The 71454-nt window shown below is 46.7% G+C and overlaps 1 protein-coding gene across 2 annotated transcripts; it reads left to right on the top strand.

The window, feature by feature from the left end:
* Positions 1 to 22503: 22503 nt before the first annotated feature.
* Positions 22504 to 70196, top strand: Lpcat1 (lysophosphatidylcholine acyltransferase 1). 2 transcript variants are annotated; one of them, XM_052159282.1, is made up of 14 exons: positions 22504 to 22795; positions 39085 to 39227; positions 43635 to 43849; positions 49925 to 50037; positions 51190 to 51250; positions 54337 to 54395; positions 56411 to 56445; positions 57694 to 57748; positions 60137 to 60219; positions 63631 to 63756; positions 64469 to 64622; positions 64937 to 65035; positions 67655 to 67796; positions 68173 to 70196. In XM_052159282.1, exons 1-14 carry the CDS (start codon positions 22661 to 22663, stop codon positions 68355 to 68357), a joined length of 1605 nt encoding a protein of 534 aa, XP_052015242.1. In that variant the 5' UTR covers positions 22504 to 22660; the 3' UTR covers positions 68358 to 70196. The 2 variants fall into 2 exon arrangements, with proteins under 2 accessions (XP_052015242.1, XP_052015243.1); XM_052159283.1 differs by lacking the exons at positions 22504 to 22795; positions 39085 to 39227; positions 43635 to 43849 and adding an exon at positions 48077 to 48146.
* The last annotated feature ends 1258 nt before the right edge of the window (positions 70197 to 71454 follow it).

Genomic DNA, 71454 nt, shown 5'->3' with positions numbered 1-71454 from the left:
GAGATGAGAGCATGGGTCAACACATGAAAAGGTATGAGGGGCCTGGGCCACACACTGTGCCCTTCATCTCCTCAGTCAGACACTACAAGTCTCCATGATGCACATTGCAAACCACGGGGTTGAAAATCTGGACTATCCTCAAAGCTATGGTGTGAGACAAAGGTTCAAGGCCAACAGGATGAGGGAGTCTCCAGCTGACCTGCTAGCTTTACCCCTAGCCTTGCCTATATTCAATGGCCTTAGCCAAGATGATTATGTCCCAGAAGGGAATGAGGGACCCACCCACCACCTTCCCATACTGATTTCCAAATGTGAAGCCGAGATAAACCCTAGCAGGCAGACAAGAAGGCTCTGTATCCCCTAAAGCAATGCTGAAGCTCCCCTTGACCAGGAGCTTCCTGTTCTACGCTGGGATGTGTCTGCCTCGATGCCAGCGAGCTGCTTGAGGAGGCAGAACACAGTCCACAATAGCAGTCCCAGTCTGTGTTTCCCCAGGTGGAAACCAGCAGAATCTGAGACGGATGCAGTGGTTCCCAATCTCCTGTGTATCCAGATGCCGCTGGGGCACAGAACATTGGGAGTTGGGAATGGGGGTCTATAGGTCCACACTTCTCCTTAGGGTATCTACATGCCAAGCAGAAAGGGGAAGGCTGAGCCCAGGTTGTGGGCGAGGGGATGGAACCCAGTTTGGTTCTGAGTGAGTGCTAGAAGAGGGAAGGCCTTCTCTGGGAGATTTAGGTGTGGGTCTTTACTATGTCCTGCCCACTAACCCTGTGTTGATCCTTGATGAAGGAGAGGGTTCTTGCTTGTCCAAACTGCTTAATTTGATGGCAGATGAGAATGTATACACTTTACTCAGGGTAAACCAAAGATTAAATACTTTTTTTAGGAAGGAATGCCCAAGAAGGGAAGTTCATTGACTAAACACTTGGGGCCTATGTAGATACTTCATTAGCATGGAGAACTCCAGGTTTTTATGCTACCTGACAGATTATCATGGTTCTCTCAGTGGGGTGTCGTGGTTAGTGTTCCAGATGAGGTAGTATGGTAGGGAGCTGGCTCCACTTCTGTCTTTCTTGATTTTGAAATTCCCTGGGGTTTGAGCCTGCTCAACATTACCAGTTCTGTCTAGTGGCATGGTCCACTTGTCCCACAGTTCTAGAGGTCAGAGGCCCCAGGGGTGTTTCCCTATCAGTATGGCAGCAGATACCTCCACCCAAATACCCACAGAATTATCTAAACAAGCCTACCATGAATCCAACGCTCACCAATTCCAGTTATCTGAAGCTTCCAGCCCTACTTTACTTCAAATACAAATGACCTGTGTGGTCCTGCATGGAGAATACTCTATCCACCTCAGGTGCAAATTTGTCTCATATCCCATGTTGCACACTTGACTGTCTTGCACTATAAAAGCATCAATGTGGTTAAAAAGGTGGCCAAAAAACAGCCTATTGGCTCCAATAGGCTCAGCCTTCAGATCAGCCCAGAGCCTTGCTGGATCCATCCCCCACACTACTATTGTGGGCGTCAGGAAATCTCATTGCAGTTTTCACTGGCTTTCCTGCCAGGGAACCTTCCAAACAGCTAAGGTTCATAGCCAAATAAAACAGGGTCTGGAACTGCAAAGGATACCTCCACAGATGAAGCATTCATGTCCGACTTGGGGGGTGGTGGTGGCCCGCTCTAGCCTCAATGACAGAGGGGTGTGACTTGAGCCAATATTTGTTTGAGAAAGAGAACTGGCTGGGCACACACACTTCAGGGGTAAAAGCAAGGGGGTGTCTTGGATAGCCAGAGAAGCTTGTTAGGGTCCAGCAAACTTCAGATCCACAGATTCAGACGTGTCCCCTTGACCTGCTGATCTAAAAGTAGAACACATACTGCCCAACAGACTGACCTAATTAAGGCACTTTCTCTCCAGGCACCCGTCTGTGAGTTCACCACCCACAGGCCATGGAGGGGGCAGGAATCTCCCTGTCTGACACTGGTCAGGCCAGGGACAGAGGGCTTTTGTTATACTGAGATTTCCAGAGCAGAGCTGGCTCTGGCTCTGAGTGATTTTGCTCCATAGGCGAGAGGTTTGGCCGGTGCCCAACCGGGGATAGAAGGATCTGTGTGTACTGTTGGGGCTGCATCACTGCCCAGCCATGGTGGGAAAGCAGGGCAGCTGTTCATGAAGTTCTAACTACTTGAATGAAGTCTGATTTTCCATAATAACTCTGACATCAGGCTGTGGTTATTGAGGTTGCTTGCCTAGAGATTACATTCAGATTATAAATGAAATCTGAGATTATAAATGAGAACCTAAGGCTTGCCCTTCTCTCTCTCTCTCTCTCTCTCTCTCTCTCTCACACACACACACACACACACACACACAAACTGAATGGAGTAATTAAGATAAAATCCCACTCTTCCAAATAGCTTTTAGCTAAGAAATTCAGTGCCAAGCCTTAGTCAGAAATAAGCCTTTGCTGACATTATCAGACCCATGAAATCCTGCTTGTCATGGAGGTGCTGACACCACCAGATACCCAGGACACATCGAGATGCCAAATCCCATCAGCTTTGTTCCGAAGAGAAAGCTTGACCATGAGCTATAGTCCCGACAAACTGTGCAAATATTCTTGTTGTGGAAGGCTGTGTTAGGACAGCAGTTTGATGGTCAAGTATAAGGTGGGGGGAAATCTGATATTAAAAACTGAAACCATTGCTTCACTAAATACTTGTAAAGTATCCTTCCCCCCTTTGAGGATTTCATTTATAAACACAGATATCGCTATCGCATATCTATCCATCCCTCTCCAACAAGTAAGCAAACAGGAACATAAACTCTGACTCTCAGAGTAAAAGTTGGATGTTCTACCAGCTAGGTTATTCAAGTTCTTAAATACTTGTAAATTTTTTAAGCATCTCACAACTATCATATACTCCAATCTAGCCTCAAATTCCATTGCCCCTAACCAGGCCTTTTCTTACCAATAGGAGGTGCCCACTAATAAAAACCAGCCCAAGACATAGATGGAAAGAGGCGAGCAAGATGGAAAAGCTGGGTATGACAGAGGAGAGGAAGAGGGAAAACTCAGATCAGGACCAAGAGGATTGGAGGTTGGAAGCAGCACATGTTTCTGATTGCAGCTCAGCCATGGACTTCATAATCAAATCATGCAGAATGAGGAAACAACCAACCTTATGGGGCAGAAGTAGCCCCACGGCCACCACCATCACACAGCTGCTCTGTCCTCAGGTGGTCTACATTGTATGGTACCAGAGTTCCTGCCTGAGCTGACCTATGGGGTCCCCATATTTGAGATGGAAGAAATCCAGGACACAGCAGGCTCACAGAATGAGAGTTTGTTAGTGCTGATGGCTTAAGGAAGTGTCTGGAGCAACACTGTATCCACATTGTCTTGGGAGGTGTGCTGCTCTCGGGGTTGACACCTGACATGACAACTTTGTTTCCCGTCTCAGCCTCTGAATCCTGCAACCAGGTCCTAGTTTCTCACTGAAAGCATCACATAGCTCAGTATGGGCTGTTCTCCTAGGAGTGTGCAGGGTTCAGAAGGCAGGTGAGCACAGGCCCTAGAGCTGTGGGAAGGAGAGAGAGTCACCACCAAGCTGGAGTGGCACCAGCATGTCCTGGAGAAAGTGCTGGAAGACTTTGGTGAGGGGACCTTGCTTTGTGAACTCCACAAGCCTGGGGAGACTCCTAGAGTCTTGGATGAGGAGCACCCTTCATCATTACATCACACTTTCCTGCAGAATGAATAGAGTGCTTTCTAAATAGGAAGGCCTTTGCAGAGCCCTTAAGTCAAGTCAATGATGTAAGAGCCTCCAGAAGGTGAAGCGAGAACCTCTTTGCTGACAGCAAATGTAGTTCAAAGCCAAGAGCACTTCAAATCCCCCCTCCAACAATAAGAGTCTCTTGGGAGACCTCAGCCAAAGAAGAGCAGACCCTCCCCCATCTAACCCCAAAGTTAGCTGTGCAAGAGGCAAAATGAGGAATTAAGTGTTAGGAATCAATTTTGACTGCCGTTTATAATATTCTCCTGGCCTAAGTAGTTCAGAAATTGGCGTTGCTGGGATCTCATTCCTGGTGCTGGTGACCTCTGACCCTAGGTAACTCTGGTCTCTGCCTATTCATCACTCTGCTTTGAGGGGCTTCTAGGCATTATTCAGGCCACAGGGCCACCAGCTCTGAGTATGTCCACAGTGAATCTCTGAATAGTCACTTGAAAATGGCTCCCCAGTCGTGGCCACTGTGCCCTGCTAGTGCCCTGTATGAGTCTTTGATGCCTCTTTTCCAGCTCTTCTCCTGTCTCTCTCTGGGTTAGCTCAGCCTTGTTTACCCACATTCCAGGGCAGGGCAAGCACCTCAGCTTTTCTCCTGCGTGTTTCCTCCACATGCACTTGAAACCTAACGGCATTTGAGGATCTGAGAGGAAGCCTTTGGAAAGCAAGACAGGATATTATCTACAAGTAGCAAGATACTACTTTAGAGTAAGTGAAAAATCCAAATACATGGGAAAGTGCTGGTTTCAGGACATGTATGGCATTGATGGTCTGTGTATGCTGTCACTAAAATGACAATAGGCTACTAGGGGCTATTTTCTGCAAAACCATTACTATTAAAAATGTAAGAATAAACAAATCTTGTTTTAAAAAGATGCAGAGATGGCTCAAAGGTTAAGATCACTGACTGCTCTTTCAGAGGTCATGAGTTCAATTCCCAGCAACCACTTGGTGACTCACAATCATCTGTAATGGGATCCCATGCCCTCTTCTGGTGTGTCTGAAGAGAGCAACAATGTAATCACAAAAAAATAAAATAAATAAATCTTTAAAAAAAAAAGATTGTTAGAGAAATGACTCAGTGGTTAAGAGTACTTGCTGCTCTTCAAAGGACCTTGTCTGTGTCTCTAGCACCCACATGGTGGCTCACAACCATTTTTAGAGTTCCAGGAGATCCAATACCTTTCATGGCCTCTACAAGCACTACACATACCATGTGGTATACACACAAACATGTCATCAAACACTCATATACATAAAATGAAAATAAATAATCTTTAAAAACTTTATAACTGACTTTAAGAACAAAAGGGAAGAAAAATCAGAGAAGACAATGAAGTCAGCACCTAAGCAACAACTTGAAAGAGAGAATAAAAGAAGTTTACAAGGATGTTACAATGTAAACATGCCAATTGGCTTTTCTTGGCTTTTCTTGCAGATTTTGCTTGAGTTCAGTATTCTGAACTCTGAAGAATTCATTCCTAGATGTAGATCTCAGGAAATGTTTCTATGTTTCAGCTTCCTCTGCTCCCACAGTGTATCTTCACCTGTAGATCCATGCTGTCTAACAAACAAACTTACACCAGCATTCTCCCAGTTCAGGAAACACTGTAGCGAAGCCCATCAAGAGAAATGAGTTATTTTGTATTTTATTTTGGTCCCTGTTTAGCTGGCCCTGTTGCTTTGGGCCTGTGTTGGGGCAGCACAGGTGACAGGTCAGAGTCAGTGTTGAAGATATGGCTCTGTTCAAAGTTACTCTGTGTTGCATAAAACCATGAATTTTTCAGGCTGTGCCTTTCCTTGAGAGGCTCCTTTTCCCAAGGAGCTTTTGACTCCATCTTGATGGAAGATAACTGTTTTCCCATGTATACAAGAACATAGTGCCATTGGTCCAGCCACCCATACAGCTCGGATGAATAAAGGAGTCATGCCTGGCAGTGAAAAGGGTGCAACCTATGAATTTATCAAGGGGAATTGAGGCAATGGAATCACAAGGGCATATCAAAGCCCTATCAAGAAAATCAGATCTTATCAGATTCATGAGACACAGCAGACAAGGAAAGTGAGCTTATAAAGTGTTATACAATTGGCGCTGTAGTGGCCACCCACCAACCTAGCATCTGATATCTCATGTGTGGATGAAAGACCCACCAGTGAAGGACTCACAACTGTCCCTGTGGCTTCAACTCAGCTTCTGTCCCCCAATATTAATGTGGCCTACTCAACTGCAGCCCTCCTGCCCACCTGCTCTTCGTTCCCATCTGGACTTGCAGCCACACTTCCATGCTCAACATGGTTTTGCTCTCTTATCTCTGTAACTGATCACATCATTGATCTCAGCCCCAACTCTCCCTCAGCCTGATTTCTAATATGGAGAATCTGTTTTCTGTGACTGCTTTGGGCTTCTTTGTCTTAGTAATAGACTTTACTTGTGTTTCTCTCAGACTGCTTCTAAAACCTCTCACATTCTTCTATAGCCTCTTTAACTGATATCTAACTGATCTCTTTAACTGGTAACCATTCTATAAGCCATATATCTGAATAGAGCTATATAGATGTGTTTACTTTGTGTTGTGCAATATCAGAGTTAATATCAGCAATTAAGACTGAAACAAAAGAATCTGAGGGGCATGGCCTCTCACACCTTTAATCCTAGCACTCAGGAAGCAGAGGAAAGTAGATCTCTGAGTTCAAGACCAATCTGATCTATGCAGTGAATTCCAGGCTAGCCAGGCAGTCAAGACTATAAAGACCCTGTCTCAAAAGACAAGAAGGAAGAGGAGGAGGAGGAGGAGGAGGGGAGGAGGGGAGGAGAAGGAGGGGAAGGGGAGGGAAGGAGAAGAGAAGGGGGGAGAAGAAGAGGAGGGGAGGAAGAGGAGGAAGAGGAGGAGGAGGGGGAGGAGGAGGAGAAGCAGCTGGAGAGATGTCTCAGCAGTACAGAGCACTAGTCCTGAGTTCAGTTCCCAGCAACCATATGGTTGCTCAGAGCCATCTGTAATGAGATTTAATTCTCTCTTCTGGTGTACATTATGACAGTGTACAATAAATAAATAAATCTTAAGAAGGAGAGGGAGAAGGAAGAGGAGGAGGAAGAGGAGGAGAAGCAGCTGTGTTTTCCTCCTCAAGATTATCATGGTAGATGGGATGATGGAAAATTTCTGCCCTTAAAATTGCTGCACCTTGTGAATTTGTTGTTATTCAATAAATTATAGCATAGTGACATGCCACAGACATGTTATAAAACTCTGACATAGTGGTAAGCCACACTCATGTTATAAAGTCTGATATGGTGATAAGCCACAGACATATTATAAACTCTAACATGGTGACACACCACATATATATTTAAAACTCTGACATGGTGACATGCCACAGATATGTTATAAACTCTGACATGGTGACACTCCACAGACTTGTCGGTCTCTGCTTGTGTCAATAATGCACTCACCATGAAAATCCTAACTTTGAGATCAAGGAACAAAACAGGGAAAGAGGAAGTGACTGAGGCCCTACTGTCCTCTCAAAGGGACATCCCAACAGCTTAGAGTCCTCCCAGTGGGCCCCAGGCCTTAAAGAGTTAACTGTCTCCCACAGCACTGCTCCCAGGATTATTGGAGGACAGTTAGCCCAGGCCTAAGGCCTCACTCCAACAGGAGATACTACCTAGGATTTCAAGAACTACATTGATCCAGTCAGCCAAGAAGCCTTCCCCAGATCCAAGTACCCTCTGTCCTGAGCCTGACCTCTGTGCACTTACCTAAGACAGAAAAATTATGTTTATTGCTAAAATTCTTTTCCAGGGGCATATGGAAGTAATGTCCAGCCCTCCTCCTTAGGTCCTAATGACAAACTGAAGTATAATTTTGCCAAAGTTCATTCTGGGGAACAAATGAGTTTATTAGGCTTTTTTACAGAGCAGAGGTAAACATTAATTACAAGAATGTGGGTGTTCCTCCCTCAACATAACACACCTGAAAAACCTATGCCCACCAGGAAAGAGGGTTTCCCCAGTAACAGCATAGACAACTCCCATCTCCTAGTCTTGCCCTACTTAGGTCACATGCAATTAAGGCAGAGTTGCATTAGAAAAAGGCAAACCTAGTGTCTGATGAAGGTATACCAAATGTACAGTGTTTGCTTCTCAGAGGGATTTAGGAGACAGCTGGTGAGACCCACCTTTTCTCACAGCCCCAGCTGCAGTCCATCATGTAACACTGAGGAAAGTACAGATGGTTCCACAGCCTCCTAAGAGAATCCCTGCCCCAGTCTGGCTCACAAGCACAGGTCCCACTCTTAAAGAATTCAATGGTCACTCTTGCCACCGGTAAACTTCCCACTTGTTCTTATGAAGACTATTTACTCTGGAAGGCAGACAGATGGGAAGCATAGGATATGATGGGCCACCTCTGTTCTTGACACCAGCACTCAGTTTAAGAAAGCCCCTGGTGGAAGCTCCACCTGCCCTGTAACAGAGAAGGGTGGGGAGCAGAGAAAAGTGGCCACTGCAAGATCCAGGGGTTGAGGCCAAAAGGCAGTGGTTATGCTATGGCCTGGCCCTAGTGTAGAGAGGCATTCAGCTGATAAGGTGAGCTGTGATTGTTCCCAGAATCCCAGCTTTGGAAATAGCAGTGAGTTCCCAAAGGGTGTCTGAACTGATCCATCCATTCTGAACACAGCAAAGGAACCACAGGTTGCCTCAGGGAATGTTTGTCTAAAGCATAGCAGAGCACTACAGTGTGCTCAAAGGCGCTTGGCACAGCCCAGAGTGTGCAAGCAAACACTCATTTCAACTGGAAGAGCACCTGCCAAAACACATGGTCTATTCTGTGTCATCAATGAATTTTTAGTAAGGATGATTTAAAAAAATTCACAAATGAGGTGAAACATTTGCCTGTCAGCTCTGACTGCACAGGAGTTCTAAGAAGAGAGAGCACATCCCGTGTTATCACAGAACAGGGCTCAAGCATCCTTTCCCACACACCCAGATACATTGCTCAGTATCTGATGGCTATACCCTCCTGCTGTCTCTTTAAAGCCAAGTGACTTGAAAAACCTGTGATCTTCAGAGAGTTTGGGCTTGGTCCACTCGTGGTGAAACTATGTACAAGGTATTTAGACAAACACCACCATAATGAAGAGGCAGACAGACGCCCCTCGGTGTCTGTTATCAGATCATGTGCACCTGCTTAAGACCTCTGTTTGCTGAAGCACAAGTGTGTGGTACAAAAGAACTTATGGACCACCAGGCATGCACATCAACATGTGGGTAGGTATAAGTAGATACATGTGTACCTAGTTAGCTGAGGGGGTGACTACAGCCTCCCGATCATCTTCATATGGTACCCCAGGGGTCATAGGGAACTGTGACACACACACACACACACCCCTAGGATATCATCCATTGTCCCGTCCAACTTGGGCCAGAGGGAGGGAGGAGGAGGGAAAGGGGGTACAGCCCCATATATTGTACCTACTTCCTTGGGATATGATAGTGTGTTGCAGATCTGGTGGGCCTGCCCTGGAATATCACAGGGCCAGCTGTCCCAGCATTGATAACCCATAGCCTGGTGACCCTGAGGCCACATGCACCCTCTCAATCATTCCCAAATTGCCCTGTGTGAAGAGGCCCTCTCTGACTGCTGGGGGATAGTTCTTTCTTTCTCTGGGTTCATGTGGGTGGTAGGCCATTTTATGCCTCAAGACTGCTGCAATCAGAGCTTCAGTTGCAATTAACTATTTTAGTTAACTGGATATTAATGAAAAGGAAGACACGTAGGTAAATCCTTCTTAAGATTTTTTTCTTCTCTAAATGAATGGTTGTTTTTTTTTCAGACAGTAAATACCACATGACCTAAATGCCTTAGTGGTTTAGAGCCAGAAGCCACATCTTTGAACATCATCTGCTAACCCCTAGAGCATTTCAAGCAGGTCTAGACTGCACATGTGACTAGAGATAGGAATGTAGCCAAAAGTTTACAAAATTGACAAGTTACTTGAAACATTATGAGATTTATTTTGTAGTTTGTTGTAACCTGATTCCATAGTCCTCCAGAGTGAGCTCTGTGGGCGACCACTTAACATGGCAAGTGGTGAAAGGTTGTACGCTCCTGTTATTGAGCTCCAGGCCCTTTATGTCATGGACTGCTGAGAAGATGGATTCTCCAGAGTGGTGGAATACCAAGGTGATAGAGGCTGCCTGAAGGAGGGGCAGAAAGGCTGAGGCAAAAGTATCTCTAAAAGCCAGACAAAGCAAGGCACAAGAAAAAGGAAAAGGGACAGACCTACAGGTGTCAGGCTTGGGCGATTGGACCACCAGAATCTCCAGGAATCCCCGTGAGTGGAGGAAGTATGTGGAAAGGGACCAAGAGACCAGGCAGAAAGGTCTCTACAGTGGGATAAGCAGAGGCAATGGGGCTGGGGGGAACTCCAAATCAGAGTTTCCAGGGGGAATTAAAAGGATTTTCCATATTTATTTGGCCTGCAAAGACAAGTTCCACAGGGCTGTGGTCCTTTACCCTAGCTTCCCCGATGACCTCAAGGCTTATTAGCAACTTGAAGAAAAACCAAAGCAACAACCTTAGTTAAATCTTTACTTCTCCTTCACATTTATAAAAGTCTAGAGGCACCAGCCTAAGGCTGGCAAGCCCTCCCTCAGGCCAAACCCTTGCTCTGTTGTTGCTTTACTGGCAAAGACTGCTTGTATAAGTGAATCATTATGGTCCATTTCTGTATGAGGTACATTTAGAGTTCATCAATGAATCACAGATTAGTAGGAGGCACTAGGCACCACACCTGCTTACCTGAACACTTTTTTTAAAAATTTTATAGTTTAAAAAAATCACAGTCTGCTGTGATTGAATGCACATATCACAAATAGAAGGAATCTTGAGCCTCATGAAGATGGGGAAATTTGGGGTGGGGACTGTACTAGATAAACAATAAGTTTGTACCTCCCTAAAGACTTCAACCAATGAGGAATTCAGGAGCAGGGAAATGCAATTAAGAATATAAAAACCATTGTTTTGTGCCAAATTGGTATGCCAGCCTTTTTTGCCTTTCCTCAAGCTGATCCTTGGCATTACAAGATTAAAAATAATAAGCTGCTTAGCTTTTGCTACTCTGAGTCTTCCGTGCACTTATTATGAAATGGGGACCATTGTTTCTCACAGGTTGTCATTCCCACAGTCGTTCCATAGCCTATCAAGAATGCTGTAGCTGCAACCATATCTTCTATGTCCCAGCCTGCAGGGAGATAGCCTTCTTTCAAAAGCAATTTTAAAAAACTCAATGAGACTTGGACTTAGGACTCATTTGCTTCTAGAACCTAGACACTTGACCACACCCTCAAATCAGGTAGGCTAAGAAATACAGTCTGTCCTGGGTGTGTTGGATAGTTTTATGTCAAATTGACATAAGTTAATGCCACCTGAAAGCAGGGAACCTCAAGTAAGGAAGTGCCTCCATAAGCTTGCATTATAGGTGGGCGTGTAGGACATTTTCCTAATTAGTGATTGATGGGGGAGGACACAGACCACTGTGAGTGGTACCATCCCTGGGTTCTATAAGAAAGCAAGCTGAGCAAGCCACAGGGAGTAAGCCAGCAAGCAACACCACTCTCAAAGGCCACTGCATCAGCTCCTGCCTTAAAGTTCCTGCCCCATTTGAGTTCCTGTCCTGATTTCCTTCAATAATGAGCAGTGCTGTGCAAGTGTAAGCCAAATAAACCCTTTCCTCCCCAAGTTACTCTGCTCATGGTATTTCATCACAGCAATAGAAACCCTAACTAAGACATTGAGTGTCAGTGCTCCTCCTGAAATGTACAAGCTGAGTCACCAGAAAAGAGAGGATGGCTTTAAGACACCAGGGCCAGGAGACACCGGGGCTGGGAGACTCCAGGACAGGGAGACACCAGAACTGAGAGACATCATTATGAAGAGGAACTAGAAAGTGGGAAGGTACTTAGAGGACAGACCCAGAGATGTGACTCACTCTATCAACTACAGAGGACACTGGAGAAGGTATTATCTGTAAACTGGAAGCCAAGCCTTCATTAGACACTATAATCCACTGGTACCTTTCCCTTAACTTTCAGAACACTAAGAAGCAAATGCTTGGGCTTTAAGCTACATAATCTTTGGTATTGTGTGTCTAAGACATGTCACACACCAGTTTGTGAGATCACCACTGGGTATGTGGTTCTGATCTTGGCTCCAGAAGGAGGTCATACACTGGATAGTCATCACTGAAGAGAGGGCAACCTGTGAGACTCAAGTTTAGCCAGAACCGTGGTAGCCGAGGAGTGGGCTCAGAGAATACCCCAAGAACACTACGATCCCCAGATGAAGCAAGAGAAACAGAGGGAAGCAGGCTTTCGGGACAGCCAGCTGTGAGGCCCATGAGATCCAGACAATAGCAGGCACAGGTCAGGCCCGACAGTGGCTGAGGGGGTTAGAGTCAAATGCTGGGGGCAAGAAGGGGTTCCATCTACCGTTCCTAACTAACACAAATGTGGCACTGTTGTCACACCAGCTCCTCTTGCTGTCTGCTGTTGTAGACATAACCAGGGCTGGTAGACAAGCATGAGACCAAGTAGATGTCTGTAGCCAAAACACTATAGCCTCAATATACTTCCCTCTGTAGAACTGTAAACTCCTTAAACCAGCCCTGTGGTGTCCTACTGGCCAAGGAACATTGGCTCCTCAGATAAAAAGTATCTGGCATAGGCTGCTTACATACACTGATGCCCCCAGAGAAATGGAAACCTGGGCTCCATCCAGGGAGGAGACGAAGCACTGAGACATCAGATTACATGTACTTTAAAGAATGGTGTTTTCCGGAAGAATGAATGCAAAAAAATGTGGTATATATACACAACGGAGTACTATTCAGCCATTAGAAACAATGAATTCATGAAATTATTAGACAAATGGATGGAGCTGGAGAACATCATACTAAGTGAGGTAACCCAGTCTCAATAGATCAATCATTGTATGCGCTCACTAATAAGTGGATATTAGCCTAGAAAACTGGAATACCCAAAACATAATCCACACATCAAATGAGGTACAAGAAGAATGAAGGAGTGGCCCCTGGTTCTGAAAAGACTCAGTATAGCAGTATAGGGCAAAACCAGAACAGGAAAGTGGGAAGGGGTGGATGGAAGAACAGGGGGGGAGAAGGGGGCTTATGTGACTTTCGGGGTGGGGGGGGCCTGAAAAGGGGAAGTCATTTGAAATGTAAATAAAAAATATATCGAGTAAAAAAAAAAAAGAATGGTGTTTTCTTTGGATTCTGTGATTTGATTATGTGCCTTAAAACTAAAGGGAGTAGACAGAAATGGCTAGGGATGCACTAGCGAACATCTGTTGAATGTCATTTTTGCTTGCTGTAACTTCCAACTGGCTAACGTTTATTGACCTGAAGCTGTGAGAGGTTGAAGTCCTCCCCTGTCTTACTTTTTCTCTTGAATTTCACTCCTGTAGCCGATGGTGGCCTTGAATTTAACAATGCAACACAGACTGGCTTTGAACTCAGAGTGTAGACCAGGCTGATCTTGGATGGAAAGCAATCCTCCTGTATCAGCCACCTGTGGGTATTACAGATGTGACCAACTCTGACCAGTTTGGGTGTAAGTCTCTGGTAGAAGAGGACACAAAATCATGCATACTGTACTCAGTTGTATCACTTTCCCCTTAGAAATACAAACTTCTGCTCACCTTGAGGCAGTAGATCAGGAAGGGCAGTCTAGGTCCAATGGCTAGAACTTCCTTCATGAAGTATCTGAGGAATCTAATTGTCCTACAGACCCAGATTTGTCCCTCCAGAACTCTGCTGCTGTGGTATGAATGGTACGCAGGGACAATAGCAAGCCCAGAGCATCACCACCTAAAGTCTCCCAAGCCTTTGGTACTGAACAGAGCCAGGAACCCAAAGAATCCACAAGTTGGGGTCTTGGGGCACTGGAAGGCCAGATTTAAACTGGGTATCTTCATAAAGGAAAGTTTTGAAAGCACATGTGGTAAGGAGATTGGAGGGTCCACCTGAAAAGGGCGCCTTCAAGAGAAGGTGCTGTTTTGAGAGCCACTCAGGAACACAGTTGTACCGGCTGGTTTTGTGTGTCAGCTTGACACAAGCTGGACTTATCACAGAGACAGGAGCTTCAGTTGAGGAAATGCCTCCATGAGATCCAGCTGTAATGCATTTTCTCAATTAGTGATCAAGGTGGGAGGACCCCTTGTGGGTGGTTCCATCCCCGGGCTGGTAGTCCTGGGTTCTATAAGAAAGCAGGCTGAGCAAGCCGGGGAAGCAAGCCAGTAAGTAACATCCCTCCATGGTTTCCGCATCAGCTCCTGCCTCCTGACCTGCTTGAGTTCCAGTCCTGACTTCCTTTGGTGATGAACAGCAGTGTGGAAGTGTAAGCTGAATAAACCCTTTCCTCCCCAGCTTGCTTCTTGGTCATGATGTTTGTGTAGGAATAGAAACCCTAAGACAGCAATTATTCTCCAAACTGGCAGCCTCAGAGCTAGAGGGCAGTCAAGCTGCTTGCTCAACATTGCATTTGGCTCAGCCTCATCAGCAGAACTACACAGTCCTTTCTCCTATTGGGGCAGCACCACTAGATTTAAGGCCATTGTAAAGCCAGCTGTGTCTCATCTTGTGGTCTTGTACTGCTCAAGCGTGCTCCAGCCCCAACTTTAGTGTGTTGAAACATAGGCAGCAAAGGACCACATGGAGATGCAAGAACTATACTTTATCTTCGGGATCTGCCTGTGGCTTTATATTTGTCTGGATTAGATAACTACCTCGATTAGTGTTAGTGTGCTTCTCCCAAAGAATCGAAAAACCCAGATTCTGTGAATGAGACCATTGGGAAAGGATCTTTGCAAGTGTGATGGAGGAAGAATCTCAGGATGAGGCTGTGCTGAGTTTATGCTGGCCTTACATCTAGTGCCTGATGCCCCATAGGAGACAGGAAGTGTGATGAGGAAGCACAGACTCAGAAAAGAAGAGCACAGGGCAAGAAGGCAGAGGCTGGCATGACGCATCTGCAAGCTAAGGAGCATGGTGAACAGTTAGGAGCCCAGCTTAGACAAATTCCCTCAAAGCCTCAGCTGGAACCTCTGGAATATTAGCCACGTGATATTTAGAACTCCCACACACAAGGGTAGTGTATGAATCCTGCTCAACTTCCTGAAGGACCTTTGCCAACACAGAACATGTGCTGGTTCATCTTCACTGTCAATTTGACTGGATTTAGAATCAGCTGACAGACTCATATACCTTGGGGTGTGTCTGTGAGAATGTTTGCAGAGAGATTTAACTGAGGAGGAAATATCATCTTAAATGTGGCTATCACTATTCCCCCTGGGCCCTGAATAAAGAGGAACAAAGAAGAAAGTTAAGCATCTCTCTCTCTCTTCTCTCTCTCTCTCTCTCTCTCTCTCTCTCTCTCTCTCTCTCACACACACACACACACACACACACACTCTGACCAGCCACATCGCACATTCTCTGCTAAAATGGATTGATTCTCCTCAAACTATTAGCCAAAATAAACCCTACTTTCTTTAAGTTGTTTCTGATTAAGTATTTTGTCACAGTGAGAAGGATAATTAATACAAATGTCCATAAATTCAAAGATATATGTCACACTAAATATGTTTTCTGACTACTATGGAATTAAATTACCAGCCAGTAACAGATCTGGACTATTCCCAGATATCAAGAAACCAAAACTCACTCTTATTTTGTGTGTTTTGGAAGTTTTATATGAGCATCTGTGCACATGTCAGTGTAAGTACACTTTCCATGCTTGTGGAGATTAGTGCCTTTCTTAATTACTCTCCACCTTATCTTTTGAGCTGGGGTCTCTCAGTGACCTGATTTTTCCCATTAGGCCAGTGGTTCTCTCATCCTGTGGGCCGAGATCCCTTTGGGGATCAAATAACCCTTTCACAGGGGTCACATATCAGATATTTACATTATGATTCATAACACTAGGAAAGTTGCAATTATGAAGTAGCAATGAAATAATTTTATGGTTGGGGTTATCATAATATGAGGAACCCTATTAAAGAGGGTTTATAATCTCATATCATAATATGAGGAACCCATACAGCATTAGGAAGGTTGAAAACTACTGCTTTCAGCAATACCGGCTGGCAAGTGAGCCCTGTCCACCTTCCCAGCAATAGGGTTCCCTATGTATGATCCCACAATCAGCTTTTACATTGGTACTAGATATCTGAACTCAGGTCCTTCCGCTTACAAGGCAAGCACTTAACCCACTAAACCACCTCCCCAGACCCCTAAAATCTAGTCTTCTAAATAATCTATGGAACAAAGAACATACCCAAGCAGAATCTAGAAAGTATATTAAACTAAATAAAGCAATGATAGCACATAATGCTTCTCTGCTTGGACTTCAGCCAAGTCATTTCCCAGAAGAATGTTACATTGTTGCACATCTGTATCACAAAATGAAGGTAAATGTCAAACACCTTGGCCTTCACTTTAAGGAAGTAGAAGAGAAAGGAAAAAAAAGATTAAAGAGAGAAAGGGCTGGTGAAAAATATGTCAGAGGAAGATGACTCAGTTGGTAAAGAACCTGAATTAGGGGGTAGAGAAATGGTTCAGTGGTTAAGAACCCTGACTGCTCTTTTGGAGATCCTGAGTTCAAATCTCAGCAACCACATGGTAGCGCGTAACTATCCGTTATAAGATCTGATGCCCTCTTCTGGTGTGTCTGAAGACAGCTACAGTGTACTTAAACATAAATAAATAAATCTTTGGGTTGGAGCAAGTGGGGCCGGAGCAAAGAACCTGAATTAGAGTCCCAGCACCCATGTGACCCAGTCATCCATCTGAGCATACTAATGTTCTTTTATAAATCCTACTCTGGGAAAACAGAGACAGGCAGAACCCTGGAAATTGCTGACCAACCCGCCTATCCTAGTTGGTTGCTATGTAAGTGTCAAGACTGGAGTCTGGATTCCCAACACCTAGGAAAATGGCAGGTGAGTGTAGAGGCCTGTGTTATGTAGTCCCAGCACTTGGGAGGCAGAGAAAAGGAGACCAGGAGCAAGATGGCTAGCTAGATCTTGGTTCACGTGGGAAACTGCTTCAGTATATAAACCAGAGAGCAAATAATGAATAATTGTTGATCAACCTCTTGCTTCTATGTGCACCTGCACCTCCCCCCCCCTCAAAAAAAATCAAGAAACAAAAACAAGGCTGACAGCTCCTGAGCACTGATATCCCAAGTTGACCTGAGGCCCTCTACATATATAGGTATACACATACACAGTCACTCCCACACATATGTCCCCATACAAACATGCATGCACACATAAAAGGAAATAATACAAGATCTCAGAGAAACTAGAGACTTAGCAAACAACAACAAAGTGGGGGAACTCTCGCCTGACTAATGAGGAACCAAAGAAAAAAGGAACTATCAAGAGTGACTAACCTCATGGGAACTAAATACCTTAAAAACACAGGAGCCACCACTAAGAATGAGCATGGGGAGGGAAAACAGAGACCACAAGCAGGAAGGAGCACAGTGACATCCATAGGACCCTACAGATTTTCTTTAATGGTGAACATTACAAGAGTGTGTCAGCCTGACAGTGCATCTCTCAACTTAGATGAGATGGACAGATCCCTAAAAAGATACACATATCAAACCTTACTAGGGAAGAAGCAGAACAACCCTCTGTCTACAGAGTTATTTGAATCTTAGGTCAAAGATATCCTCACTGGGAATTTCTACCAACATTTTTAGAAGAAACAAAGCTCCTCAAGAAATCCAGAGGGGATGGAACAGGCATAAACTTGTCCATGAGGCTGACATTGTTCTAATAACAAAACAAGGCATAGAAAAAAGCCACCACCGGGCAGAGGCTTCATGGACAGGGATGCCAATATCCTTCAGATTGTTTGCAACCCACATTGAAGGGAATGGCAAGAATGAGCACTCCTCACACCCATCAAGAGAACCAGGGCTCTAACCAGTAAAACCCAACAACAAGAAGAAAGTAAGATGAGAAAAGAAGGGTCTAGATTGTCTTTATTAGCAGAAAACATGATTCTGTGCCTAGGAAATCCAGAACCAATGAAAAACCTATCAGGACTCATAAGAAACTCTGATAAGACTCAAAGATGTGAAACAAGCATATTTTTGTATGCTAGCAATAAATAGTAAATAGAACATAGAACAATCGTTTATATTAGTCCAAAACTACTGCATATGGTAAAGGTCAACCATTTTATCCGTGGCAAGCCACAAAACATTGTTGAGCAAATTAATCAAAACTAGACAAATGGTGTTTTGAACACTGGGTTGAGAACCTATTTCCTTCAAGATTCTCATATGAGAGCTAGGTGTAGTGGCTCAGGTTGTAGTGCCACTTACGCTGAAGGCTGAGGTTGAAGAACCGTGTGATCCTGTGAGTTGGAGCCAGCATGGGCAACATAGTAATAGTCTAGTGCTTAAAAAAAGTCAGCATAGGCAACATAGTAATATTCTGATGTTTAAAAAAAAAAAAGTCCTGTTCAAAGAGTGAAAGGACAGTTAGAAGATGTTGGAATGCACTTTCAAGTCATATAGAACATAAAGAAACTAATTCAGAATGCATAAAACTTCACAGGGAACCTGCCTGTAATCCTAGCACATAATAGGATTGTAGACGAATGATTGGGTTTCAGACCACTCTGAGTTATACAGCCAGTTTCTGTCTTAGAAACAATCTCAACAGACACACTACAAAATTGTAGTGAGGAAGATCTCTGGACAGAGAGCTCACAGGGTGAGTCCCAGATGGCAAATGGAGTCAAGATGCTCTCCCATTGCAAATCCTACCAGTCAGGGACCACGACATGGGCGCCTGTCTAGGTACTAAGTGTTGGCAAGGACCTGGAAGTAAACAGAGGCGTAAAACAAAGCCTAGCTGCAGCAGAATTCTACAGTCACCAGAGAAAAGCCCATGGAAACAAAGGCAAACTAAGCATATCCCAGATAATCACAGTGTAAAAAAGTACGATCAAAGAGCTCCACAATTCAGAATGTTGAGTAGAATTTCCTCAGGAGTAAGAAAAACAACACAAGAAGACAATTTAGATACGCACAGGGCAATGAATGAGCTTAAAAGGCAACCATTGGCACAAATACAAAAGTCTCTTTGATATCTTGAAAAGATAATTGACTGTTAAAAGCAAAAATAATAATAGTTGTGTGTGCAGTGGAGGTTTAGCATATATAAAATTAAAATTCACAAAAGCCATGATAGGAAGGGCAGGAAAGAACTGGAAGTGGATGCTGTGGCGGCATCATCCTGTTTGAAATGCCATCAGATAATGCATATTAAGCCCTAAAACAGATGCTAAAATGTTAAAGAGGTGAAGCTGATGAGGTAACGGCAATTGATAAAGGGGAAAACCTGTTGAAGTGGTCCAGAAAGGAAGAACACAAAGCATGGCCAGAGAAGATAATCAGAAAGCAAACAGAGGTACTGAAGAGCCAACCCTAAATCTGCTGGCACCTCAGACGCACAGAGGCAGAGGATCTAAATGCAGCTGGTTTGGTCTGGTTTGATTTGGTGTGGTGTGGTTTCGTTGTTTGTTTGTTTGTTTGGTTGGTTGGTTTTTGTTTTTGTTTTTTACAAGAGTCTTACTATGTTCACTAGGCTGGCTTTGAAAATCACAGGGCTCCTCCTGTCTCAGCTTCTGAATTTTTGGATGAACCACCAGTCCTATTTATCTAAATACTGCTGCCAAACGGACTGGATTTTGAGGTTAGTTAAAAAGAAAAGTATGTTAACAAGACAGGGAAGCATGGCCATACACAGTGGGCGAGCATAAGTATGAGTCAGAGACTCCATCTTGATAGAGAGGTTGATTAGTGGAAGAACAATCCCTCTGAGTATGTATGTACCTAATGACATTGCTGCAAAATACAGAAGATGAGAACTAAAAGTATTCAAAAGTAAAATAGAAAAGTGCCTGAATTAGTTTTGCCTCCGTAATTAACCGATCAAGTAATACAAGTGTAGGAAGATGGGGAACCTGCACAAGACTATGCACAATGTAACCCACCAGCATTCACAGAACACTCCACCCCAAATGTATAATTACAGGCCACAAATGTAGTATGTTCACAGAGCCTGTGTGTTATGACCACAAAGGAGTTATTAAAATTAATGCCAGAAATGTGCCTGGCACCTTTCCAAATATTTGAACATTAATATGCAGCTAACAAAACAACACATGGGTCAAAGAGACCACCAGGGAAAATAGAAAGTAAATTAAAAACCAAAGGAAAGTGGAAAACCCAGCAGGTCAGCATTTGTGGGATGCAGACAAAGCCATGCTTATAAGAAAATGGACAGTATTAAATAAGAAAAGTCTGAACCTGCAATCTTCACTCCCACCTCACAAAGGCAGTGAAAGACTATCACATTAAATGCGAAGGAGAGGGAAGGAAATAATGTCTGCCCCTGTAGCTAGAAAAGGGCTTGCAGTTTCCACTCTGCCACTCTCCTGCTACGTGAGGACCTGGAGTCCCTCTCAGCAGTACTATGCGAATGTGGCACCTCAGAAGCAGGGATTGGTTGCATCAGACTTCATGCCTGCTGGCTCCTATTTCAGCCTCGGGAGTGTGAGAGAATAATTTTCTGTGCCTTATAAAACATCCACTCCTGGGTGTTTCGTTACAGCAGTACAAAATGCCCAAGACAGAAGACTTCCCAGTTGGCTTTCTGATGTTCCTTGATCTCTGAGCAGGAATGTCTTCCTTTGCCAGTCACTTTCTGACCTCTGCATCTCACCAAAACCTTCTCTAAACAAATCATTTCCTTCCTCCAAACATGCCTCATTGGCCCAAGGATCCGCTGTGGGTTTCTACCAGGCCACATTTCCCACGGGGCTTCCCCAAAGGAAGAGCAGGGCAGGTAGTGCAGGCAGGTCCTCTCCTAGGAGTAGGACACTGACTCTGCCTAGCCTGTTCACTTTGCTTAGATTGCAGGGCTCACCCCATCCATTCAGGGACCCATACTGTGCTGCGAACCTCCTGGGGGTCTGAACAATTGACTACAAACTGGATGAAAAAATAGCTGCATCCTTTCACAGCTCTGAAAGATAGATGACCAAGATCAAGGTAGAGGCAGCTCTCCCTGATGTCTCTATGGAAGGGCTCTCCCTAGCTCTCTCCAGCTTCAGGTGGCTGGGCAGCCTCTATTAGGAAAACTCTGGTCTTACATGGCATCCCCCATTCTGCCTTGTCTCCTTGTTTGAATCTCCCATTCATAAAGACATCACTAAGTCGTGGATTAGTGCCAACAAATGTATTAGATTCATCACGATCATCTGCAAAAGATCTTCTTTCCACATAATATGTGGACCTGGGCTAACACAGCTATGCATGATGTTCACAGCTCTCTAAGACTCGGCTTTGAGGCTACTGAACTCCTGGTCCAGGATACCCTCAGGCTTCTTTGCTTGTAGACATCAGGTGGCATTTGGCCCACCTGTCCTTGAGCTAAAGGTCTGTATGCAAGGCTGACAGGCCTTTGTGCCCTGGGGTTTTCTTGACAGGGAGCTGAAGATCCTTGGATGCTGCACTCTTGTGTCTGAGACTAGAGTAAATGGGAATTAAAGGATCAGTGGAATGATCATGGCTAGGCCACAGGACAACATATCAGAGCATTAAGGTTGCTCATAGTCATTAAGGGTCTCCACAGCCTTCTTAGCCCAGAGGAAAGGCTGTGTGTACTGCTGCTGCTTCATGGCACATTTTACAGAGGGCACAAGGGGGTCTCAAGATAACGTGAGGTGTCCAATACAAGATGACGCTTTGAAGTGACAAGATCTGCACGAGCATTTTCCTTCTAGCCAACTTCTCAAAATACAGCATGGTCACATTTCTGTCAGGAGTTATCAGAGGCTCAGGTCATTCTATGTACAGGCTTCTGTGAGAGAATGTGGTGGAGATTCTGAGAGCTCTGGTGTCCACAGGAAGTTTGGACTTTGGGGAGGTTAGACAGGAAGCCAAGGGTATCTGGAATTAGGCAGAACTTGGCTCCTTCCTCCTGTCTAGTGACTGAGGCTAGACCCTCTGTCTCCCAGTACCTACTTGTTGAGGGTTCTATGAGCTGTATAAACTCATCTAGTGTTGCTACAAAAGGCATTTTGTTAGTTTTTCAAATGTATACATTTTGATCAGAAAGCTACTTTGTATCCTATTTTAAAACATGATACAAAGTACAAAAGGCATTCAGCAGGAATAGCACGAAGGCTATTTTGAGCCCTAGTTAATGGTGTGATACAAATTAGGGTCCCCTAACCAATCTTCTCCCACGATGGCGACTGATGGATTACAATGGTTAGAGGAAGGAAGCGGCCTGTGAGGACAGTGTTGTTCTGTGATGCCGGCCTGGCACAGTCGGGGTCGCTCCAAGAGCCTCCGTCTAGGGTCGCAGGTTCGGGCGCAGATCGGCTCGGTTGTGTCATTGGGATCCTCTGCGGTCGCCGAGCGAGCCCACAACCTTCATTCCTGCGACTCAAATTTCAAGGTTTCCCAACAGGAGCAAATTCGCAGGTTTCCCCGGGTTCTAGGTAGTAAGTACAGGAGCCTTAAGACGCGCAGGCGCATTCATAGCCTACAGCGGTCGGGGCGGGGCATCCCGTTGGCCCCACCCACGTCACGCCGCCCCTCCCGCGCCTGCGCCTCCGGGCGGCCGCGCATCCTAGGCCCTCTCCCGCGCGCTTTGCTAGCTCTGCAGCTCTCGGCTCCTCTGCGCCTGGCTCCTCTCCGTTGAGCTCGGTCGGCTGTGCTCCATTTGCTCCACTCCTTGCTCAGGCGCGGGCCGCAATGAGGCTGCGGGGTCGCGGGCCACGGGCCGCCCCCTCCTCGAGCTCTGGGGCTGGCGACGCACGGCGGCTAGCGCCCCCGGGGCGGAACCCCTTCGTACATGAGCTGCGACTGAGCGCCCTGCAGAAGGCCCAGGTGGGTTCTCCGCAGCGCTGCTGTACTCAATCCTGGATGCGCCCGGGATGCGGTGGGGAGGGGCTGGGCGCCGCCCGGTCCTCTGAGAGCCGCACCCCTCCCCTGCAGCACTCTTCCAGCCCGCGCCAGGGTCTGGCTTCCCGCCGCCTGCGTGCACGCTGACTTACACCCTCTTTGGTTTCTGTACCGGACCCTGCACTCCATCTCTTGGGCCCTACCCCCTCATCCCGGGCCTGGCGGGTATTCCCGCCAGCAGGAGGCCTGGAGGTGGGCGGGGGTGGGGGGTGGTTCTCGAATCAGACAGCTCCTTTTCAGCGTCTCCTCCCTGCTAGGAGGTCTACTGTGTGTCACGGTGGCCTAGTGTCGGAACCTGGATTGTCATCTGGAGCACCGGACGTGCGGGGCCCCTGGCATAACCCAGTGGAATGATTTCCACATCCATGTTTGCAGATTGTTTCCTGCAAACAGTGTCTAGTACACTGTTTTGGTTGTTAGCGATGCTCCCTTGGGCTGGCCGTACCCGGAATCAACTTTATACAACCTAGTTCCCACGTGAGAGGGAACCTGTGTGCCGCGGTTGGCCGGTAATGAGCAGGGACCTGGATCTGGGCACAGTTGCCATCTGTTCCTGTGGCTCTCACCGTGAGACCTGGCACATGGGACCTTTCCTACTCTGGGGCCAGGTCTGTGGTGCTATGGTCACTTCTGAGACCCTTCTTTAAGTAATGAGCAGAGTTAACAGTTTCGGATTATGTGGTTTACAAGCAGAGTAGTATTTCCAACAATGAGGGGCCAGGTCTAGGAGGAGATGGTGTTTTTAAATGTGTAACCTATTGGACATAATATTAAGGTAAAGTCTGTGAAGTCTGTTGAAGTTGTTACTTTCCCAAGCACTGGCTTCTCAAAGCATCTAATGGGGTTGGTTATCACCCATACGAAAGGGGTAGTCAGCAGAATTGAACACAGAGAGTGTAAAGGCAGGGTTGCTTCATATTGGCCCCCAAGTCTTGCCCTCTTTCCTGCTTGTGTCTGGAGCCTGTGGAGCTTTTCCTGGAGCCTCTTCTGCTGTCAGGTTGGTCCTCACTGTCTGGGGCTGTGCCCAGCAGGAGGGCTTAGGGCAAAGTCATATTTGAACTTTATTACTCTCAGTTTCATTCCATAACCTTCTACTCTACAACTCTATCCTGGGTCACTTGTGGGGTCTTCTTTCCTCTTCATGGATCTGCTGCCAGTGTGGATTTGGGGTCCCTCCCAAGCTAAGTCCCTCCTGGTTCACCCTACCCCATCCCACCCTAACCTCCTCAGACAACCCATTCCTAGCCTTATTAGCCTGCCTCTACCCCATCTTGGTAGGTTTCTACCCTCATCTTAATCTCCTAGTTTACCTCACACTGTCTCCACCCCCTACTTTATGTTCCTGTCCCGTTCTGCTCTGTATGCACTGCCTCTACTCAGTCTGAATGAAGCATCTTTCTCCCAGAAACCTAGCTCCTCTTTCCTTATGCATCCATGCTTGTCACAATCTTAACACACTTAGTCTGATTCTAGGGCCAGGTCTTTGTTGCTCAAAAGCATGTGCCCATAAGGCCAAGCCCAGAACCTTGGTGTGTGTAACTGCTTGGGTGTCTACAGCCTGTGACTAAAGAACGTATTTATAAATGCCCTCAGAATTCTCTGTTGTACATTCCCCAAGCCATGCTTTGCAGAGTTTTTGCCTTTATGGAAGGTTCTGTTGAAAAGTTTCTAGAGGATGGGTAGATAGATAATCTGTCCTTAAAGACGAAAAATCCTGCTTCTTCTTAAGGCTGAAGCTCAGAAACTTCCAACTCCAAGTTGGCTCTAAAACTGCCCTGGTAGGGGTTACAGTATAGCTTTGGATTAAGGACACACAGGCCACCTCAGCCTCTAGCAGCCCATCTGTCACTTAATGACAGATTTAGCAAGCCGCTTAGGCATTTAGTGGACAGAAAATAACAGACTAAGGGTACACTGGGGTTGAAGTGTTCAATGCTTCCTGTTACAGCAAGGATACAGATGAAGGAAAAGCCTCAGAAGGCCTTGAGCTGTCAGCTAAAGTTCTTTACAGTTTGTCATGTTCGAAGTCATAAAGTGCTTTTCTGTCACAGGGTTTTTGGGGTGCTTCCCATGGGCTCTGTGGTACAAGCATTTCCCGTCCCAGCTCTGATGGGTTTTCCCAGTATTGAAATTTACCTAGATCTGAGTTTACTTCCTGGACATCAGAGCCACCTTCTGCTGGAGTTCCATCCTTGTTCTGTGGCATGTTCAGAGGAGGCTATGAACCCCCAGCACCCAGGCTTATCCCAAGTGATGGTGAGGTCAGGTGGCCTCTTCTAACTTCAGAGCCCTGAGTGGAATTTGCATAAATACTGGAAGTCTCATATGGCCACCTTTCTTCTAGTGTCAGAGCTATGGCAGTACACAGCTGGGCTGTGGTTGTGGCTCCAGGAGGAACGGTGATGCCATCCTGACAGCACACATCCTGCCACTCCTGTAGACGGCTGGCGTTTTATGTTTAGACTCCAGGCACATGGGCACAAGGATGGAAATGTCCTGTTGACTCCTCCTGCCTACTGGGCACCTGGACACTGCAGGAGACTTAGAGAGGTGTGGTCTGTATTTAAAAGATCCTTCACTTCATCGTTGCTGCATGGAGGTGCAGATGTTCTACAGCCTTATAGACAACAGACACTGGGGGAACACTGAGCAGGGAGGATTTATAGGAGCCAGAGGAGAGACACTGGAGTAGCTGCACAGTACCTAGCCCTCCTGAGTCTCAGATGAGGGTATGCAGGACTAGGTTCTGAACTGTCTCTCTCTCACAGGGGTGTGGTGTACCTTAGTGTGGATGTCTGCCTGCCTTTACAGGGAACCCTTGTCTGTAGTGAGCCTATAGTCCCTCTGTGGGCTTCCCTTTCACATTCCTTAGTGTTAGCAGCAGCAGCTGGCTTTTGTTCTGCTGTTGACTGTCCTCTTTACTTTTTCTGCACTGGGCTCCACACAAGGCCTAGGTAGAGCAGCACTTTCCACAGCACAGATGGGAGCTGGCACTGGAGAGCCTCCTCTCCTCATGGCCCTGGTCACAGCTCCCAGAGTCCAGTAGAGCAAGGACTCTCCCTCTCCATGGTTCCCTGCTGGATGCAGCTGGCATCACAGTTTCCTCACCGATTGCTTGGGGGACAGTGTTCCAGAGGGAACCACACTGACTGGTGACTTACATTGTATTCTTTTTCAGCCTTTTGGTTTATTGGTATTTCCAGCCTTTTGGTTTAAATTGAATGTCACCCTTTCCGTCTACAAGTGGGCAGTGAGTTACCATTCATACAAGTAGCAGTGACCCGTACCCCAAACTTGTGAAATGGACTTAGAGGTGGGTATGCAGCTTGAGGGAACCACAGGTCAGCCAGCAACTCTCTTGATCTGCCATTTTCATGCAAGCAGGTAGTGTTCCATATGCTAGTACACATGGCAGCCTGAAACTCGCGGGACAGACATGGAGTCTGAGTCTGTTTGCAGGCTGCTCCTGGATGTGGCTCTTCCGTACACATCTCCCTGTGGCAACCTTAGTCTATTGCCAACACTGATGCAGTTATATCTTTGTACAACTGAATTATGTTTTTGTTTTTCTTTTTCTTTCTTCTTTCGTATGTGTGTACATGTTTGTGTGTGTCCCCTCTTCTGTGGGGGTTTGAGCATGTGGGTATACATGAATGTGGAAACCCAAGGTTGATGTTGGGAATCATTTTCAATAGTTCTTCCACCTCATTCAGTGAGGCATGGTCTCTTCATCACACCCAGAACTCAACAATATGGCCATTCTCCTAGTCAGCTTGCTCTGGGGATCCCATATCTGCCTTATGAGGCTAGAGCTACAAGTGAGCTGTTACACTCGCTAGGGATTGTCCTGGTGTACTGACTGTTTTTGTGTGTCAGCTTGACACAGGTTAGAGTCATCAGAGAGAAAGGAGCCTCAGTTGAGAAGATGCCTCCATGAGATCCAGCTGTAAGGCATTTTCTCAATTAGTGATCAGTGGGGGTGGTGCCATCCCTGGTGGTCCTGGGATATAAGAAAGCAGACTGAACAAGCCTTGTGAAGCAAGCCAGTAAATGGCACCCTTCCATGACCTCTGCATCAGTTCCTGCCTCCCAGTTCCAGCCCTGCTTGAGTTCCTGTCCTGACTTCTCCCAGTGATGGAAAGTGTAAGCCTCCGAATAAACCCTTTCTTCCCCAACTTGGTGTTTCACTGCAGCAATAGAAACCCTAACTAAGATTCAGGGGACCCTAAACTCTGTGTCTCATACTTGAGTGACAAGCACTTAGTGAGCCATCTCTCTAGCCTGTGGTTCTCATTTTTTTAAAGATCAGGAATGTTGTGCCTTAAACAGTGGCCATCTAGACCCAGCTGCAGACCCTGGGCTTAGGACCCACCTGTTGCCCTCATCAGTCACTTGTATCCTGTGCCTCCGACCCCCACCCCCCACCCCAGCAAAGTGCCCACAAGTCCAATTATCTACTCCTGTACAGTGTCGAGAAGGTTCCCCAGGCTTCCTTTTCCAGACCCATGAGGCTTGAATGTCCAAGCAAATCTTTCATTAAATCCTGTCTCTCAAAGCTGCATTCCAGCATGCTGGACCCAGGGAGCCTTCCTCTTACCTGAACATGGGCTCCTCCATATCTAGTTTCATTGGGCATCACCTAGGAAAAAGTGTGACCAACCCATATGACCAGGATCGCAGTTACTCTGCACTCAATCCTTGTGAGTCTGCTGTAGTATGTTACAGTATCCCTACCACTCCTGAGCTGGAATCTAGCCTAAATAGTCTAGATGTGAATGAATTATTGTGAAAACGAGCCCTGAGCCTGGAGGGAAGTACCCAGTTTTGGGGGTGGGAGGTTTGTGATGTTTTTACTGTGATGGCAGCCCGTGTTACATTGTATCACCATGGCAATTTTTTTTAATGAGTTAAAGCTAACCCAAGTGCTCCTGGTCTGTTTTCCATGTGGTAGCCCTTCAACATGGTGCCAGTGTCTTGGGTGGCTGTGTTAGCTGTGCCTTAACTTGGGACTTGCCACTGAGGCAGACCATTAATGCGGGCAGCTCTTTCCCTGAGTCAGTATATTACTGTTCGGTTGTATCTGCTTTCGAGTCAGAAAAGTGACTTAATTTTTCCTAAGAACTTATTTGCCATCTACAGGCATTTTGTTTGTTTTTGTTTTTTTTTGAGACAGGGTCTCTCTGTATAGTCCTGGCTGGCCTGGAACTCACTCTGTAGATCAGGCTGGCCTTGAACTCAGAAATCCGCCTGCCTCTGCCTGCCAAGTGCTGGGATTAAAGGCGTGCACCACTGCCTGTCTTATCTACAGGCATTTTAACTGTCTAAGTAGACACAGAACTGTACTGACCTGAAGTCTGGGAGGGCAAGGACTTGCTCTTGACCATGTAGTAGAGGGGAGAGCTTATGCAGAGATGCCTATGGACTAGGCTCTAGCTGGATCAGGCAGCAAGTGCTGTACTTTAGGGGTCTCTTACAGTATTTTTGCTTGCCAAATTATCCTGTAAGGGGACAACTCCCATGCCAGGAAGCCTCTCACCTACAGGAAGGAGTCCTTGGTTACTTTGTGATCTGTCCTGCTGGTTTTTCTTTTGACTTTCGAATATGTTTTGGGAACTCAAAAGTTCCACTCAAAAGCCACAGATTGGGGTGGATCTGTCTTCTGGTCTCAGCTGAGTCCTGGTTCTCAAGGAAGATGGCACCAGAGTGAATCCCTATATAACTCTCGGGTCTGTCTGTCTCACTGCATGGTAGACCTCTACTGTTGAAGCTTTCCCAGGGGTCTCCTCTCCTGTCGTTGTCATCTGATATTCCTGGGTTTCAACCATGGACACTGGCCTGGAGGACACAGTGCTGCTGAGTCCCCCTACATCTCAATTGTAGAGTTAGAAAGTGAAAATGGTGCTTGGGTTGGGGAGAGCATGGTTCATCATGAGCCCTGTGTGGATGGTAGCCATAGACAGGGCCTCCATGTCCTGGACACTGCAGGAAGGAACAGTGTGTTAAGACACAGGCACTTTTCTGACAGCTGATACTTGAAGTGCCTCTTCTCAGAGCCACCATCTTCAGTGAGCAGGGGCAGGGTTAGGGTTAGGATCTGTGGGAGCCAGGAGAAAGCAAGTCCTTTAATTCCACTTCTCTCTCTCTAGTCTCCTGGAACTGGACTGCCCAGGAAGCTGTTGGCAGGGCTCCTGTCTCAACGCCACCTGTTCCTGGTAGCTCGAGCTGTCTTTACACGTGGTATTTGAGCTGAGTGCCTGGAAAGCTCCCTTTTGGAGGACTGTAATTATGGGGAGTCCTGCCTCTAGTGCTCCCTAAAGTAGGTCAACTGCCATTTAGTCCCTGCGGCTCTGGAGAGGGATTTAGGGCCAGTTTCTGTTTTTGAGTCTCCTTCTTGGAAGGCAGTGCACAGCCCCCAAATGTATGTCTTCAGAACTTTCTGCTTGAACAGAGAGCCCTTGGGTGGCAGGCCACCCTGGCAGGACCCCAGCTGCAGTTTATTTTGTTGTAGTATTTCACCTCTTAGGCTACAAGACTGTCAGAACAGAGCTGTGGGGACCAGAGGGACAGAGCCACCACCCACCTAGACACACACACACATATAGAGTCACACACACATAGTCACAGTCACACACTGAGACACAAGGAGAGGATTTGTGTTGACAATTGCATGTGTAGGAAGAAAAAGGAAAGTCCAGAGAGACCCCTGATGCCAGACCAAGGCCAGATGCCTGCCAAGATGGTCCTGAGTCAGCAAATAAACATTGTCCCGAGTAGTCATGTATGCTGCCCTCCCACCTAAGAACTTCGCCCTCACTGCACCTTTGTGTGGGACACTGCCTTCTGCCCATTGTTTTGGAATCTATCAGTCACTGCAGAGGCCTTTCAGAGTATGTCCTCCCCACACACCCTTAGCCCCTTGTCATGTTGAGATATGTCTGTTGAGTGACAGGTTCTTCCCTTATATACCTGCTGTCCATTCAGTCACATCACCTATGTATTAGTACAGGGGTCTTCCAGCAGTGGGGTTCTGTGCCGCTGTTTGAGGAAGCCTGCTGTCCAGACAGAATGTGGGTAAAAGGCTAGGTAGGTGTTCAGTCCATAGATCCCAGCAGGGAGAAGGCAGTCCAGTCTGGCCAGAGGGAGGGGTGCCTAGAAGTCTGTATCTACCGGCCACAGAGCTGATGGAAGCTCAGCCTTTCTAAGGGCTAGGCAAGTTCTTGACTTTGAGCACAGATCTGCAGGGCTCTCAAAGCCCAGAGGCCTCCATAGAGAGACTGGAGTGGAGTCAGAAAGGCCGTGTCTGGCTGAGGCAGGTCCTGCGCCCTCTCTTAACACCTAGCCTATTTTACCCTCTGGCCTTGGGATGCTCCCTGAACCCTATTCCACCCCCACCTTAACTGCTTCCTGTATGTTAATTTCTTTATCTTACATTGAGGAGGCCACACCTGGGTGTGCTTAGGGTGTTTCCTCTGAGCTTATCTGGAACTCTGGCTGTCTCTGACCCTGCAGTGTCTCTGATAGAGCCTCCTCTTTCCAGGCCTCTAGTTATTCTCCGCCTCTGTGTCTGGTGCCTTACTTCTTTCCCGCCAGAGGCTGCACTGTGTGATTATATAGTGTTTCCTCTGACTGCACAGATGTTAGGGCCAGGCCTGGACCCTCCCTGCGGGGGATGGGTTGTGCTGAGATAGACAGCTACGTAGCTTACCCTGCTATATGGGGCTTGCATAGGGTGAAGGTTACCTAACACCCCATCTAGCATATGTGGATACATAGCCACATGGTGTTGGTACCTGTGCTGTGGGAGCCTGGATGGATGGATGAACAGTTAGTTGCTCAGTGGGCACCAAGTCCCAGCACCTGCACATAGGAGCACAGCTGTGTGCAGGGAATAGCCAGGTGGTAGTGCTGCATACAAAATGGCATGAAGAAACATGAGCCTGCAATGAGGGTGACTTTCCAGGTCCTTGTTTGTTAAATTATGGGTTTCCAGAGCCATCTCTAGGTCCTGACTCAACCCTTTACATGCTCACAGTGTGTCTCTAAGAAGAGGTATGTTCCCAGCCTGTGTTATAGTTTGCGAAGAGGTCAACCATGTATGGCTAGACACAGGGAAACAGGATTGTACCTCAGACAAGGGAGACCAGCCGTCTTGCATCCACATGTACAGCCTGCCCTTACTTAGCCCGCAGCTTTCCATGATCACACACCAGTGTCCCCAGAATCTGAGGCAAATGCCAGGGTGTTCTGGCACCACCCCAAAGGTGTTTCCCTCAACAGTGCCATCTTTGTCCCAGCAGTGAGGCACTATACACAGGCCTGAACTGAAAGGATCCAGCTGACCGAACAGTTTCTAGAATCTTCCCACCAGACCCACAAAGGTTGGTGAAAGTGAGTACCACACTTGTGGTGTACTGAAACTGGTGGTTCTGTAAACCAAAGTGACTGTGAGGACCGGACCACAATGGTGTGTAGCAGGGCCAGCCCTCTAGGAAATCACTCCTGTAATTGCCCCTGTGGTTCCTAAGGTGATTTGTAGTTTTGAGTGTTTCCCTAAAGACAGGCTCAGATCTGTCTGCATCAAAAATGCTCCTGGATTGGGTAATAGGCTGAGACTTCATTGATAGCCCTTGGGTGGACCCCGGTATAGACCTGGGGAGTTGGGACCGAGGGCTTAGAAGAAAAAATAGCTCCATCTTAGAAAAGCTATATTTAATTTTAGATTTGAGTGGGAGAACTAAGAAGTACTTATAAATAGCCACAAGCACAGCCTCCGAGGAAAGTTCTGGTGGAGACACGGATGCTCCTGGCTGTGTGTGAGCATCATAAAACTTCAGCACACCACACTGTCGGGGTCTAAGGCCGTCAAGACAGGGACATGAACATGCCAGTGAGAACTGGACAGATGAACCCAACGTAAGCAACTCTGCTGAAGTGTACTTTGGATTGCCCCTGTCCCCTTTGTCCAGCCTCATCTTGGGTTTTAGGGTGCATAGGACACTTAAGCACTAGACAGGTGGGATTGTTCTTGTAAAGAGGCTAGGGTCAGAGGAGCTTGCTTGATAGGGCTGTTTTTGAAAAGATAAACTGCCTGCTGCTGCGTAAGATGCTTTCCTCTCCTCTTCTACTTCCTGAGGTTTGGTTCTGAATGTGACTATTGAAAGCTCCTAGCCTCAGAGCCATTGTTCACCAGGAACAGAGTCTCTCTGGACTCAGTAAAGTACTGGGACTGCCTAGAGCAGGGGTCGCCTGTTGGCTAGTCTGCTTATTTGCTTCCAGATGGTGTGGATCTAGTTGAAGTCACCTGGGGCTTTGGTTGGCTGTGGGCAGTAGGCCCAGCAATGTGCCTTGGGGTTCCAGCTGAGAAAGGTGTGTGTGATATGTGGTGTTTCTTAAAGCTTGCATGTACCCTCACAGGAAAGGATAAAATAATCTGTGCGTGACTTTCCTCTTTGGTTTGGGGCAGTAGCTCTTGTATTATTTTCACTTTATTTTCACACTGCTCCAGACATTAGTCTTTAGTTACCGGTTTGGGGTGTTGGCCCACATCTGACCCCAGGACTAATTTCCCCAGGTATGTCTCAGTGCCCTGGAGACATCCCTGGAGTTTTTTTTTTTTTTTTTAAACCTCTCTTCATTAACCCATTTGGGAAACTCATTGCTGTATCCCCAGAGCCTGGAGATGTGCAGGTTGCCCACCAGCCTACCAGGATAGTTTTTTTGGAATACACAGGAAGCAGATCTGTCTTCCCTTCTGGACTCAGTAATATCATGGTCAGCCTTGCTCTCAACATGGCTCTGGCCCAGACTCCCACTTCTGGCTGCTGTCACTTGGCACTGAATGTCTCGCCCCTTACTTCTTGTGCTGGGGTCATATAGACAAGGAACACATGATGTTTGCAGCCATCTTTCCATGCCTCCTTGGACACCATAGTAGTCCCAAACTCAAGAGCCATTGGCTCCTCTTGGACTGCATTCTGAATTTGTTTTGTAGGAGAAATCAAAACAAGCTGCTAAGAGAGAGAGAGAGACAATTGTGGCTGTCTGTCCTCTGGGATAGGACCTGTGGGACAGGACAGCTGTGCCCTAAGAAGGAAGGGGACCCTAAGAGGAGTGGTGACTTAATTACCCTGCTGACCACTGGTAAAGGAAGTCCAGGGTAATGTCATTGTAATAGTAGTGTCCTTGTGTTATGAGCTAGCATGTCAGAGAGGTGTGTGTTCTGACAAGGCTAGAGGTTCCAGGCCCTGGTGCCTGCTGTGTCCCCAAGTGGTTTTTCCTGTTGCTCCTGGAGCCCTGGCCTTGGGCTCTGTCCAACTGCTGCCTTGTTTCACTCTTGGGCCACCTGTTTCTCATTCCCTCTAGGATGGGTGGAGATTTAGGGCAGTCCTTTGTGTGTTTCCTTTTAGGTGGGTGAAGGTTTGTGTGTTGTGCTAAGACCGCCCCATGTGGCTCCAGCAGTCCTTCATTTTGCATACCATCCCACCAATCTCTGAGCAAATCTAGCTCCTACCCTGAATTTCTGGATGAGGAAGTAACATGTGGACCTTCTGGTCCAACCCTTTGCCTCAAATGCTGGAGTCACCCAGGCAGCTAGGGAGCTGTCCCTGTTTGTTTCTACGTCCCTACGCTTGTTGCCCTGGCTCTTCCCTTGGTGCCTTGTGTGACTTGAAGCTCCACCCTCAGCTGTCCCACAGAGAACCTAGACTCACCTGTCCCCCAGTGGCGCCCCTAGGGTGGCATCCAGCTCTGCTGCACCAACAACATTAAAGTTGGCAGCCTCAGACTGTCTTCCCTGATGGATGGAGGAGCACAGGTCCCCAGAGTACAGACCTTGCCCACGTTCCCACTGGGCATACAAGGCCTGCATCACCTTCTGCCCTGAGCCATGTAGCAGAAAGCACTTGTCCTGGAACCTTCCAGGCTCTTCTTTGGGGATACCAGAAGTAGCCTTGTCAGGGAGGTGGGATGGTGGTCCCTTAGTAGACCCGGCACATCCTTGATAGGCAGAGAGAGGGTCTCAAGTCTAGGGGGTGGTCAGGGCTGTGTGGAACTACTGAACTGAATATGTGGAAGGGGCCTTGCCCAAAGACCAGACAGCAGGGCAGAGAGAATGACCACCTCCAAAGTGCAGGGACACCTTCTGCCAGTGGCTCTGGGTCATTGTGGTACTAGCCTAAGGCAGGGATAGAATGGGACCTTGGCCATCCACCTGGATCGGCCTACACCTGATCCCCTAGACAAAGATGGGAGTCCTTTAGCAGCCTCCCAGGAAGGACTGCTTATGAGAGTGTGTGACTGTGACTCTTGGTTGATTGTTTTTCTAAGGAGCCAGAATGAGGGCCAGACTTTTTTAGTAATACAGAGTGTGTGTGTGTGTGTGTGTGTGTGTGAGTGAGTGAGAGAGAGAGAGAGAGAGAGAGAGAGAGATGTGTGGCATGTGTGCTACACAGCATTTGTATGGAGGTCAGAGGATAACTTGAAGTAAATTCTCTCATTTCACAATGTAAGTACCTAGGGATTGAACTCAGGTTCTTAAGCTTGGCCATCTTTACCCTCTAAGCCATTCTGTTGGCTCAGGGCCAGGTTATTAAAAATTATCTAACTACTGCTGGTTTTGTCCTGCTGGCCTTCAGGAACTAATCCTCCTGGTTTCTTTTGTCCTAGCATCCTCCTTGGGGACCTAGCCTTATGCCATCCATCACGCTCTTGTCTGAGCCTTGCTAACTGTCTCCCCACCACACACCACTCCAGTGCCTCATTGCCTGTTGCTTATCTTTCTTGATCCTGTCCCGTGTCTATAGGAGACTGCCTGATGAACAGCCTTCATAGGAGTAGTGTTATAGGTCTCAGTGTTCAGCAGTGACCAGCTTCATGTGTAAGAGCTGGTTTGGAGGGGTCTACCAGGGGCAGTAGAGAGAGTCAAGTGTCTATGGATCTGTGGTTGTTTGAAAAGGAATGGCCCCCATTGACTCATGAGTATGAATGTGCGGCCCATAGGGAGTGGCACTATGAGGAGGTGTGGCCTATTGGAGTAGGTGTGGCCTCATTGGAGGAGTATGTCACTGTTATGGCAGGCTTTGAGGTCTCATATATGAAGTTAGGCCTAGTGTAGCAATCTCCTTCTACCGCCTGTGGATCAAGATGTAGAACTCTGAGTTCCTTACTAGCACCATGTATGCCTGCATGCCACCATTCTTCTTGCTATGACAGTAATGAACTAAACCTCTCAAAACTGTAAGCCAGCTCCCATTTAATGTTTTCCTTTATAAGAGTTGCCATGGTCATGGTATATCTTCACAGCAATAAAACCTTAACTAAGATAGTATTCATGTGTTCAGTGTGTGTGAGAATGCATATACATATTGTCTATTAGTATATGTGTGTACATGAGTAACTGTGTGTTCAGTGTGCCCATGTTATACAAATTGACTTAGATGTATACCATTGTATACATGTCTAACTATGCAGTGTGTGTGAATATGTGAGTGTGGTCATTGTATGTGAGTATGCCCATGCATCACTGTATGTGTTCAGTATGTGTATGAATTGTGTATATTGGTGTGTGTGTGTGTGTTCATGTGTATTGTGTATATGTGTTCAGTGTTTAAATGTTTGTCCATATTGTATGTATTTGTTTCTGTCTATCATTGTATACATGACTCTCTATGTGTATGTATATGTGTTCAGTGTATGTCTGAATGTGTCTACATTATGTGTATTGGTATATGTGTATGTATGTGTATATATGTGTTTGTGTTTAGTATAAATAGGAATGTGTCCATGTTGTATGAATTGGAATGTTTGTACGTGTGAATCTGTATGTACGTGTTTAGTGCATATATGAATGTGTCTGTGTATATACTTGTGTGTTTAAGCATGTATATTTGTACCACTCTCTACCAATGGATGTGTGAATGTGTATGTGCCTTTGTCTCACTGTGAGAGTGTCTGTGTGTGTGTGTGTGTGTGTGTGTGTGTGCAGATGTCCTTGAGTATATCATGCCACAGCCCTTGTGCCTGTTGTCTTCATTGATGCTTTGAAGCTCTGGCCTGGCCTGTGGACTCTTTGCCTTTGCTACTTTTTACTGTGTCCATGTTTGCTACACTGGGTACTGCAGTTCAGTCCACACCTCCTATCCTTGACCCAGGCCCAGCTTCACAGGGAGCCTAGGTTTCATGGGATTGGTGTGGAATAGATGCTGTTGGACAGAATCCTCATAGCCTCCCTCCCAAGGGGGCCTTCAGTCTAATTCACTGTTTCCTCTGCTGTGATGTACTGTGTGCTTATACCAGTGCCTATTCATCTAGACTGTATCTCTCTTAATGGGTTGGTTTGTTATAATCAACCTTCTGAGGACGGTTTAAATTAACACAGCCTCAGGCCAGTGTAATTCTTCACTGAATTGTGGTTTAGTTACTTACTTCCAGCTCACAGGGGAGATGACCACACGGTTTGCTTGGCTTAGCATCATTGAGAGTAATATGTAACTCCTTATAGTCAATAGGTATCCACTGTCCACAGCTGGTCTTAAGAAGGCTGGGCTGCAGGTCCCAGTGTCAGCAGCTCAACGCCTTCTGTGTCCATTGAATTTTCATGGAGTTGCAACCTTGAGCCCAGCCTTGTTGCCTGGAAGCATGGCTGAGTCCTTTCTTCCATGTCTCTTCCCTCTTTCACCTGTCCTGTAGGTTGCCCCTCCCTCCCTCCCTCCCTCCCTCCCTCCCTCCCTCCCTCCCTCCCTTCCTTCCTTCCTTCCTTCCTTCCTTCCTTTATACTCTTGGCCAGCTCTTGCCTGCCCAGTTCCTGTATAAGGTCTGCACATGCTTCCTAACCTCCTCTGGTGGGCAGCCATACTGCGTGTGTTTTTGGTAAAATGGGCCCTGGAGACCTTCTCATGCACGTACCACAAATTGGCATCCATCGTGACCCTGGGTTTCCTGGGTGTGGAAAGTAGACTCCTGTCTTCTAGTTTCCCTCTGGCACCCTATGGTCTTGATGTGGTCAGTTCTTGATCCTATAAGCTACAGCAAGAAAAGGTGCCTTGTAAGGCTTTGATAGAGGAAGACCCTGCCCTGGTAGTTGCCACACCTGGAAGGCAGGGCATCTGGAAAGTTGCCTGACATTTTTCTGCTCTTTGGTCTAGCCTCATTTTATAAGAATGACTTTTGTGGCTGCCTAGAGCTTTGCTTCTCCTCCCCACACCTCGAACAATCTCTATCACATTCAGCTACTCTGAATATTGTCATGGTCTTCAGGCTAGTTATTTTACTTTGTAGTGCCTCAGAAACATCAGTCTCTCCTATGGCCTATGGTTCCCTAGTCTGTTCAAACCTGTTTGCACCAGGGTGGCCATTGGTGATGTAGGGACTAGTGGCTATGTAGTGTCCTGAAGATGGTAGCTTGAGGAGATGTGGGGCAGAATGTACAGTAGTAGGTTCAGTAGGTTCTAGAAGGACTGTGATAGGCCTCTTCAGTCCTGCCTTGGTTACCTGGGGGTCGGTTCACTGCTCCCTGCAGTACAGACAAAAGCTAGAGGGCCAGCACTGAGTAAAGGTGGAGACAGAGTGCAGAGGAAGTGCCTATAGGTGGTCCTGACACCCGAGGCCTGTTGACCCTCCTCAGCATGCTGTGCTCTCTGACTCCATGTAGACACCCACACACTGCAGAGCTGCTGAGGTCTGTGCTCCCCGCCCCCATGCAGCACACCGATGCAAAGGGCATCCTCCCTAGCTCCCATCTCTCCCCACATGCTGAGTGGTGATGCCGAAGAGGCCTCCCTCCTCAACTCTCAAGTTTGGCATTGTCAGGAAGCCTGCTGTGGGCTTCTGGGAAAACTCCTCATGGAAAATAAACAAGGGAAAAACCACAGTCTGCAAAGCTGGGATCCTAGAAATCCGAGAAGCTAGGCAGGGATGTGTCAGTAGGAAGCGGTAGTTAAGACAGCACAGGGTCAGCAGGGTATTAGGTGTCTCACAGGCGTCCTCCCAGCACCCCAACACAAGCCCTGACAGGCGTCCTCCCAGCACCCCTAACACAAGCCCCAGCAGGTTACTTCCTAGCATTGCAAGCAAGCATCTGACATTAGAGGAACCCTAACCACAGCATTTTAGCATGTTGCATAAGAATAAGCATTATGTCTCAATAGAGGCAGGAAAGGTGTTGATAATGTTCTTACCTCCAAAGACATTTTTAGACAGCCCACTGCCGGCTTGTGTGGAATGGGAGAGTCATTGCCAGCTAGTAGCTATATGTAATCATTGCCCCAGTGAGTGAATTATGTGTTGGAGTAGATATTGGTAGCTGGATCTGTCCTATCCTCAGGCCACATGCGACTGGTGGGCCTTTGAAAGGTGTGTTTGTGCATTGACTATTCTCAGTATGAAGTCCACACTGATTTCTAAGGCTATGAAAAATATCTTCCATTAATGCAACATTTGGCTCTGCCCCGTGGAGCTGAGCTGCCACATGTCTTCCAAACTCAGACACAGGCAACAACAGCCTGGTCTTGTAGCCTCCGTCTGCCCTGAGGTGAGCGCTGGTTAGTGAGCCATGCCTCCCTTGGGCTCTGGCTGAAGAGCTGCCCTGACTCCTGTTCCTTTGGTCCAAGGTTGGTCTTGCAGCTCCACCCTCACTGCTTCACCAGGATGGGGTCTGCATATACTATATCTGTTAGCATCAACTGTTTCTGCATGAGTGCATATGCATGCTGAAGCCATGATACCAACCTCAGCTGCGATTCCCTGGGCACTTTTGAGACTGGGTTTCTTACTGGTCTGGAGTAAGCCCCAGAGTCCCACTAATCCCCAGTGCTGGAATTTCAAGTTTGGGCTTCCATACCTAGCTGTTTTACTTATGTTCTAGGGTTGAACTCATCTTCAGCCCCACCATAATGATGTCAAGGAGAGGTAGGAGGATATTATGTGTTGAACAGGCATAGGAGCCTAGCTCCAGCATTGGGTGCTTGGGCTCCAGCTTTGGGTGCCAAGTCCTCAGCATGGATGTGCTGTCAGAGTCAGAGCAGAGCTAAGTGCCAGTGAAGCTCTGCCTTGTTGTTCCAAAGTATCCCCTCAGTGTCTTTAGTGAGGAGTGGAGAATGGGAGCCACAAGGATGATAGTGCATTGCCTAGCTGTGATCTGGCACTGCCAGGGCGGGGTACAGGCAGCTCCAACCTGTTCTCAAGCTGGAGTGCTTAAAAAATAACACCTGTTTTCCCAGGTGGCTTTCATGACGTTGACGCTGTTCCCCATCCGGCTCCTGTTCGCTGCTTTCATGATGCTGCTGGCCTGGCCCTTTGCACTCGTGGCTTCTCTGGGACCTCCTGATAAGGAGCCAGAGCAGCCCCTGGCCTTATGGAGAAAGTAAGTAGCTCTCTTGACTGGCAGTCTGTGTGTGTGTGTGTGTGTGTGTGTGTGTGTGTGTGTGTGTGTACGCATGCCATGATTGTCACAATGTCACTGCTCATCCAGTGTGGACCCCTCTTCCCTTTCTAAGCCTGCTTTTACTGGGACCTGCTATCTTCTTGCTGCTTCCTTTGAAACTAGCTTGTCCCTTCCTGTCTTTTGCTCTGGTCTTGAGGCTTCGTCTTCAGAGTTCTGTGGGTCATGTGGCTGCTGTACCCATGTCCCAGAGCACAGAGATTCCCCACCACCATGGCCTACAGTGTTCCAGAACCTGTTCTGTCTCTTGATGGCCTTAAGATTCAAACCAGAGCTCCCAGCCCACCCTTAAATGCGCTCTGGATCTACTGGTGGGAGTTGCAGAACATAATCTGCTTAGGCCGAGTGGACAGCTCTTAGGCTGAATTGACCCAGCATCACTGTGACACGGGTCCCTGCCTCAGCACCCACATTCCAGGTATATTTAAAGCAGTTTCAAGGGAGCACCTTCTGAGTGGCAGATTGTAGCACATACACCCTGTTCACCTGGGGTCACTGAAAGTAGACAAACCTGCACTGAGTCCAGCATTTGATACCTAAGTCTGCTTTATGACCAGACTTGATAGAAGCTCTCTCTGGCTAGGCTAGCATAGGCTGGAGACAGTCCTGCTCTAGTGGGGATCTTAAGGCAGTCCATACCTCCTAAATGCATTGTTGCTATAGGCTGCGTGTCTCCCAGATCCAAATTGGGCCTTGCCTATAAGTGTTAGATACACGTGAACCTCGTCTTTCTGAAGATGGGTATGCTGAGAACACAGCCAAACTGAAGCTCTGTTAAACTACTCACAGTGTTAAGTTGCCAAAGGCACTTTAAGTGGTTCTTTTTTGTCTTTCCACCTGACACAGGTACCTTACCCAGAGCTCTAAGAATGTTTTGCTGATGTCTCTAGAGCATACTCTCAGTTCAGAAAGACAACTCCTTGCTGGGAGTACCTACAGAGAGGTCTACAGGCAAAATCTGGCTACTATGCAAATAACTTTTTCCTGGAACATTCACTACTTTCGCAGGGATATGAATTATGTGGGTATGGGGAGGCTCTGTGGCCCCACAGTCTAAAATGTCACCACTTGGTGCTTTGTGAGCTTAGTGTTCACCCGAACTGCCCAGCCTTTCTTTTCTTGTGAAGGCCTGATGCACAAGGTATTTATCCAGGAGAGAGGCAAGAGAGGACCTCATCTTCTAAACTCCAGCTCTCTGGATGTCAAATCACTGTCAGACCTGAAGGTCTGTGAGCACCCAGTGTGAGTGTTGAGTGAGGCTGGTCAGGGGTGAAGTTGTTGCATGTTCTCACTTCTTCATTTGTCTGAGATTTTCCTAATCCTCTGAATAGCTTGCTTTGTTGTGACAATTCTTTAAAAGGCAAAAGACCATAAAATATGAGTCTGGTATGAAATATAACCCAGCTCATCAAATCTAGGCCAAACCAGATCCTGTTTTTAAGCGTGCTGAGTATAGAGGAATTTTAATCCAGCAACATGGCTGCTCTGGCAAGGAATCACATCCAAAGACCTAGGTCTGTGTGCTCTGGCTGGAATACAGACACACCTTTAATTCCTCTGGCTACAATACAGACACGCCCTTGGTACGTATCTTTAATCCCAAACAATGAAGGTAGTTAGTTTGTAGAAGGATGCATCCACGTTTGAAAGTGACGTCTAATTGAGGTGCAGACAAAGTGATGAATTAGAGAAAGATTTGACAGAATGAGTCAGAAATGGGATACACCCAAGTGTCACGATGGCAGACAGGAAAGACAGGTGACTTAAGAGAGCATTGCAGATCGGGTGGCAGTTTTACAGAGAGACAGGTTGCAGGTAAAGACAGAATGATCCAGAGAATGTTCTACTCTTTAGAAGATTAGAAAAGATGGCCAGAGTTAGAGCCCAAGCAGAGTAATCCATCCAGAAGCCAAGAGAAGCCATTTTGAATCAGTCAGTTTGGAGAAGAGTTTGGGCCAGAATAGTTGAACCAGCCAGTCAGTGTTCAGAAAGAACTAGAAAGTATGGGCTTACTCAGCAGTAAGCCTCTGAGATGACAGTTACAACTGGCAAATAAAAGTTAAATTTACAGTTGAGTCCAGAAGTTATGCTGGGAAGCAGAACTGGGTGGATTTAAAGGTATTTGGGTAACAGGTGTCGGCTCTCGGTGACAAGGGACTGAGGACACTTGCTGTTGCTACACAGGCTGCCTGGTATCTAAAGAGCCTGATCACCCCTTTCTTTCTTTCCCACTTCAACTCAGAGTCCCAGAGCAACAGGACCATCTTCAAAGTGGGTGACTTAGGCTGAACTCCTTCCCACCCACCTTGCCATGTTCCCCTGGCCTCTCCTGTATACACACTCATTGGGCTTCAGCAAACTACACAGGGCCACTGCAGACTCCTTCCAACAGCTCTGTTCCTGGGCATTTAAGTCAGTCAGTCTGTTCACAACACAGATTCACTGCACAGATGAGATGCAAATTTCATGTGCAGTAAAGAGACTGAGATTTCTTATGGCCATAATTTCCCTTGAGCTTTGTATGTCCTCATCAGCTCAGGGTACATGTCATTCTGTGTGAGAGAGAATGTGTACACATGTGTGTCAGGGTACATGCCCAACTGTGTAGATGAGCATGTGTATATGAAACATGTACATGTATGAATGTACACACATGAGAATATGTGCTTGTGTGTGTGTGCCTATTGGAGTGTGCATTTAGATGAGAGTATGGATATATGTTTAGATATTGAAATATGTGTTATGTATATGTTGCTGTATGTACATGTATCAGTGTACACAGGTAAAAGTATGTATGTATATGTGTTGGATTACACATGTATATATGAAGATGATGGAGTGAATGTCCGTGTGGGAGTGTGTATATATGCATAATACATACATACATACATAAATGTGTTATGAACATGTATGAGTATGCCTATTGTACTGAATATATATGCATAGCTAGGAGTATGCAAATGTGTACATGTTGAAATGTGCATATGTGTAGAGTACATACATGTGTTGGAGTGTATGTGTATGCGTGTACACATGTATATGTACACAGATAAGAAAGATGTACATACAATCATTTGATTGTATAGGCTAGAGTATATGGAGTATGTGTTCATATGTGGTGAGTGTCATGTGCAGACGCCCATGTACACTGGGCCTGCATATAAAGTGTTGTGCCACATAAAACCCTAGATACTGTCATTCAGGATCTATGGAAACTCAGTGGATTTGTGGCCCTGGGCTCTCGTGGGTGATTTTGACTTCTGGAAGGAGACATAGTAATAAGAAGCCTTAGTTACAGTGGTACAGAATTAGGAAAAGGCAGGTTTTAAAATAACTGGCTGCAGAGTAAAGTTCTGCTGAGTTACAACAGCAGATTCATTCAGACTCAGGCTTGTGTTACGTTTGCACAGCAAAGCTGTTATGAACAGATTGATGTTAAAGATGATTTTTTTTCCTAAATGAAGTTGGTAGCATTCAGACATTTCCTGAAAATCTCAGTGAATGACACAGTTTTCAAAAAGATTCTTATTTTAAGTTACTTTCAAAATACAAGTGTCATAAAAACCATAGTGCTGCCTTTTGGTAGTACTGACCTCTAGACTGGCTCCTCTACCACCAGATAATTCCAAGGATGGGTCAGGGTGGCAGCCAGGTTCTCCAACTGGCTCTCGGCTGACTTGACAGGTAGCTTGAGAAGGGGCAGAGCTTGTTCCTGAGAGCTTCTTGGGACTCAGTTCCTGGGTTGATTAGATGCAGTATCACCCAACCTTTTGATTGAAGGTCTTGAGTATCTGACCTACTACCCTCAGAAGGGAGTCTCCTCCATCCTGGGGAACTTCCTCTGTCTGTGGCACCCTAGCCACACCCTATGATTTAAAGTTTTAAATTAGACACATTCTTTGCATTTGGACTACAGCCTTTTTTTGTTTGTTTGTTTTTTGTTTTTGTTTTCCTCTTGCAGTTTTAATAACTCTTTTTCTTGCATGTGGCAGAAAGATTATCAAAACCCCCAATTCAGCCTCAGTTCTCCAAGCCCTCCATGATCAGGCCCTACTGTGGGGTGGTGCTGGCTTCCTGGGGTGTCTAGACCAACCACTATCTGAAATACCTGTTGCACTTCTCAGGTAGATCTGTCTCTGAGGCCTAGTCCTGCCCCTGCTTGGTTTTTGTTGAGGACTTTCTGGAGGGTCAGAAAGAGGACTTGCAAGAGGAACTTAGACCTGATCAACCACTGACAAGCAGATGCTCTCCTTTCTCTGCCATCTTTTACCCTTACCCCTTCCTGTGCCTGTGCCATAGCAGGAACTCAGTGTTGCGTATTTCTTACAGGGTCGTGGACTTCCTGCTCAAGGCCATCATGCGTACCATGTGGTTTGCTGGCGGCTTCCACCGTGTAGCTGTGAAGGGGCGGCAGGCCCTGCCTACTGAGGCTGCTATCCTCACCCTGGCTCCACATTCCTCCTACTTTGATGCCATCCCAGTCACCATGACCATGTCCTCCATTGTGATGAAGGCAGAGAGCAGAGACATTCCAATCTGGGGAAGTGAGTGAGCTCCTGAGAGTAGGGGAGACTGCAGGGGTGGGTGAATCCCCTGGGAATGGGTGAGACCCTGGGAGTGGGTAAGACACCTTCTCACTGACAGGCCCCACCTCGGCTAATTTTGTTGCTGTGGTTCCCTGTACCATGAGCTCTTTCACTTATCAGTACTGACTTGTTCCCCAGTACTGTCATGTGCAGAGATACATGTCTGAAGTCTGTCTTGCAAGCATTCATTTCCTAAATCACAGCAGTTCAGGGTCTCTTGGGTGTCTGGGCAGTTGCTCCTGAGCACCAGTGACCCCTACAGACCAAGAACAGTGGTGTCCTGAGGATGCTGGTCAGATCACAAAAGCCAAGTGGCTCCATGTAGCACAAGGCCTTTCTGTCACATTCTAGGAACCACAAGCCCAGGTTCACCGTATGTGCAAGGGGGAATCCTTCCAGAGTCTCCACGAGGGATTGTTCTGCCTGTCTGGTCACATGGCCAGCTTTCCTCTGTCCCTCATCTCTGTGTGTCTTAGCTAAGAATTCTGTCAGTAGATAGTCCAAGATAGCCTCATTTTAAGATCCACAATTTCATCTGTGTAGACTTTTTGTTTGAAAGGCCATGGTCCCAGGTTCTGGGTTTGAGAAGTAGTTTCCAGGCAAGTTTCTAGGCATGAGGTACAGCGCAGAGGCGCCAGAGGCTGGTGGTGGTTAACTGGGTACGGTGGTGATTGTTGTAACTGTGGTGTCCCACAAGAACAGTGGAAGGAGGATGGTTCAGCCTGATGCTTGCTTGAGTTAAAAGGACCCACAGCTCTGTACCCCCATCATGATGAATGAATCTCCTGAGTAAATGGTGAGAAGAGAGACAGACTTGGCAGAAGGGCTCTATGCTGTTCTACAGCCCTGCTCTGGTGTGTGGGCACTCTGTGTCTATGAGTAAATGTCCTGGGGTAACTGTGGCTCTGTGGGTCTCATGAACATAGCCACTCAGCAGCCTCACTTACACTATAGAGCATAGGTTTCATTCTTCTTCTTCTAGACTCTGTGGGCAGTATCATCTGAAAACAGGTGCTTCCTGATATCTTAGTTAGTTTGCCATTGCTGTGTTGAAACACCATGACCAAAAGCCCCTTGGGGAAGAAGGGCTTTATTTCAGCTTTAAGATACACATCACTGTCTATCACTGCAGGAAGTAAAGAGAGGAACTCAAGCAAGGCAGAGAACTGAAGCAGAGACCATGTAGGAGTGCTACTCAGACTAGATCTTCCTTTGAGCCTCACTCAGCCTGGTTTTTATATATACCCCAGAACTACCTGCCCAAGGAGTGGTACCACTCAAAACTGGATTGGGCCCTCCCACACCACTCACTAATTAAGAAAATACGCTATAGGCTTGCCCAGAGGCCAATCTGGTGGTAGCATTTTTTTGTGTCAAGGTTTCTTCTCCCAAAATGACTTGAGCTTGTGTTAAGTAGTCATAAAACTAGCCAGGATACTTTATGATATCCTGATTTCTCTATACATACCAGGCTGCTGCTCTTTTGAATTCAGCGAGACCTCTAAAATCTTGAGGTATGTTTGCCTGGGAGATGTGCAGAAGAAAAGACTTGGCTACCACTCTGAACTACCCAGCACTGACCCTTATGATCTGGCCCTGACCCAACTACCTCTCCTAGACTTGACCACAGAAACAGCCTGCTATCAATTTGGCAGGGTTATGAGGAAATGTTTCTCGCACTATCTAGAGGCACTAGATTTTTCAGCTGTGCCTGCAACCCAAAATATTTCCTTTGCTGTCGAGCAGGCACTCTTCCCGCTGCATATGGATACATTAAAGAACTGGCTCATAGCCATGGGAAGCAGGTGGTGAAGGGGGCTAGAACCTAGGCAGATGGCAAACAAGGTCCTTAGCCCCAGACCAACACAGACATCCCTTCCCCCAACACAGCTGTGGCTAAGTCCACTGCAAACGTGGCCTCCACAGCCTGTGGGTTTTCTACTCTGGAGGTGTCATCATGCCCACCCATGGGAAATGTGAATTTTCACCATGCATTCAGGCAACATTGTGGTTATTATCCTAAGCATATCCAAGGCTCACGGACCCTAGGTGAGTTCCTTTCATCCACAAGGTGCTGATACCCAGTTGACTTGTATAGAAGTAAAGAAACCAGATTGGGGCTTGACTAGTGAGTGGTTTGTGGTTTGTATGGAGTACTAGGTGGGAGTGTCTCATCTCTGTCAAGTCCCCTGATCTAGATAGCCAGGAACTTGCAGAGAGGCCAGCAAGAAGGCAGAAGGTGGGACTTGTGTGTAGCTTTTGCACCCGTGAGTGTTATAGCAGATCCTATGGACAGAAATGAGCTGCCCAGTGTAAGGACATCAGTTTTGAAACAACTCTGAGCAAGCAGGGTCGCTCCCCTTCTTGACCAAGCCTCTTGGAGATAAATTGAGCTGTTTGGGCCATTGGCTGTAGATCTATCAGTCTGATCACAAATAAAAGGATATTTATTGCACATGCCTGGGAAGTTGGGTTGAATTCCAAGAATTTTTTAGAACCTAGGTGGAGTTGTAATTGGCAGATATGCAGTTTACCTTGATAACCCTGAAAGGTGTCACAAACCCTAAAATGTCACTGCATATGGCCATGGCAAAACACCATGACCTGTTTGGTTTTACAGAGATGTTATATATGTGCACAAAGGTTCTTTCTGAAGCTTTTGCATTTCATGGTCATTTACAGATAGTCCATAGACCTGAGACTGAAGGGTGGTGGCAAGTTTATCAAAAATGTTCATTATCCAGGTACGATGATGTGTGCCTATAGTCCCAGCACTTGGGCACTTGAGGCAGGAGGTTCACCTAACTAAGGCATCAAGACCCTATCTCTAGAGGGAGAAAAATATTGATTAGATTCCAAATAATAGCTTCTCCTGGTCAGTTCCTTACCCAGCTCCCTGTGAAGGCAATGTGCCAGATTAGGTACTTACTATCATGGGCATTCAGCTAAAGGTCCTCTTTACCCCTCGAGAACCCAGGATGCGATCTGGGTCCTATCTCAGAGCAGGCTGATGTAGGCATGCTCGTCCCAGCTTCCAGCCCTCTTTTGGATCCTGGGACAGACAGCTTCTAACTGTTGAAGAGATGAATGTTGAAAATATCTGAAGGGTTTCATCTTTAGGTCTGTGAATATCAGGAGTAACCAACCTCATAGCTGTTGTGTCTCTCTGTGAGTCAACTTTGACTATGTGTCTGTCTTGGGGTTTTCCTTGCTGTGATAAAACCCCATGACCAAAGCAACTTGAGGAGGACAGGCTTTATTTCTGCTTACGCTCTGGTTCACAGTCCATCTTTGAGGGAAGTCAGGGCAGGAGCTCAAGCAGAGCAGAAACCAAAGCAGAAGCCGTGGAGGAGTGCTACTTATTGGCTTGCTCCCTGCGGTTTATTCAACCTGCTTCATTATACAACCCAGGAGTATCACTCTGACAGTGCACCAGGTCCTCCCACATCAATCATTAATCAAGAAAATGCCTCACAGACCTCCCTACAGGGCAGTCTTATGGAATCATTTTCTCAATTAAGAGTCCTTTTTCTCAGGTAAGTCTGAGTTTGTGTCAAACTGACAAAACCAACCGGCCCAGTACCTGGTCACTCAGCAAAGTATTCAAGTGTTATTTAGAGGTGAAAGCTAAGGGATGAGAGTGTATTCACAGGCCTATTGGAGCTTTGGGCAGGATTGTGTTGGCCCTTCATACAGCAGGCATGGCCTGCTGGCAGGGAGCTGCCTTCAGGAGTAACTTCTCCATCACAGTGAAACCCTTAAAGATACCATCCTGAGTGCCCAGATGATCACTTTGTCTTGTCCTATCCCTGGAGCCTGTCTTAGTTAGGGTTTCACTGCTGTGAACAGACAACACGACCAAGGCAACTCTTATAAGGACAACATTTAATTGGGGCTGGCTTATAGGATCAGGGGTTCAGTCCATTATCATCAAGGCAGGAGCATGACAACATCCAGGCAGACATGGTATAGGAGTCGAGAGTTCTACATCTTCATCTGAAGGCTAGCAGAGAGCTGGCTTCCAGGGAGCTACGAGTAGGGTGTTAAAGCTCACACCCACAGAGACACACCTACTCCAACAAGGCCACACCTTCTTATAGTGCCACTCCCTGGGCCAAGCATATACAAACCATCACACCCAGGAACCTTCAAAGATACCATCCTGGGTGCCGAGAGGATCACTGTGTCTTGTCCTGTTCTTGGAGCCCTTCTAGCCTCTCTGTGTCTATCCTCAGATTACCTAAAGGACCAGCAGGTATCTTCCACTGTCTGAGTCAGTTTTCTTATTCTTGCCATCAGAGACACAGAACTCAGCCCCATGAAGCACACTAGACAGTGAGACCAGAGGAACCTAGCCCCTCTGGGAAGATGATGGCGTTGTAAGGCACAGCAGCCTCACTGGACCCGGTCCTTTCTAGTCCCTTTTACTCTCTAGTCATTTTAGCAGCATCGGGGAGATGACAGGAAAGGATGAAGCAGATGTTAGAATGACAAGACAGCAAAGAAACATGATTGCATTCCTTGGGTGCTTGACTTTTCAGAAGAGTTGTGAAGATCCAGTGGGTTATTGCACAATCAAGGGATTTTCCTTCCCTTCCCTTTCCCCTTCCCCTTCCCCTCCCCCTTCCCCTTCCCCTTCCCCTTCCCCTTTCCTTTCCTTTCTTTCTTTCCTTTCTTTCCTTTCTTTCTTTCCTTTCTTCCTTCCTTCCTTCCTTCCTTCCTTCCTTTCTTTCTTTCTTTCTTTCTTTCTTTCTTTCTTTCTTTCTTTCTTTCTTTCTTTCTTCCTTTCCTTTCCTTTCCTTTCTTTCCTTTCTTTCCTTTCTTTCTTTCTTTCTTTCTTTCCTTCCTTCCTTCCTTCCTTCCTTCCTTCCTTCCTTCCTTCCTTTCTTTCTTTCTTTCCTTTCTTCGTATGTGAGTACACCAGAAGAGGGCATCGGATACCATTACAGATGGTTGTGAGTCACCATGTGGTTGCTGGGAATTGAACTCAGGACCTCTGGAAGAGCAATCAGTGTTCTTAACCACTGAACCATCTCTCCAACCCACAAAGCATCCTTTTCAAGTCTCAAAATGACTTATCAAAAGAACCTACAGCTAAAACGGTCCTGGAAGAGATCAGCTTCAGATGCAGTGGACCAGGGCTGCAGCAGCCCTGGGACCCACTCCTTTTGTCTCAGAACAGGGACTTACCTCAGGGCAGTTCATATTAAAACCTCTTCAGAGTGTTTTGAGCAATATCTTATTTCTACATGGTCTTACTTTGGTGGTCCCTAACAGTTTGGTCAATCAAGCAGTCATGGCAGAATAAGTGCCGTGAATCTAGACCAGATGTATAGATACCATAGTGTAGCAGTTACTCCTGGACTGTGTGTGATCTCTGGGGTTATGGCAGCAGAGAAGCAACAAGAGTTTGTTCTCACCACCCTGGAAGCCAGAAGTCCAAGAGGAGGGTGTTGGCAGATAAGCACATGGTGGCAACTGGCAGTCCTTGGTACTCTGTAGCTTGAAGATACATCCTATCTTTCCTCTTCATCCAACCTTCTTTCCCCCTGCCTCTATTCTTTTACAAGTGCCTCAGACATTGATTAGGACCACACTAATTAGAGTGATATGCTGAACTTGATTAATCTGCAAATATTTTATCTTCATTTAGGGTCATATTTGCAGGTACCAGGTCATATTAGGGCTTCATCCTGGACTTTGAAGGATGCAGGTTCAACCCACAGTGAGATCTGGGAGTACTTGAATCTCCTTGTTCTGTTAATGGAACAACAACAGACAGCCTGTACTTGGGTGGGGTTAGGTTTCCATTATGTAGTCTGTGTTCTAGCTGATGATCCTGGGGACTCATTGCTTTTCCAGGGCACACAGTTTTGGGAGTTAACTGGAAGGTTCCACACTGTCTGTGTATCAACATGGCCCAGAGAGCTAGGTATCTTTGGGGTCTGCAGCTCACTGTGGCCCCTAAGAGGTCTCTGTTCAAGCCTGAGGTTGGAAGCTATGCCTGCTGATGTCCTGTCTCTACTCCTTCAGCTCTGATAAGATACATCCGGCCCGTGTTCGTGTCCCGCTCTGACCAGGACTCTCGAAGGAAGACAGTGGAGGAGATCAAGCGACGGGCACAGTCGAATGGAAAGTGGCCTCAGGTAGAACCATTCTGCGTGCTTTGATAGATGTGGACTTTGAGAATGGGAGAGAGAGGAAACCACAAAGCCTACTCTGCCATTTCTCATGCAGTGTGTGCATCCAAGAGTGTGCTTGGTGTTGGACACGTTGAGTTTCTGTATCCGGACTTAAAATGAAAACATACTCTCTTGAGTATGCACTTTCTGTATCGTATGGGGTGGCTCCTTGCTCCTTGCCCTGGGTATAGTCTACTTTTTGAGTTAACTGTGAGCCTGGGGAATTTAACACTTCTAGATCCTGGACTGAGCCTCTTGTCCTGTCGGCTGACTGCTATAGCTACATCCATAGGCTTGCCTTTGCCCACGGCCCTGGAAGCCTAGGCCACCTCGGTGTTCAGTATTTTTTCCTTTATTTTGAGCCAACAGGTAGAGAGAGGCTGGAGGTTTTGCAAGAAGTCCTGTTTGTAGTTGCTCTAAAGCACTGAAGATCTGGTGCTAAGTATGCCCATAGTCAGCCTCTGTGGAGGCTTGTGGCTTCTAAGGTGTGGCAGGCACACGCACACACGCACACCACATGCATACATGCACAGACAGAAGTTGCTCCCTCTTCTCCAAGGAGCTTACCTGTGTTCTTTGTGTCCTTGTGCAAGCCCATTGAGCCCACCCAGCCTCCTCAGTGGATCACCTTCCCTTCAGGGCTCAGATGTGAAGGCCGTATGAGCTGTGATTTCCACCATGGGAGTCTTAGTTTGTTCTGTGCTGCCTTGACCAGTGAGTCAGCCATTGGCATGTCCATGGGAACAGGAGTCTCTGCACACTAGGTGTTCCCAGTGGCTGCACAGTTCCCAGCTTGTTCGCAACATCTCTGTTCCTCCTGGTAAGGCCCCTCACTAGTGCGTCCACCCTTGGCCTCCGCTCTCTCTCGTGATGCATGTGTGGCTGAGACCGTGATAGCCTTCGCTGGCTGCTGCTTACTATGTTAATAGCTCATTTTATTTCATTCCCCTCATCCCCAGCCCTGGGAGAGGGGGCGTACTTCCCAAAGATCCTCCCTCCCTAGGAGCCATAGTCTAAAGTTACATCAGTAAATAGAAAAGGCACATTGGTATGTGGGCTCCTGTGGGCTCTGGATTTAAGTACGATGGTTTAATGCTATCTTTTTCCTATTTTAAGATAATGATTTTTCCAGAAGGAACATGTACCAATAGGACCTGCCTCATTACCTTCAAACCTGGTATGTAGTTTTTTGTTGTTGTTATGTTTTATTTTCCTTAAGAAAGAGGAAGCCAGTCATGACTTTTGAAGCAATGTCATCTGCCGATAATGGAAATCTCTATTGTTATCTTGTATGACAAGTTCTTAGAAGTCACAGGAAGTCTCAGTGTTTAAACCAGGAGCTAGAGGGTCTGCAGGATGATGGGGGAGATGTGATGGCAGTGGCTATTATAAATGGTAATGTTTGCCTGAGCTCTGAGGTCCTGACCAGTGAAGCCCCAATATACTGGGATCTTGCCCATTGAGATACAAGGTACCCTGGGCCCTGGCGGCTCCCACTGACTAGAGGTCTTCCAGCCTGTAGCTCCTTCTTCTGGTTTCAGAGCCTCAGGAGAACTGTACTTCCTCTTTATGGACATGAACAGTAACCCATCAATTTGGATACTTCCTTGGGGCACTCCCCAAGCCTATCGCTGAGATCGAGTCCCAGCATGTACCAGCAGCATATAGAGTTCACTCTTCATTCTACCTGGTTAAAAGTTTTGTATACCCTGGGTGGTATGTCAGGTTTATCCCTTGATCCTGCTCTAGATCTTAGTGCTGTTAAGAGATGGATAGGACTTTTAAAATCTCTGCAGCAGGGCGGTGGTAGCACACACCTGTAATCCCAGCTCTCTAGGAGGCAGAGGCAGGCGGATTTCTAAGTTCGAGGCCAGCCTAGTCTACAGAGTGAGTTCCAGGACAGCTAGGGCTATACAGAGAAACAGTGTCTTGAAAAAAACCAAATCCAAAAAAAAATCTGTTTTCATGGAGTATGCATACCAGTTCCCACAGACTGGGTCAGACTGGCCACCACTGCCAGTATTCTGCTCTGTGCTGCATCACACTGCCCTGTTTTGGGTGCTTTCCAAATTCATGGTTTTTCTTTTCTTTTTAGTGCTAGATGGTAAATTCCAGAGTCTTCCCCCTCCTGTGGCCACCCTTTTCATGCTCATGTGCAGATGGCTGAGTCCTCCCCTCCATGACACACTTTCATGGACAAGATATATTGCAAGAAAGGGAACTCATTCTCCCTCCAATGTGTCATGGTTGCTCTTTCTAAAATAAGCTTAGCAGCTAAGGCAACATGGTGTGACCAAGGCCTACCTTCAGGAGAGAGTCTAGAGCCCTCCCCACTTGGAAACTTCATCCTGAGTATGGCCCATAAAAGCCCCTAACCATTTTGTTTAAAACCTGAATAGTGATACCTAGCCGTGTCCCCAGGCCATGGGCAGAGTATAACTGAACTGTAAGGGGATTGGGTGTCTCAAGCCATGACAGGTACCTGTGAGGGAACCATGCCACTTCCATAATAGTGGGATTTACCTGCCCATGAACACCTGAGGATTGGCACTTCACAGATGCAGCTGTGTGAGGCTGAAGGGATACAGACACAGGGCAGCACTTATCATGGGGGAGGTTGTATGCCGCAGTTACCCACGAGGATTAACTGTGGTGCCCAGCTGTGGCTCACACCATATCTGCTGTTTACTTCACACTGGACCAGCATTCAGCCTGCTACCGTACAAAATGACACATGTGCTGTCTCTGTGTGGTCTGAACTCCTGTCTTCTGGAGTCTGGGAAGAGGGTATCCCTGCTGCTGACTGCTGCTTCAGGGCCTGATGCCAGTCTAGCATCTGTTTCTCCCACATTTTACTTGCCTACATGGCCACACATATTCAGATGTACACATTCACCCAAGTTCCAAGATTAGACATGAGAGGTTTAAAATAGTGGCTTTTAAACACTTACCACTGAGTTTGAACAGTGTCACCATGACACATGTCAAGATGAATGTGGCAGTGAACATTGCTGTCACACCAGCAAATCCTGGTGGCATTTTTGGTCCATGCTTAGTCCCCTGAGGTGATAAGCATGTTTACTAGCATGCATGTCTGAGGATGCTGGGACTCCATTGACAGGTCTTGGTGATGGAGTATGAGCCAAGGACTGCTGTCCCCTGCCTGTGTTCATATACATAGAAATGCTAGCTAGCTCAGCCATGACCCGAGTCCTACAGGTCCAGGGATGGGACTGAAGGTCACACATGGGGGCTGTAGGATCTTGTGCCTGAGGCAGAATCTAAACAGCTTGGGTCATCAGCTCTGGTGTGTTTTGATCCTTGTCTCTAGCTTAGACCACAACTCTTAACAATTCCACATGCAGATTTTTCCAGAGGTGTTCAGAAATCCTGAACTAAAGGATAGAGGTGGCTGTTGAAGCAACCAGAGAGTTTCCCTCTGGGACCTTCTCCTCTCAGAATGGGCACACACCACTAATGGACACTGATTTCCATCAGCTCACAACACACACACACACATGCACAAGCACACACACACACACATGCATATACACACATGCACAAGTGCACACATACACGCACACACACACACACACACACGTACTCACATGCATATGCACACATACACATATGTATACACACATTCAGATGCATATCCTTCAGTGTTGGGTGTCCCTGACACCTTTTTTTTTCAGAGGTGTGAACCTTCAAACATCCTTGTTTAAATAGAATAGAACACTGTAGCCAGGCTTTTTAACCCATCAGTTTATAGACAGTAGAAATGACTGGCAGGGCAATCCTGAACACTCTCGAGAGTTATTTCTCCAGTACTCAGGCAAAGGCTAGTCGCACATGGGGACAGGGCTAGGCTAGACTGTCCTACCCCAGGCAAGACCAGGTATGTCTCATTCTCCATAGTGACCAACCCCAAATCCAGGTCATGGGCAGTGAGTAGAAACCCAGATTGACAGCACAGATGTATGGAGAAGAGGGCCTGACAGTTCATAGCTCTGAGGTATAGACACACTGGAGCCCCCACTTCCCATCTGTGTGTTCATATTGGTACTGAGACACTAGCAACTCTTTTCCTGAAAAGAGAAGAGGTACAGGAAATAGTCTGGGAATCTAAAGAATGTCTTCATCGACAAGGAAAGCTGGCACAGAAAAGCTCAGTTTACTAAGGCCTTCGACAGTGCCATAGCTAAGTCCCGCCTTCCCATGCTTTCTGTTGCCAGCATTGAGACCCTACACTTTTCTTGGCAGGTGCATTCATTCCTGGAGTTCCTGTCCAACCCGTGGTGCTACGCTACCCAAACAAATTGGTAAGTCATGTTCTGGGACACGTGCTGAGGGGAGTTCAGGAGGAATGAGAGATAGATAGGTGTCTTGGTTGTGCCTGGATTGCCATGTCCCTGTGTCCTTTGTTCATAAACAATAGTTGAGAAAAAGTTGGCACCGTCACACAGCCTCAGCCAAGAAAGGGAGAGGCAGGCTCCGCAGGTGAAGTCCCAAGTGTAAGCTATCTCTGTGGTGTATTTATGACAATTCTAGAACTGTCTCAGTCTTGGCACACAAAAATCTACTTTGCACGGGCTCTTGAAGCAAAGCCTGGTTCACATTCTGGCAGTGTTCAAATCCAGGGCTGCTTACTGTGTTCTAGAAGAAGACTGAAGAAGGAATTAGGTGGCTGTAGAGGTCATGTGACTTTATTGTGCTTCCTCTGATCCAATTGGAAGTCTCACGGACTTGTTTTAAAGTAAGACAGGGCAGTTGGTCCCAGAGCTCTTGGGTGATCTGGAAGGACCCCAGCCTGTAGGAGAGAGGATTCCAGATGAGGGGGGCATTAGAGAAAGTTCTGCTGGATTTTGCCACTGGGTCTTTCTCCCAAATTCCCTTAATCCTTCCTTATCCCCTAGGGAGAGATGTCAGGGCCAGCCCTTTTTTCACAGATACTAGCTACAGCCTCCCTTCTTTTGTGCCTCTTAGAGCAGGCTTTCGTGGGCCTTGATGGCTTCCACAGTTAGAAGTGGCCAGTCTATGAATATGAGAGCGCCACCCCCCCACACCCCTGGCCCTGAAGTACTGTGTATATGTGGCATTTCTTAGTGGAGTAAAGTTCTGGTGGAAACAGTGAAGTGAAGGTGCTTACCACAGTGCGCTTTCCCTGTGTGCTGCAGTTAGACACCATGACAGCAGAGGACAGTATGGAAGATAACTTTTCAGCTCACAATCTAATGTAGACTGCTCATGGACACTGCCCAGCCTGCCCAACTAGAAGCCAGGCTTGCCTGTCTAGACATTTGGTCCCCTGAGGCAAATGGATAAGCAGGGGGGCCATCTGGACTATCAGTTACTAACACTAACAGACTGGACGACTCTACCGGGTATTGCTGAACCACAGAGGAGTCCATTTCCTGTTAGTTTCCTGAGGAAGGCCCTGCCCTCTGCAGAGAGTCTGAATACCCAGGAATGGAGCAGCCTGCCAGCCCATGTGTGGGAGTGAGATTTCCATTCTGAGTTGATTCGTCAGCCTGGGCTGAGGGGCGGGGTCATAGTCTTCACTGGTCTCCTAGAGCTCTGGAAGCTTGGCTATCAGAGAAGCAGGAAGTTTGCCAATGCTTGTTTCTAAGGCTTGTGTGAGCTTCCTCAGCCATTTAGCTGCAGATGTACCCCCACTGCCAGAGCACTGAGCATAGACCCTGCCTAGGGAGCCAAACCATGGTAGGAAAAATAGGTTGAGGATGGCAAAGAAAGAAGCCATGCGAGATGTCCAGTAACTATTGCCCGGTTCCTGTGAAAGTGTTTGGTGCAGCTGCTAAGGGTAGTTTCTCAAATCTCTCTGAACACATATAAGGTGAGGCAGCCAAGTCTCATAGGTGGCAGGGGCCCCCTTTGAAGCGGAGGGTTGACCTGGGAGGAGCATGTCTGTGGATGTGTTTGGACACTTGGGGTATGGATACAACCTTGGAATGAGGCAGCAATGAGATCACGTGACCATGTCTAGGCAGACCTTACCTGAGGTACCTCTGGGGCATCTTAGAGGGGGGCCCATGACAAGGCACAGTTGGGAATTACAGGTCACTAGAACACCTTTGAAGAGAGGAGTAATGGTTGCCAAGCCTACTTAAGCCAATGTTAGAATTGGCAGCCTCAGAGAAGTGAGGAAAGATGGACATTTAAGATGTTGGGTTGGTTGAGCCCAGGAACCCAGGGCGCAAGCTTCCTCTACTCTGCCTGTATCAATGTGGGAGGACAATAGCTCCATCTCTAGGCTGCACAAGGTTGGCCCTCACATGTTGTACTGTCCGTTTAACCCTTATTCTTTTCTTACTCCCAGGACACCATCACATGGACGTGGCAAGGACCCGGAGCGTAAGTCGGACACCGTGTCATCCTGTCTGTCCTCTCATTCTGTGGATACACAGGCCGCTGGTGACTCCCTGTGCCCTCGTTACTTTTGCAAATGTGAAAACTACTCTTGACAGCAATTAGGGTCGGCCCATTGTGAAAAAGTTAAGTGTTCCCGTGTGGCTATGTAACACTCCTGGATTTTGAGGATATAAGTTCCTCGACGCCAGCACCCACGGGAAGGTAACTGAGCCCTTCCCTTCCTCTCCTAGTACATCTGGTACTGTCTACCTGGCAGTGCCTCGTGTTTCGGGATGGCAGCTTTTGTGCAGGTAGTGAGATTCAGGTGGTGCTAGGTGAGGGTGGGCCTCTAGAGTTGGTGTCCCTGTCCTACAAGCACGTACACTGGGAATCAGTTGTGCTGTGATTATCAATCTGATGGAACAAGAGAAGCAGCAGCAGCCACGCTTAGGGCACCAGGCTGTCAAGGATGTCCATAATCCTGGAGCTGCTTATAGGGGAAAGGGGCCATCCAGCAACAAGACAGCCTCAAGGCCTTCACGGAGGATGTAAGGTAGCTCCTAGGCCTTCCAAGGTATTTGGAGCACAGTGCTGGGGCAGTGATGTCAGACCACCACTTCTGAGGCAGGAAGTCAGGCTGAAAGGAGTGCTTGGAACTGGGCTCCAGTGTCTCGTCATGGGCTCAGGCTGACATGTTGGGGCAGAAAAGATTGGCTCAAAATTAGGGGGTGACTGACTTCAAGGGGGAGAGAAAAGAATGTGGCCTCAAGGACGGGAACTCCAGGTAGCTCCATATCTCCATTCAGACAAGTAGTGGCAGTAACCCTGAAGATCCAGGACCCTGGCAGTCAGGCAAATGAGCCATGGCATATCTTAAAGCCTGGAACTCTGTCTGCCTAGACTGGGTAGCTGGGCACCCTGGAGACAAGGATATCAAAGCAGAAGGGCAAGGGGAGTGTATAGCTCTCTAGAACAACCAAAGACCAAAGGACCAAAGCAAATATTTAACCAGAAAACCGAAGATCCCTAGTTAATAAAATCATCTGTGCTCAGTCTTTTATTTTTTTTATTTATTTATTTATTTATTTATTTTTTTGACCCTTCAACTTTAGGAGACTCCCACTCCTCCCAGGTTCATTGCCCAGCAGCACCTCCTAGAGGCTCTGGGCAGAATCTGGAGTCATTCAGCTATAAGAATTAGGAGCCTTACTTTTTAACCGTGTCGTAAATTTATTCAATGCTGTTTTTAAGGTTGAAAATCCTGTGGCTCACTCTGTGCCAGTTTCAAAACCAAGTGGAAATTGAAGTGAGTTGACATAGTGTTATGTAGTATGGGTAGTGGGTGGGGTGGGGGTGGTATCTGGCTCAGGGGCAGTTTTATTGTGGGTTTTGGGATACTGGGTTCCAATGGGGTCTGAAATCATGCAGCTTTTGAACATGTGGATGCAGTGTCACAATGTTACATCGAGATCTGATTAGATACAATGTATTATATACTGGAGTCTGTTACAATGGGGTTAAACACCCCCAAATCCTAGTGTGTGAATACAGTGGCATACAGTATTATACTGGGGTCTGTTATAGTGTTTCAACAATGCTAACCCAAAGCTGTGTGGGTATAATATCACATAATATTGCACTGAGATTCTTATTGACACATTGTCATACAGTGTTACACTGGAATTGTCCTGATACTTTGTTAAAATGCTATTAAACCAAGAGCTGTATTGATTGTTACAAAGTATCTAATCAGATACTGTTACATAGTAGTCCTTAAGTGTCTTTTCATTTGCCTTGGTCCTAGAAGAACTTTAAAGTCACCTTTCTTTAGTGGTGTTGTGCCCTTTGTGTAGCTTAAATACATTTGGATGGGGCTTCGTTTTTAAAGATTTATTCATTACTTTATGTTTATTGGTATTTTATTTGCACGTATGTGCACTATGTATGTGTATTGCCTATAAAAGTCAGAAGAGAGTGTCATATCCTCTAGAACTGGAGTTATAGATGATTGTTAACTGCCAAATGAATGCTGGGATACAGAACCTCTGGTCCTCTGCAAGAGCAAGTACTCTTAACTGTGAGCCATCTCTTTAGCCCCTAGACATGATTTTTAAAAATTAACAAGGAAACTAAAACTATCATTTTTTTTTCTTTTAGATGACTGTTGCCTAAGAGTATATAAGATTGACACATATACATTTTTTTTTTTTTTTTTTTTTTTTTTTTTTTTTGCCAGTGAGACAGTAGTAGCATATGCCTTTAACCTCAGTACTCAGGAGGTAGAGGCAGACAGATCTCTTACTTCTAGGGCAGCCAGGGCTACAAAGAGAAACCCTGTCTTTAAAAAACTAATAAAAAGAGAAATCTTTTCTTTTTGCCTTCATTACTAATACCAATATAGCTAGATTTAAATAACTAAATTCATTCTGTCGCCTTACTGCTTAGCAGTAAGTCATGGAGTATAACCTGCCTTCCTAGCTGTCAGCTCCTGGCAGGTTCCTAAGTACTGAACTCACCCTCTTGGCTAAATTCAGTACAGTCATATAGTCATATGTGTGGCCTATAGAATTTTCTCTAAGTAGAAGGATTGGTTTTGGGTTTGTTATTTGTTTTTCTGAGAGAGAGAGAGAGAGAGAGAGAGAGAGAGAGAGAGAGAGAGAGAGAGAGAGAGAGAGCGCTTCTGATGGGCCTGCATCTAACCTCAGAGATGAGTCATATGTACTCCTGTATTGAGTCAAACAGTCTGCTCACTTCCCATAAGTACTGCAGAACAAAACAAAATGGACAGATGAGCTACTGTGACTTTTCCTAAGAATCCAGCCCAGAGCATGCTGGTCCTATTGCTGCGGGTCTTTCTGTGGTTCTTCTCTCGATGGTCAGGAGAGAACAGGATCAGGTCTGAGAAGGAACATGGGTTTGTATGGCTGGGACCCCTGTGGTTTTGATCAGTTCTATTTCAGACCTGGTCTCATTTTAAGATATGAGAGCCTGAGAATGGCCCTGTAATAATCTTAACGTATCCTTCTTCACATTACTGGTATATGGTACTCGTGTTAATGTGAAAGACCATTGTAATTTTAGGAATTCCTAAAATGTTAATTGTGAACAGTTATATGCATATAACTGCTAGATTTTCAGGATGTTCCTGTATTCCTAATATCTTCATTTAAGAACAGGAATCAGGGATGGTCACCAATCAGATAAAGTTGGCACCAGCATGAGCCACTAAATCATTTTAAATGCTGTGTTTGTAGGATGATTTATCACAGAGATACAGTAGATTTCAGATTTCAGTAGAAACTTCAGAAGTACCATTCTCTATAATCCCCAACATAAAACTGTCATGGAGAGATGGAGATACACATATCATTAAGAATTGAACATTGTACCCTGGGCCAGTAAGTACTCCTGTTAGCAGTGCTGGGCTATAAAGTTTGCAGGTGTGTGTCTGAGTGTGTGTGTGTGTGTGTGTGTGTGTGTGTGTGTGTGTGTGTGTGTGTGTGTGTGTATGTGTCTAGATGTGTGTGTGCAGTGTGGACATTGTAGGTTGAGTATGTAAATATGTATAGGCATGGGTGAACTATTGCAGAGGAAGGGTTCTTCTAGTCTTAATTGTGTCATACAGGTACCATTTATGGTGGCTCTGCTGGGATCAGTGTCATGTCTTAGAGATAACACTGTTCTTCCTCCTCAGTTTCTGCCTGTGTATTGCCCTTCTGAGGAGGAGAAGAGGAATCCTGCCTTGTATGCTAGCAATGTGAGGCGTGTCATGGCCAAGTGAGTGAGCAGCTGCCAACGGTGCTGGGGAAATGGGTTTGTACAAGAGTGAACTAGCAGGTTCTGCATGTGCTAGCAGTATTGTGTGCTTGCCCCTGAATATGTCTCCTACTTTTATCTGATGATGTTTTGACTTATTTAACATTTAGAAGATGGTTAATCTTTGCTTCATTTTGCAAGTTTCAAACCTGCCGTAGTCATCTGTGACCCTGGTATATTTGGGGGTCATATATACCTGACCTGGGCAGATGTCAGTCACAGGTTCCTTGAGGCTTTACTGTGTTTCTGTCTGGGGATTGTTTGCTGGCACTCTCACGCCCCCTGCTGGAAAGAATTGTAGTGTCTGTATGTTTAGTATCCTGTGCTGCCACCTGCCTCTTGTGCACTGTTGAGAACATGAGCATTGTTTTCTCTTTCTGGTTCCTGGAGTCTGGACAACAATCATGCAAGTGCCCTTTTTCTCTGTCTTTCTTCCACCTTCTAAGCCCTTTCTCTCATTCATATACTTAGAAAAAGGTCCTGAATATCCCCCATACACACCAGGCAGAAATCACAGCCCCAGTGGGCCAGCCTTGTTGCTTCTCCTGATGAGGTTGTGTACAGTGGATCTTAATTGTAGCCTCTGCCAATGGCAGCTCCTGGAGCTTTTGAGGCAGTGTGGATGAGGGGGTTGGGGGAGTCCCACCCTTAGTTGCTGACGACAGACCTAGAGAGAATGTTCTGGGAGCATGTCTAACGAGGTCCCAACTCAGATCCGTAATCACTGTTTAGAGCTGGTTCTTGCCTCCTTGTCCCACTTGAAGGGAATATGCCCAGGGAAGGAATAGGTTACTCCAGTCTGCCTCATGCAGCCTTCACCAAAGACAACTCAGCACTTGCTAAAAGGGAACAGTCAAGCCAGGCCAAGGTTCCTGCATCCCAGTCTTCCATTGTGACTTGATCTGCTTTGAGGGTGGAAGGAAGAAATCAGATCTTTTAGAACTCAGTGAATGATTGCCATTGTACTTATTACCAGATTATAACACCTGCCTAAGTCAGGTTTCAAGGGATTTTTAAGGAGTAGTGAAGAGAACAGTGTTCTCTTAAAGTAACATCCAATCCACCTTGAGCTTGACTGTTGTGTGTCCTGCCCCATGCCTAGCCCCGCCCCATGCTTCAGCCGGTTCTGTGGGCTATCTGCAGCCCACATTCCTAACCACGGGTTACCATGTGCTTTCTGGTTGGTTGCTTGCTTATACAGAATTGCTGGGCAGCACCAGACTTACTATCAAAAGTTCATTTTCTGTTTTTGGTTTTCTTTTCTTTCTTTTTTTTTTAACTCTGACTTGATGGCACTGCAACCCTAAGGGTGGTAGCACACAAACCTTGGCAGTAACTGAAAGCTCGCTAATTAGACTTAACACCTATTCAGTAAGAAGGAAACTATGTCTGGTTCCAGAAACCCAGCCAACGACTAAGGGCTTCTGAAGTCATGGATTGTAAGGGTAGCCTGAAACTGCCACATCATTAAATTTACAGCATAATCCCTAATTATGTTCTAAATATTTGCCCTCACAGCCATAGATAAGTGTAGATAAGTGTAGTTCCCCTCCTCAAGGAAACTTCCCTTTGCAATAAAGACTATCATAGAAAACCACAACTGATCAAAATACAGAGTTGTAGAACCCAGCATCAACTGATCCCTCTATGACACAACTCCTGCACCTACTACTCAAGAGTCATCGTGGCAGAGTGGGCAGACTGTAAAAGTTAGAGGAACTGGGAGTTTCCTGTAAGGTTGTGTCTCCTAGAAATATCAAAGAAGCTACACCGGTGGGATCTTACCAACACGGCTACCTGAACAGGACCTGAAGGATGGCGCCAATAGATATATTAGCGTAGATGGGGAAAGCTCAGGAGGCTCCATAATCTGTTTAATATGGGGTAGGAGGTATTTCTTCTTGAAATCTGACATAGCCCTTTAGACAGTTAAATTCTTAGAACAAGACTTTGGCCTCTTGCAGAGGCCCTGTGGGATAATTAAATTGCTCCTCCAGACCCGTTGTTCTAAGGGCCTATCCTGTACTGATTGCATACAAGGCATGTACACCTTGCAATTGAGCAGACGCACATGGTATTTATAGAATGGGTAACAGGAACAAGCAGACACAAGTCTGGGCAGCCTGAGTGTTGAGAAAGGGAAGTTTGAGATAGCCATCAAGCACACATGTACGAATTGTGAGCTGTAACTGTGGGGCTCCTGTGGGACTGAACACCCTGCACAGCTATCCCTAAGGACTCAGCACTCAGCACTACTTCCCTTGGGGACTCAACACTGACACCCTGGGCTTCGGTCAAGGCTTTTCTGGCCACAGCCTATTTCCTCTCTTTCAGGGTTCATGTAAAAGTCTCATCCTGGCTGGCTCTAGGGAACATTCCAGTGGTGGGGTGTCAGTTCCTGTTTGGGGCTTTTGTGTGGTTCCCTCATGTATTCCCTCCAAATTTCATTGACAGACCATGGGAGGCACTAGCTTCCTGGATAGAACAGTGGCATTTCCTGCTTGTCTGTGTTCACCTCAATGACATAGTGGCAAAGCTGCCCATACTCTTGGACCCAAAGGAGTAACCCTGAGATCCAGGCCCTATCCTGGACAAGCTCCTCCATTCCAGCTCCCCCTCCCCAGGTTCCTTGATACCCATGGGAAAAAATGCCATGTTACCACAGCCCTAAGCCTCTGCTAGATGCCCGCCCTCGCCTCTGATGGGCTCACAGCACATGGTGAACCTGAGGACCAGAGCCGAGAGGGTTTTCCTGCTAACCTGAGTGCTTAGTGTGTGCTTCCATGATGGTTTTGCAGGCATCCCATTGGTTATCTGAGCAATGCCAGCCTGTGGGCTCACTGCATGTAGGACACAGCAGAACTCTGTTGATCTCGGTGCCCTGTGCAGGCATGGTCTTAGGAAGTGACGGTCACTCTCGTTTTGCTTCTGTCTGTGTTCATAGGAATTTCTCTTCTCAGTATATAACATAAAATACTGTTTTATATGGCTAAATATTAGAACTTAATGTGACCTCAGCAAAGGCCTTGTCTACACATGGTAAACCAGCTCCAGGTTCCAGGATGTACTTACCCATCCTGGTCTCAGACAAGGGTATATAATGGTCATCAGGGCTTCCTCTGAGGGGAGGCCTGTGCTAACCTGGTACTTGGGTGCCCTTTAGTCAGTGCCCCTGTGTCCCCTGGGCTTTCCTCTTGACATGAGCCTCTCTGTCAGAGTGAGTGCCCCCTCCATCCCCTACCGCCCCTCCCACCCAGACCATGAGGAGCTGTCTTCCATGGTTGCATTCCGACACTTAGTTCATTGTAGCTATTGTGGTTACTGCTACCACTGGGTGAAGAGGTGAAGTTAATGAAAGGTTCTCTCTTGCAGGGCCCTGGGTGTCTCGGTCACTGACTACACATTTGAGGACTGCCAGCTGGCTCTGGCAGAAGGACAACTTCGCTTGCCTGCTGACACCTGCCTGCTAGAGTTTGCCAGGCTTGTTAGGGGCCTCGGGTGAGTCGCCTGTAGCTCTGGAGCGTTCGTTAGAACTGAGTGCTGCTGAGCTTGCAGGGGATCTGCCAGGAAGTTCTTTCTCTGTTTACAATGTTGGGTTTCAAGTATCATCAGCAGGCCACATAGAAGGATCTTAAAAACCTTCTTGTTGGACACCACCTGTGTGTATGGGTGTTGGCCCTGTACACCAGCCTAGGAATATACCCAGGGGGCAGAGAGTTGGAGTCAGAAGCCCAGCATCTTGTAAACTGAGGATGTGCCAGGCTCAGAAACTAATGTGTTTGTTAAGAAACTTTAAAATATTTTGATGGGTCCCCAAATCTCAAAATAAGTCTCCTGTCTTAGTTTCTATGCTGTGATTTTTTTTTAGATTTATTTATTTTATGTATATGAGTATACTGTAGCTGTACAGATGGTTGTGAGCCATCATGTAGTTTTTGGGAATTGAACTCAGGACCTCTGTTTGCTCCGGCCCTGCTTGCTCTGGCCTAAAGATTTATTTATTATTATATGAAAGTACACTGTAGCTGTCTTCAGATGCACCAGAAGAGGGCGTCAGATCTCATTACGGATAGTTGTGAGCCACCATGTGGTTGCTGGGATTTGAACTCAGGACCTTCTGAAGAGCAGTCATTGCTCTTAACCGCTGTGCCATCTCTCCAGCCCTATGCTTTGATTCTATCAATAGACCTCTCCCTCATTTTTTATTTAGACTAAAACCAGAAAATCTTGAAAAAGATCTAGACAAATATTCAGAAAGCGCAAGGATGAAGAGAGGAGAGAAGATCAGGCTTCCAGAGTTTGCAGCCTACTTGGAAGTTCCTGTCTCAGATGCGCTGGAGGACATGTTCTCACTTTTTGACGAGGTGAGTCCACTGCGGAGCCCAGGACAAAACCTCTGGCTTGTGAATGTGTAAGTCATTCTGAGTGGATTGGATCCCACAGAGATGCTGGCCAGCCTGCTCTCCAAGTGCAGGCTTTGGTTTGCTTTCTGGCAAAGCTTCATGTTCAAGAATTAAATGGGGCTCTAGCAAATATATCTGGCAGTCATCTTCCAAGTATAGTTTTTTATATATGTAGATATTACCAAGTCAGCCTGGCATGAACCAGTTAGCTAGGGGTTCCCTGGGCATGCAAGCAACCAAGCCATCCGTCATCTGAATGTGTGTCTCTTTTGCAGAGTGGTGGTGGTGAGATTGACCTTCGTGAATATGTGGTTGCCTTGTCTGTGGTGTGCAGGCCATCCCAGACCTTAGCCACCATCCAGCTGGCATTCAAGGCAAGTGGATTCCTTGCGTGGTATTCGTGTATCTGTTACCCTTATTATCACTGTGACAAACACCTGGCAAAAGTATCTTAAAGGAGGGAAGGTTTATTGGAATGTGCTTTGAGGAGGTGACAGCCATAGTGGGTAAGTCATGAAGGGTAGGTTGTAGAGTGGCTGCTTGTGTTGCATTAGAGGTTAGAAAGCAAGAGATGAATGCCACTGTTCAGCTGGCTTCTTGCTTTCCACCCCCCCCCCCCTTTAATTCAGTCTGGAACCCCAACCTATGGGGTAGTACTATGTCATTCAAAGTGTATCTCCTTTGGTTAAACCTCTCTGGAAACACCATTAAAGTCATGTCCAGAAGTGTTTCCTAACCTGCATCTCCAAACTTCAAAATCTCCCCATTAAAAGTTCCAAAGATCTAAGAACTGTGTGACGGTTTGTATGTACTCGGCCCAGGGAGTGGCACTATTAGAAGGTGTGGCCCTGTTGGAGTAGGTGTGTCAGTGTGGGTGTGGGCTTTATGACCCTCACCTAGCTGCCTGGAAGCCAGAATTCTGTTAGCAGCCATCAGATGAGGATGTAGAACTCTTAGTTCCTCCTGTACCATGCCTGTCTGGACACTACCATGCTCCTACCTTGATGATAATGGGCTGAACCTCTGAACCTATAAGACAGCTACAATTAAATGCTGTCCTTATGAGAGCTGCTCGGTCATGGTGTCAGTTCACAGCAGTAAAACCCCAACTAAGACAAACTTAACAATTTTCTATATCAATTACCTTTGTCATTTTTGTAACCATATACCTAACAAAAAGCCACTTGAGGGACTGGAGAGATGGGTCAACATAAGAGCACTTGCTGCTCTTGCACAGGACCTGAGTTCAGTTCTCAGCACCCATGTCAGATGACTCACACCCACACCATGATTCCCTCTTCTGGTCTCTGTGGGCACCTGCTTGTTCACGGTGCACATACACATAAATAAATCTTAAGCCACTTAAGGAAGGAAGTATTTGTTTTGGTTTATAGTTTAAGGGACTACTGTCCTACATGGCAGAGAAAGCAGGCCTACAAGAATGTGAGGCAGACACAGCCAGAAAACAGCTAGAGGAATGCTGGTACTCAGCTAACCACAGCTCATGGGATGGCACTACCGCCTTCAGAGTGGGTCTTTCCTTCTTAGTCGGGATTCCCTGGGAGCACCCTCATAGATATGCTCAGAGGTATTAGGAGCCCCTGGTCTCTCATGATCTCCAAAAGCTCCTTTGCTTTCTTCTTACATGGTGTGCCTCTCCACAGTACTCCTAGGAAGTATCCCCAGCCCAAGGCCGCTTATGTGGGCCACTCCAGGAGAATACTATGGTGTTGACACTTGCTGGCTGGTTGGGAAAGCCTGCCTTTCTTGTATCTACACTGTGTTCTGCTCTGATGGCTTAATCCCACTTGGACCTTAAAGTCATCAAGCAGAATCTGTTGTGGCGGTGGAGTGTAATGGTGTCAAGCAGCACTTGGGTTCACTGGCCACACAAACAGCAGAACATGGTCCAAGCCTCTCACAGTTGCCTGGAAGAGCAAGTGGCCATGTCCCACTGCTCGGGCCAGCTATCACCCCTCGACTTCCACAGTACCTTACCTGCAGCTATCCCTGTCTGCTATCCCCAGGACATAATGGCCCTGGGAACTTAACAAGGCTGGGTGTTCCAGGACTTCCTGGAAAGATACATCTCTCCACCCAGTCTAAGAGCATAGGCAAACTAATGAAAGATTCCAGCAAGTCTAGGTTGGCAAAATAAATGAGTTTATTAGGTTCCTTGTGCAACACTGCAGTACTGTGTGGTAGGGTATAGATCCTCACACCACAGTTAGGGCCAAATGTCAAGATGTAAAACAGCTTTGTGACTGTGAGTAGGACCCAGTGATGGCTACTCCTAGGTACTCCTGGAGGTGAAATTAAACGCATGTTCCTGCCGCTTTGGGGTCTCTTGTTAGTATCACCCCTGTAGAAAAGTTTCACATAGGGCTTTGGGGATACCTCGTAGCATGGGGAAATGGGAAGACAACCTCATAGGCCAGTATGTGTGTCTTCTGTAACCCCTATTGTTCATTTTCTCATACAGTAAAGATTTCTGATTAGAAATGTAGACTTAATCCTTGCCTTCTTCAGAACCATAGCCTCACAACCCCAATGCATTGTGCACTTGATCACCAAATGATTCTGCAGTTTATCCATTGACCACTAGGTGGCATGAGAGGCATGCTGTTCTGCCTTCCTGGCTCTTGTTGCAAGAGCCCTGCAGACCCAGGTTTCCTCTGGCACACTGAGCCCTTCTACTACTTCCATCTCCAGCTGAGTCTCTGTTCAGTCTCCCTCTACTTGTTGCTTTTCTCCTACAGTTATAGCATCCAAGTCTCAACCAAGACATGTTTGTGCAATGTCCATAGGGACCTGCAGAGGTCAGTAGAGGCAGGGGCACAACTCTGCCCAGGACCTTAATCTACTTATAGTCACCACTTGCTCAAGGGTGCCAGTTGTTTAAACAAGATGGGGTCAGGAGCACTGGGGAAAATATACCAGGCCTGGCCAATACCAGGAGTGTCCCCAGTGTAACTCTTCACTGTCCCTTACAGATGTACGGATCTCCTGAGGATGGCAGCATAGATGAAGCCAACCTGTCCTGCATCCTCAAGACTGCACTGGGTGTAGCAGAATTAACAGTGACCGACTTGTTCCAGGCTATTGATCAAGAAGAGAAGGGAAGAATCACATTTGGTAAGTGAGGCAGAGGTGGGATGTTCTGGGCCCTCCAGCCCAGGAGGCCAGGGGACATCTGCACACACCAAGCTACCCCCTCCCCTCACATAGCACTGGATCCCCTGAAGAAGCTACAGGGGCTTCTGGCCTGGGTACCCTGTTGGGAGGACACCCACCCCAGCTCCATTGGAGCTGATCTTCTGAAGGTTCCATCACCAGATCCTTGGCACCCTACACTTGAGCCCTGGCCTGAGGAATGTCTATCTAGTCACTGCACCAGCATTGGGGTGATAACTTTCCCTTTCATCTTTCTGGGGTGAGGGGGGTGGTCTCTGACCAGTGGCTGGTAATGGGGCTCTCTCCATCTCAACAACCAGCTTCCTTGTCTTTGCAGATGACTTCTGTGGGTTTGCAGAAATGTACCCTGACTATGCGGAGGACTACTTGTACCCTGATCAGACACATTTTGACAGCTGTGCACAGACACCCCCGGCACCAACTCCCAATGGCTTCTGCATTGACTTTAGTCCTGAGAACTCAGACTTTGGGAGGAAGAATTTTTGTAAGAAAGCGGACTAGAATGGAAAATTCCAGAGGGATGAGGCCCCTCCCGTATCACCACCTGCCTCCAGTGGCCTGGAGTCTGTGTGTTGCGCCTTCTACCTTTCCCTGACTCTGTGTCTGCAGACCTGAGGTCCAAAAGACTTGTCATGTTATTGTTTTCTGTAAAGTCTGTCTCAGGGCCCAGCTGGGCATTTGCAGGGAAGCTATATGTGTGTCCCACCGGCCCATTGCAGGCAGGCGGGCGGGCAGGTGGGTGCTCGGGGCCTCCCTGTGGGGCAGGACTCCACAGGCTGAGTGGGCACAGGTATGGCTGTGTGCTCACCTAGAATATGCTGGTCTTGTGTTGGTGTCTTTCCCCTCTTTGTGTGTGCGGTGTGCACAATGCAGGACCTCTGTGCGCATGCCGCGCGTTCCCACCCTGGAACAGTCACCTTGTCCTAATTTCATGCCTCTGCCGTCTCTGGCTCACATGACGGGGCATCATCGGATTCTAAGTGTTTCTGTGTCCGTGCAGGAGCTCGTGACTCTTTTATAAACCTCACTTAGGTACTTTGAAAACATTCAACATTTTTTTAAAAAAGAAAGAAAATTGGTTTTCTACTTCATTTTTCACCTTAATGTAAGGATATTTATTTCCAGGCTTGCTTTTGATAGACTCTGAGACGTCCTGGTGGCCGCAGCTTAAAGGGCCTCTCTGCCCTCCTCCCATTTAGGTCATGGGACATTTCACCACAAAGACTGGCCCCGGGATCCTTTTCTGCTCTCCTTGAGCCTTGACTCTCCATCTTTTTTTTATAAACATTGCCAGTTTGGTATTTCAGTTTCAATATGACAAAGTCTACTTCATGTAACTAGTAAAAGCATTGAATGTGGGTAGAGTCAGCCAGAAGGAAAGAACTGGAAAGCGTCCCCTTATCTTCGTGCTGATTTTAGCCCTCTGAGCAGACTTACTAAGATGGCCGGGAGGCCCTGCCCAAAGCCCATCACCCTCTCTTTGCACCAGTTACCATGGTGACTTAGGAAAAGTAGCCACCGACTGAGCCACTCTGTGAGGGTGACAGCTGCAGGGGGCAGGTCATGGAGTTTGCTGTGCTTGGCCCTTCGTGAAATCAGGAAGGAACAGGGTCCAGGCTGTCACCTTTGGCATTACCTGGTTTCGTCTTCTTTAATGACAGACTTAGCGTAAAGCACAGAGACTGTAGGTTTAGTTTGTTTCCTAAGCTTTGTAATCTTGTTTTTTTACTCCTAAATTAGATTTTTTTTTCTATGTGGGGCATTGCTATAGGAAATGACCACCAGGCCAGTAAATGCAGGAAAAAGTGTTTTCTGAGTTTCTCAGAGGGAATGTTAGTGTGTGCTTTTCCCCAAGAGAAATCCATAAACAAAACCTGTCAACCTCAGTCACACAGCGCCACACTGCCGCAGGATGGGCAGGGAGATTGATTTCTGAGCTCTTAGCTGGTTAGGTATGAATGAAATGTGAACACAGCCTTTGTAGCTAACGGGTTGGTTTTATAACTGTAGAGTACAAATTTTCAGAAGAGAAAAGCCACTAAAAAAAGGCCAATGAAGGAGACTGGTGAACTAAGATGTCCCGAGGCTGGGGCTCTGCCCTGCCGCCATCTGCAAGTGACGGATTCCTGAGGAATGCCACTGGTCATGTTGAAGGAATCCTGAGCAGACCTGGGACGGATGTTCATCCTCCTGATGACTCTCGATAGTAACCTTGGTCCGCGCATCAAAACTGTGAATGTACATAGCGGGCAGGGGAAGGGGCAGTGCCCGCCCTGCCTGCAGGCTCCTTTGGGGTGCGGGCTTCAGGTTTTCAGTGGAATAAACACAACACAACATAAAGTTTCACAGGCTTCAGTGTGTTTTGTTAAAAGCTTCACTTTGTAGAAAGACAGCAGATGTTTCATAGCCTGGTAGGAAAGTCCATGGAGATGAGTCCATCCTTTAGGCTTGGAAGGCACAAGAGCTGTGTAGGGAAACTCTCCTGGCAGTGTTGGCACCTGGAGCTTTGCTGTCACTCATGGGACACCCTACGACCCCTTGCATTCGGTCTGCTGGTTCTGTAGTTTTCCTGTGTGATGCATACGTCACTCTTAAGCACATTTGTTAGCTGAGCCATCCTTTGAAACCTGTATAAGAGATGGAGAAGAAGTAAAACAACAGGCAAAGGATTACACCCTTCAAAAGGTATGAGGAGGACTGAGGAGAGAACCCAGTGGGTAAATGCTTGCTGCAGGAACCTGTGGACCAGAGTTGGTCTCCAGAACCTACAAAAATAAAAGTGCAGTTAGGTAAGTGAGCTGTAACACAAGGCTGGGGAAGACAGTGAGGGACCCCTGGGGCACTGGCAGCCTAGCCTAGGCAGCCACTTCCAAGTCGGTGAGAGACTCGGTCTCAAAAAACGGGCTGGATGGTGCCTGAGTAAAAAGAACTTAGGTAGCCCCAGGTACACACACACACACACACACACACACACATGAAAATCAAGATACTATAGCAACTAGCCTCAAGGAATAAATAACGTTGATGTTCACCAGAACAGTAGTACATCTGGTTGGACCCCATGTAGTTAGAAAGTATGTTCTAACCTAATACCATTTCAGAAAGTTTTTCTTTCCACCATGTTTTTGTTTTTTAGATTTATTTTTTCTTATGAGTACATTGTAGCTGTCTTCAGACACACCAGAAGAAGGCACTGGATCCCATTACAGATGGTTGTGAGCCATCATGTGGTTGCTGGGAATTGAACTCAGGACCTCTAGAAAGGCAGTCAGCGCTCTTAACCACTGAGCCATCTCTCCACCTCCCATGTATTTTAAGATTTAAGTTTTCTTTTAATCAGTTTTAATTATGTGTATGTGTACACGAATGCAGGTGCCCTTGCAGGTCAGATCAAAGGTATCAGATATCTACAGCTGAAGGTGGTTGTGAGCTGCCCATGTGGTTGTTGGGAATCAAGCTTGAGTCTTACAGAATAGCATCAAGTGTTGCTTACTGCTGAATCTCCATCCCTCTTCTTTGTACTTTTTATGAACTTGTCACTTTTTAAATGAACATCAACTCCAAAACTAAATTTAAAATTTTTTTTAAATTTATTTTT

The sequence above is a fragment of the Apodemus sylvaticus genome, chromosome 16 (genome assembly GCF_947179515.1).
Source record: "Apodemus sylvaticus chromosome 16, mApoSyl1.1, whole genome shotgun sequence".
NCBI classification, from domain to species: domain Eukaryota; kingdom Metazoa; phylum Chordata; class Mammalia; order Rodentia; family Muridae; genus Apodemus; species Apodemus sylvaticus.
Note: the sequence above shows the minus strand (reverse complement) of the source record. Positions and strands in the feature narration are given on the sequence as shown.

Excerpts from the sequence above, each read along its gene's own strand:
- Lpcat1 (XM_052159282.1), top strand. The coding sequence starts at position 22,661 with ATGAGGCTGCGGGGTCGCGGGCCACGGGCCGCCCCCTCCTCGAGCTCT. Across the intron at positions 50,038-51,189 it reads CGAATGGAAAGTGGCCTCAG|ATAATGATTTTTCCAGAAGG; the intron begins GTAGAACCATTC and ends TCCTATTTTAAG. Across the intron at positions 57,749-60,136 it reads AAAACCAAGTGGAAATTGAA|TTTCTGCCTGTGTATTGCCC; the intron begins GTGAGTTGACAT and ends CTTCCTCCTCAG.